This window comes from Nicotiana tomentosiformis, chromosome 9, assembly GCF_000390325.3.
Source record: "Nicotiana tomentosiformis chromosome 9, ASM39032v3, whole genome shotgun sequence".
Taxonomy (NCBI): Eukaryota; Viridiplantae; Streptophyta; class Magnoliopsida; order Solanales; family Solanaceae; genus Nicotiana; species Nicotiana tomentosiformis.
This window is the reverse complement of record NC_090820.1, coordinates 107,094,830-107,165,551: the sequence shown is the minus strand read 5'-3', so window position 1 is coordinate 107,165,551 and position 70,722 is coordinate 107,094,830. Positions and strand designations below refer to the sequence as shown.

Sequence of the window (70,722 nt, the reverse complement as noted above, 5' to 3'; positions counted from 1 at the left end):
AATTAATGTTTTAATGACTTCAAGCTAGCTAGTTAGTTACTAGTTAGTGTCCAACTTGTTTAATTCTTTCATTTTATTCTTGTTTCATTTTTCTTTTCTTGCCCTCTCTTTTTTGTGATAATACAATACCACCAACTTTAAGTTTTTCATTTCCAGAAAAAAAAAAAAAAAAAAGAGAGAGAAACACTGAATCTATTGAATTGTTAATAATTGTGTTCTTTTAACTACAGGTGGAATCCTAAACCCTGCAAATGCACAAGCACCAGGACAGGTTAAATTAAACTTCTTGACTCAAAAATAAGATTTACAAATTTTCTTGATTTTATTTTCTGAGAAAAAAAGGAGAAGAATATTAAAATATTTAAAATTAATTTTATAGGGATCTTGGTGCATTGCAAGACCCTCAACTTCTGATGAGGAACTTCAAAGGAATATTCATTATATCTGTAATGAACAAGGAATTGACTGTTCTTTAATTAATGATGGTGGCCCTTGTTGTAATCCTAATACTTACATAAATCATGCATCAGTGGCAATGAATATTTATTATCAGAATTTTGGGAGAAATTATTGGAATTGTGACTTTGGCAGAACTGGTGTTATTGTTGTTACTGACCCAAGTAAGTATATTCTTAGTTTTATGATAAATTGTACTCCCTCGGCTTTCTTTTAAAGTGATTCTATTTTCTTTTTAGCATGTTCCGAAAAAAAGTAGCTCCTTATTTTTTCTAAAATTTAGAAACAAATTAAGTTCAGCTTTCTATTGTATTCTTAATGATAATCTTTTATAACCACACAAATTTTATGACATGTTTAAGATCATAATTTTTAAAAATTGTATAACCACAATTTTGTTTTTTGGTTTTCCACCCAGTGCCTCGTGCCCGGTACCCATATTGGAGCCCGACTATATCCTGATTCGCGTCGCGTTGTACCCCATTCAGGGGGAAGCGCTCCCTACGAGGATTTTTTCGTACCCTGGACTCAAATTCGAGACCTCTGATTAAGGGAAGAGCAACCCCATCCGCTGCACCACATTCTTCGGTGGTGTATAGCCACAAATTGTTATGGCATATTTTAGACGACAAGGTTCAAAAATCTTCATTTCTTTCTTAAATTCCTTGCCCAATCAAATACTAATTGCGGATCAAAGTAGTTCACGTAAATTGAAATTGAGGGAGTAAAAATCATTATAGAATTATTTTTAGATTTTTTTGGATTTGGTTTTTAAAAGATTTCTTATCCTCTTTTTGCCAGGCTATGATAATTGCAAATTTGAATTTCGTCAGTAGATATATTGAAGCTGAAACAGCGTGGAATATTTTGAGTGATATAATCTGAAGAAACAATAAGTCAATGTAGCATTCAGCTTCTTTGGATGGTTGTTATGTATTGTTACTAATGTAATATTTAGTTTGGTTGTCACCCAAATTTTATTGTACCAGATCGTTAAATTCGTTATTACGTAATGACGAAAAATATCATTTTATGTAACGATAAATTTGGTGTGGTCGCCTCATTACTTTATTTGTTCTCTCATCTTGCCCTTCCTTATTATTAAATAGTTTATATTTTATCATTTATCTATTTTTTATATAATAATTCTACCCCATATTATTTTTTGATAATATTACAAATTTATTCTTCCCGGTGCATGACATTATAAAACATCGACAAACGATATAATCTATCCAAATATTATATTCATCAAAACACTACAGTATAATATAATACAATATATCACTATACATTATGAATGAATCGATATGTACAACTATCCAAACAAAAAGTTAAGTTTGAATATAATATTGGAGATCGTGAGAGTAGATGAAATTACTTTAATGAAGAAGAAAATAACACGACGTAGAAGAAATAAATATTGGTTTTTTTCCCTATTGTACTTTTTTCTTATTATAAGTGTGTCTTTCATTTCTTTAGTCTTTTTTCCTACTGTACTTTTCCTTTAACCAAACAATGAAAGTGACAAACGAGATTCCAAGCAATTGGAAATATTATGATCTTAAAAGTTTACTGAAAACAAGAGTACTAATATCCACATTTCAATGAGAGGTTAAGTTTATACTAAACCATGGAGTGTTCCAAGATTTTGGATCAAATGCAGAAGACATCGAAAACGAGAAAACAAAAGAGAAACAATTGTATTATTTAGTTTTCCTTTTAATAGTCAAGCTTAGAGAGGAGTGAAAAACAACAAATGTGTAGATTAGACGCATGTTATATAAGGGTGGCAAGTTGACCGTTTCAGGATCGGAACCGGTTCGGGATCGCGGACCAAACGGTCTTCTAGGCCTAAATGGGCCTGAACCGGTTAGAACAGGCTAAGTGGGTCTGGTCCGGTCTTCTGGGTTGTTCTTCACTTTAGGACTGCTAGGCCCGGGACCGGACCGGCCTTGGCGGGCCCAAACGGTCCCAACGGTCAAAATTTAAAAAACAAATCTGCCCGTTTGGGAATTTAAAAAATAGTCGTTGGGTCTGCCAAAATAGTCATTTAACCCCCTCCCCACCCCCCTCCCCCTCCCCCCCCAATACCCCAACTTTGTTTTAATTATACTTTTTCCCTATTTTCAACTATAAATACTCCCTTATTCTTTTATTTTTCTCACAAAATCATCAATCTCTCTCTAATTTTCTTCTACACTTGTTATTATTGCTTACTTTATTGTTACAATTTGTGAAATAATTGTAAAGTTGGTGAATTAAAGTCTTCAAGTTTTCAACGATAATCAACTTTCAACAAGTTGTTCGTCAATTCGGTAAACTCATTCCAACTCTTAATTTTTAATATTATAATTTTGTTTGTTTTATTTATTTTCTATTATTTGATTAATTAAGATGGCTTCCTTAAAAAAAAATTTGGTAAAAATAAGGAAAAATCCAAGAGTGGCGAATCTAGGGGCCAATATGTTCCTCCTCCACTGCCCCCAACTCCCCGATCCAAATCCTATATCCGTCCTACACCTGCTATTCTTGATAGTGATAATAGTTTATTATAATTTACTGAGAGTCAATTTTGCCATAATGTTGGAGCTGGTAAATAATTAGACCATGAATTAATGAATGCTCTTTATTCTAATCCAACTATCGATGAAAAAGATGAAGAGAAAATAGATTTTGATGAAACTCAACCGGATGACGATACACCCACTAGTCCTGCTCCTGAAGTTAACCCAACTACTGATAATCCAAATGATGCTCCGTCGGAGAGAGCTATCAGTCAAGCAAGACTTCAACTCGGTGATTATAGAGCATCTATGAGGGAGAGCTTGAAAAAATCAGTACTTTTTAGAGATTGGATCCATTCGACAAGAAGAAATTTTGGATTTGCTGAATCACAACCAGAGGTAGACTTTCACGACCCGAAATTCCCACCTTCGGGTCATGATGGCACCTAATATTTCACTTGCTAGGCAAGCCAACGTTAGAAGAATATTATCAATTTTTAAAATATTTTTTAAATTTATCAATAATAAAGAACAATTGCGGAAGTAAATTCTGAAATATAGTGAATAATCCATAAAAATAACGGTGTCTAAATACCATCCCAGAATTGGTATCACAAGTGCACGAGCTTCTAGAATAATACAAATAAGGGTCTAAATAAAATAAATTTATCTCGAAATAAATATACAACTAAAGTGAAGTAGACAGGGACTTCAGAACTGCGGACGTCATGCAGTTATACCTCAAGTCTCCTCTCAAAGCTGAAATCCGAGCAAATCTATGGTACGCTGCTCGGACCAACTCTGTAATCTGCACAAGAAGTACAGAGTGTAGTATCAGTACAACCGACCCCATGTACTGGTAAGTGCTGAGCCTAACCTCGACGGAGTAGTGATGAGGCTAAGGCGAGTCACTTACATTAACTTGTACGCAATATTAGTAACAACAAATAATAGAAATAAATCAGATAACTCATTTATAATAATTGAAGCCAACTCAGCAGTCATAATCCATTTATCATTTCCATCAATTTCTGTTGCAGCATGCAACCCGCTCTCACAATATATTCATATTCAATTCTGTTGCGGCGTGCAACCCGCTCCTCCAATATATTCATTTTAATCAAGTATGTTGCGACGTGCAACCCGATCCCTCATATATATATATATATATATATATATATATATATATATATATATATATATATATATATATATATATATATATATATATATCAACTTTTAAATAAGTATGTTGCAGCGTGCAACCCGATCCTCCAATATAAATTTTTAATAAGTTTGTTGCGGCGTGCAACCCGATCCTTCAATATGGACTTTTAATAAGTCTCTTGCGGCGTGCAACCCGATCCTCCAATATATCCATTTCAATCAATTCTGTTGCGGCGTGCAACCCGACCCTCCAATATATCCATTTACCTACTCTTATAGAAGAAATTTCCCCAATAAATACAACAATTAATATAAAATTATAAGACAATATGCATACAATTATTATGATTAAATTATGAAACAAACAATGACAAATAGCAAATTATTAGGGAAATCAGGGAGAAAATAGGCAGTTTAATATTTAATATGCTAAATGTCAAATAACAATTAAGACACATAATTCAAATAGCATGTAACAATTAATGCAGGAATTCAAGAATTAATATTTGACAAAGAATAGGAGAGAAACAATTATTATAATAATTAATTCATGATTTAAAACAATTTATGATTTTTCAAGTAATTATGCAAATAATTCATTTGACGACGTATAGACACTCGTCACCTCGCCTATACGTCGTTCACATGCATTTCACATAACAAATAGTTTAAGGGTTATATTCCTTCGAGTCAAGTTTAACCACGACACTTACCTCGCTTTGCAAATTCCAATCAATTACTCGACCGCAACTTTTCCTTTTAAATTTGTCTCCAAAAGCTTTAAATCTATTCACAAACAATCCAATATACTCAATACGAATCATAAGAATTAACTGCATATGAATTTATTAATTTTCCGAATAAAATTTAAAATTTATTTAAATATTCGACAGTGGGACCCACGTCTCAAATTTCGAAAAACTTATGAAATCCGAACACCCGTTCCGATACGAGTCCAACCATATAAAATTTATCAAATTCCGATGTCAAATGGACCTTCAAATGTTAAATTTTTATTTTTGGAATATTTTATAAAAATCTGATTTTTCTTCCCTAAATTCACGGATTCATGTTATAAATGAGTATGAAATCATAAAATATAATCAACATAGGATAGGGAACACTTACCCCAATATTTTTTCATGAAAATCGCCCAAATATCGCTTTACCCGAGCTCAAAAATGGAAAAAGGTTGAAAATGGGACGAATCCCATTTTTCAGAACTTAAGTTCTGTTTGCCCAAATTTTACCCTACGCGATCGCGTACAATGCTTCGCGATCGCGAAGCACATTTTTGGCTGCCCAGTTTTCCTTAATCGTGATCGCATGAATAGCCTCGCGATTGCGAAGCTCTACTTTGTTGCCCCAGAAATTTACTCTTCGCGGACGCGATGCTTTTACTTACGGACTTACGCGATCGCGATGAGTAAGCGCGTGGCTTAGCTTTAGCCTCTTTAACTCTACGCGAACGCGACCTCGTCCACGCGTTCGTGAAGCACCCCTTCACACCCCTACGTGATCGCAACCTCAAAATCGCGAACGCGAAGAGAAACTTTGGTTGACCTCTCAGTTTGCCTTACGCGATCGCGAACGACTTCACGCGATCGCGGTGAGTAAAAATTCTGCAACAAAACACCAGAAATCTGCCATCTTTCTTAAGTCCGAAATGGCTCGTTGAGCATCCGAAACTCACCCGAGTCCTCGGGGCTCTAAACCAAGCACGCCCACAAGTCCTAAAACATCATACGAACTTGTTCGCGCGATCAAATCGCCAAACTAACACCTAGAACTACGAATCGGACATCAAATCAAAGGAAGTTTTCAAGAAAACTTTAAACTTATATTTTCACAACCGGACGTCCGAATCACGTCAAATCAACTCCGATTCTCACTAAATTCGGCAGACAAGTCATAAATATTATAGTGGACCTATACCGGGCTCCAGAACCAAAATACGTACCCCGGGTCAATAAATCCAACATCATTAATTTCTTAAAAATCATTAAGCTTTCAATCTTTTAAGTTTTTATCAAAATTCTATATCTCGGGCTAAGGACGTCGGAATTCGATTCCAGGCATACGCCCAAATCACGATACGGACCTACCGAAATTGTCAAAATACTTATCCGAGTCTGTTTGCTTAAAATGTTGACCAAAGTCAACTCACTTGAGTTTTAAAGCTCTATTTCATATTTTAATCTATTTTTCTCATAAAAACTTTCCGGAAAATTGTACGGACTGCGCACGCAAGTCGAGAAATAATAAATGGTACTTTTCGAGGTCTTAGAACACAAAATTACTTATTAGATTTAAATATGATATTTTTGGGTCATCACATAGACGAAACTTACGAAGAAATGCTAGCTGAACTTGCGGAGGATTCTGATTCGCCCGGAAGCGATGATGACCAAGCTTCTTTTTCACCACCACTAACGAAAATTCCTCCGGACCTTAATGAATTTATGAAGTTTGTAAGAGATACCATGTAACTTGTATGAGCAAAAATTAGTATGTATTATATAACTTGTATGTTCGCACATTTTGATTAATTTTTTTTCTTCTCAATGGTAGTATTAGCACCTTGTTGTGCTCATTCCATGGGGGGAGGAAGACTAAGAAAGATATTGCTATGATTTTTTAATGCTATAATAAAATTATAACGCATTGCTTTGAATATCTCTTTACAATATTTTTGTCATTAAATTTGAATTAAAAAATTTAGGTCACAATTCTATAATAAAATTTACAAGGAATTGCCTTAGATATTTTTATTAACAACTTTTTTCTTTAATTTCTATAAAATTTCAACCAAAAAAAGTATCGATTGGACCCACTTAAACCCGCTTGGGCCCACTTAGCCCGTGGGCTGGGACCGTTTAGCCCGAGACCATAAGTTTGTGGGCCCGGTTCCGGGCCGGTTCCTACAAAAAGACCACCAAGACCTGGACCGTTTGGCCCGTTTAAATTGGGATCGGTCCGAGACCGGGACCGTTTGGACCGGTCCACTTAGCCCACTTAGGCCCGGGACCGGCCCACATGTTATATGAGTGAATAAATCACAAACGAAACTTAGTATTTAAGTAATTAAAAAGGTAAAAAGAGATTCATGCACGGAGTTTTGAATTATGCGTTACTGACAGTTACAATTTTAGGAGAAGAATAGAGGAAAAGAAAGAAAAGAATCTTCATTTAAATTTTTTGGTGAGTTTTATTGTTAAAATTGGTTAAATGTTCGATCTTCTTTAGTTTGTGTTTTTCTTTCTCTCTTTAAATCGATCATCCTTCCTCGCAACTTCTTTATTTTCCACTTTATTTAATAAAATAATACAGTAAAATTTAGACCATTTTGTATGGTTCAAACTTCAAAGGCATATTTGAGTTTTTCCCTTGTAAAAAAAAGGTTCATGTGTTAGAACTAAATTAGAACTTAGAAAAAATTCGCCATTAGTGAGTAAAGACATATTTGGACCAATCTTGTAAGTTGTAAGTTATAACGACAGAAGTATATATAACCCAAGTCTTAACTATTAACGGATAACAAATTTGAACCATTCACTACTACTAGAAAAACTGAAATTTTCGACTGAAATTTCCGACAAAAATATTGTCAGAAATTTCCGACGGAATCTGTCGGAATTATCAAAACAATATCAACTATACATTTTTTTAAAAAAATCGACCATATTTCCGAACAAATCGGTCCGACTTTTGACGCAAAAGTCAATTTGACTCGTTTGACTTCAATTAGAACTTAATGTGCTTTTGTCTTTAAATATAAGATCTCGTGTAACTTATAATAGTAGTATTAGTGTACATTATGCTATCTTAGCAAGCAAAAGCTTATTGAGATCCAATATTTATTAAATCATAATTTAAGATAAAGTGTGTGAAGATATGTGTCAAAAAATTTGAAAATTTTAAACCACTTTTTGATTTTTGAAAAACTCAAAAAAAATTAAAAACTTACAAAAATTCATGAAAAAACATATATTTTAAAAAAAAATTTAGAAAAAAGAAATTTGTTTATGGACAAACAGGACCTTAGACCATAAGAAACTGTTTAAAACGGGGCCTAGGCAAATGCTAAAATCAATGATATGACCGTAAAATAAATGGAACTTGAAGGGTTATTTATGGGTCGAAGATTTTTGGATTTTTACCCTCTTATACACTATTTGAAACTTTATTACCCCCAACTCACGTTTCAATTTAATTATATAGGCATATACAATTTTTCAATTATATACATTTTAGGAATTTAATGAGAATCAATTAGCTCCTATAAACTCTCTAACGTACATATCTAACTCCCTCCCCCCTCCCCACACACGTTTCTCTGTCCATACCCCTACGATTTTGTACTCTCTCCCTCCATTAACGCTTTCTTCCATTTTTATTCAAAAATCTTTTATAATCTCTCTCAATCTTTCTGAATTCTCGCTCAAAATCCTACGAAATTCAGTAACAATTTAAAATTTTCTTTCCCTTACAATGAAGAAGAAAGGAGTTCCAAATAATAGCCTTAAAAAAGTTAATATTGGTGATATTTCTACCTTTGATTTAGGTATTTTCTCACAGAAAAATAGTAAAATCGGCACATGCAAAACCAGAGACAAAGTCCAAGCTTTCCCCTCATGAAGTTAGGAGAGAAGCTCGAACAAAACTCTAGCATGACACGGATGTTGGTAAAGTTTCGACATCTGCTAAATCAGTAAAGCGGAAGGACAAAAACATTGCTCGTGATGATGATTTCGTCAAAGAAGTTATCTTGAAACCTGCAAAAAAAAATAAAGTTTCTCCTACTGTCAAACCTTCAAAAAAAAAAAGAAGGTTCAAAAATCACCTAAAAACATACCCCAACAGTCATTGGAGAAGGTAAAATTTTAGTAGTTACAATTTTGGTTCTTTTTTTAAGTTATAAAACTTGTTCTCATTCTCATAACTATACATATGTTTTGTTTTTCTGTATTTGTAGAAATTTTGTCTACATTATGTATATTTATTGTTGGTTATCAACTTTTCTATATTTTTCTGAAAATTATAGATTTCTTGTATATTATTCGAAATTATTTTGTTAGGGAATGTACTACATGATTTAGTTAGTTTTATTGGTCATTATTTGCTCTATTTGTAGATGTTAGTTTCAATTTTTGTAAATAAATTGTATATATTATGTCTAGTTGTTACTTTTTAATTTCTTGCTCTAAACATAATTTTATCAGTGCATTTGTATGCAATGTAGTCAGTTGTTATATATGTTTACTAATTTTATAACTTACTTATATGCAATGTATTAATGACTTTCGGACTGTAGCTAAATTGTAGTAGAATTATATTTATTTTGTTTTTTGGTCTTCAAACAAGTTTTATTAACTTATTGTTTCTTTTGGTGCAGAATTAAATATTTTTTGCACCACATGATGTTGATTATGGCATCACTAGGTTCCAAGCATTACCCGACCCCGTTGTTCCTGGTCAAATCAAGGTGTTATTGTCTGAAAATGGGTTAAAGTTGTTTAACAAGACATGTTTTGGGCATTTTCTTTCCCTGCCCAAAATATGTATCCAAAATCAGGCAATTCACCTTCCCATGAAGTATGAATGGAACGTATCCGGTTCTCATTTTTTTTTTTTACAGCAGAGATAAAGGGTGAGAGGCTGAACTTTGGGTTGAGGGAGTTTGCCCTTATCACTAGCCTTAGATATTTTACAAAAGTAACGTACTTTGGTTACACAACTAAGTATGACAGTAAAACAATAAGGAGCTATTTTCCGAACAAGGAAAAAGTTGAGAAGTCGTACTTGAAACAAATTGTAACCAGCCGTAATTGGGTGAATGATGAGGATGTAGTCAAGCTGTGTATTCTCTATCTGATAGAATTCTTCCTCTGTCCTTCAGAGAAAAATAATGGGTTGATAGACCATTTTAGGTTCTATTTGGTGGACTCGGGGCAGTATACGAATTTCGTATGGAGTATTAAAGCTTATACACAATTGCTTCAGTCTGTTACGCATAAGTTGAATCCTTCTATGTATTTTTATCTCATTCGAGATTTTCTACTCGCTATACAAATCTGGTTGTATGAATGTTGCTCTACAGTCAATACTGATATAGTTACATGGGTTGGTAATTCGATCGCCCGCATACTTAACTCGACAGCTAGTAAGGACAAGATATGAATTTCTGCATTGGAAGAGAGGATGATCAAACCATCATGGATCAAGATAAATATTTTTCACTTCTCAACGGACAATATAATATAAATTATCTACACATTTTATACATTTGATGACTAGGTCCCTTATTTTTATTTTTCACTGAGTTCACCAACATACTTGAAGCTCCAGAAGAGCTTTTTAGAATGACTTTGCCAGACAAAGTTGAATACATCCTTGAAAAAATTGAAACAAATATCGAGCATTCGATAGATTCTCCATCTCCGTCTGGACATAAGCAGGCAATGCGAATAGATGACAAGAAAGATATTGTGAAACAACTAAAAAATTAAGAAAAGATATTGATAAGGTAACATCTTAAGATAATCCTAGTTGGTTCCTTTTAAACCCTTTTTCTATGTTATGCAAATTATTTCTTTATCTCTTTCTATTTTAATACGTAGGTCGGTTGTGACCTTGGATTGTTCAAGAAAGAGGTATACCTAATTCTTGATTTTTAGTCTTCTTTATATATATATATATATATATATATATATATATATATGTATATATATATAAAAGCCTCTAATTGTCATATACGTTATAACCATTTTTTGTTCTTTAGGTTTTTCAAGAATTAGGTAGCATTCGATTACTACTCAATGATTCCATCAAGTTTGTGTTACATGCAATAAAAAGTCAACATGATACGAACATTGATGCTAAGGTTTCATTCGAATATATTCATTTTGGACAATAATTTTTACCATGTTTATGTTTATATTAGCATTCATAAAGTATATAGCCTAACAAATTCCCATTGCATTTTACTGACAGTTCTACGAAAAAATAATGAGCATTACAAAGAAAAGAACAAATAACAGAATCATGGCAGTAGTGTTAAACCAGTGTTGGGCAGCAGCAGTAAAACATATATTTTAACAATCTTAACACAATTTGATGACAAATAATCTACATTATATTTACATTATATCTACATATAACCTACATTACCAATAAATAATCTACAATATATTTCCAATTGTTGTCTTAGATACAAGACATATGTCTCACATTCAAAATGAGGAGAATGTTCCTGTAGGTGTTGACTTATCTTCACAATTTTAAGGGGCATTGAAGGAAGAAATTGCAAGTATGATTTAGTACATTTTATCTACATATTTCGCAATACATATTACATCTCAGCTATAGGACAACATTTCAATAAATTAACTATAATTAAACTATAATTTATCTACAATGTTGTTTCTGTTTATTACAAATCATCTACAATTTTATTAAGTTGCACACATTTATTGTAATAGAGAAGAAAACTATGCATGTGGACTCTCCACAACAGGATGCAAAAGTTGGCATACAAGGAGAGCATTTAAATAAGGAGAAGGAGACTATGCATTTGCAATATCTTATTCCACAAGCAAATGTTATACAACAAGGAGACAATTGCAATGGAGATTTCAGGGGTATTATATGTTACAATATAATTATAGGAAAAGAATAACAGCTTTCATATAAGTTTCATTTTCCCCAAAAGAACTAATGCAACCAACATACAATGTTGGTCTTTTGTTTTAAATTTTGTAGGTGAACCAGCAGACTACATCAATGTAGGTGATTCGGACAATGACTCTAGGTCTAGAAAAAGGACAGTAACACTTGATGATTTTGAGCTGCCAAAGAATTTCTCACAGATTGTTAAGCTCGGCGAGGTTAATGAAGAAGAAATAACCCATGTGCATCAAGGAAGAACAAGGGTTCCTAGAAAGCATGTCAGATCCCCCTTTCTCCCTTATTTCAATTCTGGAGGAAGCACTTCTGTTGGACCTACTCTAATTTTCAACATCAAGCATTCATTTACTGGGGTTATTGGCGACGATGTTGATCCCGACCTATTGGAAGAATTCAATAAATTGTTATATTTAGGTACCGACACGGTTTCAAAGCGGTTAGATTATATAATTTTTTTCGTATTATCGAGTGCATACAATTTATGAATTTCCAATTGAAACTACATAATAATTGTATTTGATATGTCTTTAAATAGAAGGAAGGCGCCTTATACTTTAAAAGATAACTATCTCAAGCCATGGTTTGATCTTGGAATGGAGAAAGTTGATAAAAAGGACTGGTTTTATACTTTGTCATATTCCGGACAAGTCCTCAACAACACGGTACACACATACCCTGGCAGAATTTAATGATTACATGTAGTATTCTGTTATTTTAGGAATCCGTAGATTTTTTGTTTGCAAATTGTAGTTAAATTGTATGAAGCATTGAAAAATAATGAATTCTATTTATTACAGCACATTGATATTATTTTATACTATTTGAGAAAGAGAGGAAATAAAACACGGTTTACAACCACTGACTGTATGTTCAAGACTAGAATTGAACAAATTTATGAGAGGTACATTAATGCTCCTGCCGATAAGAAGCTTGTTGTTGTCAAACCCACGGCGTCGTATCATAATATATATTGGGGTACCGATTACATGCAAATGTTGCATGGGACAAAGTTGATTTTGTAATTATGCCCATAAACATTGTGGAGAAATTTCATTGGTTATTGGTTGTGTTTGACATTATCGATAGGGTTTTATATGTTTATGATTCTATGGTCTCTTCACGAAATCACAAACTTGTTGAATCTGTTGTCGACAAGTTTACTATTATGATCCCCTTCTACTTGTCATGCATCGGCTTCTATGGAAAGCGTTCATACATCAACTACAAGAACACCAAGGCATACATTGAAAAAGGTGTTACTGACCCTCTTAACATTCAGTGGTTGGTCGGTGAGATACCCCAGCAAAAAGAAGGATCATTGTATGTGCTGCTTTTCCTTCTATCTATTTAACCAATTGTATTTTTCATTGAATGCTAAATCTTTTACCCTATTATTTTTTGCAGTGACTGTGGTGTATACGTAGCGGCATTTGCAGAATATGTCAGCATTGAAGAGCTATCAATTTCAAAGGAAGACCTTCTGATATTGATCAACACAATAGATGCTATGGAGCGCTCCTTTGGGATTATATTAGGAAAAAGTAAGAGCTTGGTACAATTAGTGAAAGTGAGGTGACTGGTAGATTATCAAGAAGAAAAGATGCACCAGCTGTGAAAGAGAAAACACAAGTCCGGAAAAAAAAAAGAATTAGTTGCCATTTTCAGTAGAAAAATTATAGTTAAAGTGTTTAGTTGTAGCTGGATTGTAGTAAAGTTGTAGACAAATTATTTATTAAGAAAGAGTCAACTACAATTTATTTGTAGCAGATTTGTGCTACAATTATTTTACCTTTTATTTTGTTTTTTTGTCCAAAATTCTACTACATAGAATAGAAAATATCTGTGGCTTTTTTTTTGGTTGAAAGTTGTTAGTACTTGATCTCGATATTGGTACTATATAATTTCTTTACAGCATAACTACAATTATGTCTACAACTACTATACAAAAATACATAATCTATTCAATCTTAGCAATATTGTTAGGAAAGGCTGAAAAGTAATAAATAAACCCAGTATTTGAACAAAACAACTACAAATCAATTGCATTAAGAGTTGAAATCTGTTTAACAAACATTCATTGTAGGAGACAATCTTTATTCAAATTAGCAAAATAATTACACCACAACTATAATTCTCCAGAACAGAACAAATACTACTTCATATTCCTTAAAAGACAGATTATCATCAACAATACTTAGTAAAAAAAAAAACTTTAAACTGCATCAATTTTTATTTCCTTTTGGAAGCATTCCTACAAGATTTTTTGTTATGCCCTTTTAGTCCGCAGTTTCCTCATGAAACCTTGTAGTTATTTGCATTTACTTCATCATATGGTTTGTATCTTTATTTTTGAGGTCTCCCTGGCTGCCTTTTTCCGGTAGGTGGCTTTACAACTTCTTCAGTTATATGTTGTGGTACATTTCATTTACTTTCGTCATGCAGCGGGTCTACTGGTATTTCATAAGTCTACAGAAGACTCTCCTTCGTGTGATAAGGAGAACAATAGTTTTCATAAGACTCGTTCCTGTGCCTCAAAGCTGCCAAAGCATGTGCATAAGGAAGTTCATCAAGTTGGAATTGTCCACAACTACATCTCTTGTTTTGAAGGCAAATAATGAAATGCTTCACACCATCTATCATAGTATGTATGTAATCTGTTGAAGCCATCACCTATAATTTCATTACAAACACACAACAAGTTATCAGCAACAGATACAAAATAAAATAACTACAATTATACAACAACATTTCTACAATTAACAGTATATATTTAGTTTGGGGAATCAATGATCTGATATTATTGGCTATAGCTTACTTTCATCTTTTGCGATAAAGTCATGTTGTCCTCCTACTATTTATTGTATTTTTTCTCAAGGTATGTGAATGTACCTTTTGCATTCAATAACTTTTTATTTGTCTAACATTCAAGAAGAGTCTGCATATACTCTAATAGTTCTACTACGGGCAACTCTCTTACATCTTTGATTACCTCATTCAATGACTCTGCAATATTTGATGTCATCGTCTACGTTCTATTCACCGTAGCATGTACCCGAGACCATATGTGATAGCCAATATCGTATAGGTATGCTTTAACACGTGTATCAAATTCTTCAATTTTTGACATTCTTTCATTAAATTCATCAAGCGTGTATGATCGTGCCATGGCAAAGTACAATTCGCTTAACTTTAGATGACCCTTCTTGAACTTTAACCTTACATTTGTCCAAATATACCACATGCAAGCATAATGTGGCATGCCGGTATAAACAGTAGATGTTGCCTTCAAGATACTCTCATTCTGGTTCGAAATAACACACATATTTAGTTTTTCACCATATGCATGTTTGAATTGCTCAAAAAACCACCTCCATGATGCGTCATTTTCTGAATCAACAATGGCATATGTTAGTGGTAATATGCTACCTATCACATAGGTGGAAAAAAGAAATTCAATTTTTGCAATTAATCTACATTACCTGTTGCATCCATTATGCTAGTTGTTAGCATGATTCCCCTATATGCCGATTTCAAGAAGGTGCCATCAACTATTAAAATTGGCCTAAAATGCTCCCAGCCCTTGATGGACGTACGAAGTGCAACAAATGTATACAAAAAACAATCATCTTCAGTCTTCTGCAATTTCACTACCGACCCCGGATAAGTCTTTTCCAGAATATACAAATAACTCGGCAAGCGACTGTTGAAATCAGTAGGATGACCTCTCAAAAATTCCAAAGCCTTTTCCTTTGCTCCCCAAGCTTGCATGTGTGTTAAGTTCACACCATGATCCGACAACATGTCAGATTGTTTATCTTTTGGTGTATATATTGTCTTAGGATCCGCATATTTTGGCATCACCATGATGCCAACTATCATGGCAGTAGGTTTGCGTTGTACATATGTGTTTTCCATCAAAGAGCATGTGTGCAAGATGTTGAATTTTCGAATCTTGAATAATGTTGATTCATTTATGCTGGTGGACTTGAAGTGCCACGTACAATTGTCCCCGGCACATATGAAGCAGTAGCTACAGAATAAAAATAATTCAAAAAATATTATGCAAATTGTAGCTACTAAATACGAGGTTGTTTATGCACAACAACTTATATTAAACAATTCACATACAATTTATATACAAAAAAACTACAACTTATACACAATATGAATTTGACAAATAAAATATTCCTATCTTCTTGCACTAGGCCTTTTCACCCTAAATTGAAACTTATTCATAACAGAACAGTACTTCATTGCACTGACAATTATTTGCTTGTCTTGGTAAACTTGGCTTACTTCAATTACATTTGGCATATGTTCTGTTATGATGAAACTTTCATATTCCATAATTGCAGGAGATGTTTGCATACCAATCAACTTTACTGTTCCTGATACTTCTCCAATTATGTTACAATTGCTTGACAATTATACCACGTTAGTATTATGATAATCAGAAGAACCTGCACTCAATTAAAAGTATAGTAATTCAGACCTCTGTATATTCATGTGTTCAATATTTGACATAATGCTTGTAGAGACATAACAGTTGAACTACATTTGTTATGTAGTATTATTGTAGATAATTTGTAGTTAAATTGTAGAACACTTGAAACTGAAAAAATATCAGCACTGGAAAAACAGAGCAAAATTGCTATTGTACTTGCATTCGACATACTGCATTCCAAATCGAAATCATGCATTATTATACACAACGGATACATTCCTAAGTTTTTGTTTTCCTTTTTCGTCTCCATATATACTCGAACTCCCATATCGTTTCGAATTTCCATTGGAGGACAACGTTCATTAATAGTGTATTTGATTTCGATGATTTTTGCGGAGGCATCGATCATTAGATGCTCTGCAATTGCAGAATTCAATTGACTATAATTTGAATCGTTATTGACTACAATTCTGTCAACATCAAAAAAGTTGTATCTCCCTGTCACGCCCCAACCTCGGGGAGCGTGACCGGCGCTCAACCGAGTGAATCCGGTCGAGGAAGCCTAGTAAACCTTTCCTACCCGACTCATTCATGATCCAAAAAGGGAATGCGTCTCTATTTGTAAAACATGGGAGAGATCAGTTATATAAATATATAAACGTTGTTAGTTCATTTTTCATTATATGCATTATGCCATAGTTAAATTTCCAAAATACAACTCGATCTAACGACTACCCCAACATACATACATGACCCATAAAAACGTCTACGGAGCCTCTAAGGATACAAAAGAGCAACATGACAATGCCGGCAACAAGGCCCCGGCTATACCTCAAAATGTAAAAACTTATACAAATGAGGACTACATGACCCATGGGAGAAATGGGGCTCACCAAAACTGCTGTGAGGAGAGAAAAAGAGTACCACTATCTGCGATCGACACTATCTGCGATGGAACCACACCTACATCCATTCAAAGATGTAACGCCCCCGGCAAAAGGGACGTTAGTACTATCGAATAGTACTAGTATGTAAGGCAAACACTAATCTTAGTAGAATGAACAGTGAAACAAAGAGAAGGCAGTCATAATAATCAATAAGTATTTCATAGAAATACAAAGATTACACCAAGTAAGGATCACGTAGTTTCCAATTCAATTTTTCCATCTTTTTAGATTAATAATCTTTAGTGCCAAGCCACAACTCACAATGCCATCATATTTTTACACGGAGTCCGGTCTCGGCCCGACCGATTAAGCCATCTCAAGTGAGACATATCCATATCCACAATGTAATTTAATAATTCCAATACAAATGCCACCATGTGTACATCATGGCGTCCGATCTCGGTCCGATCGGCTAAGCTATCTCACTTGAGACATAACCTCTTTCAACTGTCCACTCAATTCACATTTCTTTCCCATCTTCATTACATGGCACAAACAACCTCATTTATTAAGTAGTTCTTGGCACTTGGGCACATTTTACAATTCAAGTCTTTCCCTTTCTATTTGTTCAAATAACATCATCAGTCATGTCGATAAGTACCATCACATAAGGCATTTCACACATAAGGGAAGGAGCTTGAAAAATCATAATTACGTTCTCAAATAGCATGATGACATGGTAACCATCTAAAACAATGAGGGAACAATCTTTCAATCAAACACACTAAGGCAACAATTCTAGTATAATCAAGTTGGAACTTACACCAATTATTCGGATACCAGGAGTTCGATTCTAAGAAGAAGAGAGTTAGCCATACATACCTCAATTGCACTTCTTTAGACTCTACAATTGTCCAGAACCTTTAGCAACCTCAATCTATTTTTGCAATATACAAATTAAACCCATAATTAGGAAAAATGTTCATAGTTCTAGTTTATTTTTTATTTTTCCCACACTCTTTATCACATGCATGCAAGATGAACCACTCTCATACCCATGAAGTATTACCCTAGTACCCCATTATAGCTATGTTTGAAATTAAGAGCTGGGGTGATGAAATCTTACCTTTTTAGATGAAGAAATTGGGTGCTCTACTTGAGTATTTCCAAGCTTTGAGTGATGGTTGAAGATTGATTGAGTATTAGGAAAAATGTTCATAGTTCTAGTTTATTTTTTATTTTTCCCACACTCTTTATCACATGCATGCAAGATGAACCACTCTCATACCCATGAAGTATTACCCTAGTACCCCATTATAGCTATGTTTGAAATTAAGAGCTGGGGTGATGAAATCTTACCTTTTTAGATGAAGAAATTGGGTGCTCTACTTGAGTATTTCCAAGCTTTGAGTGATGGTTGAAGATTGATTGATGAAAATTAGGCCCTCCCTCTTGAACCCTCTCTCTCACTTTAGAAGTATCAGAAAATGAGCTCAAAATAAACCTAAAGGTTGTTTTAACAGAATGGGGTCGGGTTTTAAATTAAGAAAAATGGTGCCCCGACACAGGTCTGCGGTCGCATATGCGACCGCATAATAGTTATGCGGTCCGCAAAGTGACCGCAGAAATGGCCCTCAAGGGCCTAAACTTTCGGCTCAGGTATGCGACCAGTATGCGGTTCGCATACTTGTTCTGCGGTAGCATAATGCACCGCAGAACTCCCTCCGCAGAAATTCAATAGGAATTATGTGACCGATATGCGGTCCGCATATCGATTATGCAGTCGCATAATCGACCGCAAAACTGACCTTAAATTGGCCAAACTTACTACTTCACTCTGCGGCCATTATGCGATCCGCAGAGTGATTATGCGGCCGCAGAAACACGTTCTTCTGCGAAATATTTTTCTCTCAGTCCGTAGGGTACTGTTCAATCCAAAAAGTCCGAACCGCTGCTCGCAAGCTCGCCGCGAAGAATTTCTACTATAATTACGCAGGAATCTAACTTGGCACCACGAAACCCTGAGTTTTTGGTTAAATTCTTTTACCAGTCCTTACACTCCCAACACTATCCCAACAACTATTGAGCTGAAGCATAATCACTAATTTTGATATTATATCGCGAAATTCAATTTAATTGTAGCTAATTGTTTGTAATTGTTTTATGCAAAATCTTTGTTTATGGAAAACCAGAGAATAGAAGGATACTACAGATATGTTGCCTTGATTATGGTGCAATGATAACCAGAGAAAGCTTGCGTAATAGAAGGATTCTTCAAATATGTTGCCTTGATTATGGTGCGATGATTGCGTCAGTAAAATCTCTAATTAAAATATAAGTAATCCCAATATCCCGCGTCTAAATAAGGAAGACTATCACAGAAAAGAGTCTAGTTTAAATAAATATATATATATTATAGTTAAAACACGTTTAGATCGGGTAAATACAAAAATTTAGACATTTTTCGTAACAAGGTTTCAAATAGTATATAGGAACCAAAAAATCCCAAGATTTTATTCCTTAAAATGGGATTTATGGCCCACTTATGCTGACCTACTAATTTTGCAAAAAAATAAAATAATTAGTCAAGCAGTAAGTCGCCCTTTGTAACGACGACTTGTTTTACTCAGTAATAGGGGTGGGCGTCATTCGGTTCGGTTCTATTTGAAGAAATTCAGTTTGGTTATTTGATTTTCGGTTTGGTAAAAGTAGTAACCGAAATCGAACTGAAATAAGTTCGGTTCAGTTCAGTTGTCCAATTTCAGTTCGATTTATTTCGAATCGATTTTCGGTTTGAACATTATCATATTGGGCTCTTTCTATCTAATAATTGGACTGGCGAATTTGTTAGTTTTTGCGAAATTTCGGACTTCTTGTATTGGTTGAATGTGATAAATCATAAATCTGAACAAACAACAGGGGTGCCAGAGTTCTGCAAGTTTTAGCAAAGGTCGCCGGAAAAGTCGTAACACAATAACAAAGAATAGTAGATCATAGAGATTCAACAGAAATGGTCACTTCCGGCGAGATCTACGTCTTTTCCGGCATGAAAACAACAAGAACAACCAGACAACATCAATGTTAAGAGGCGTTGCTTCAACGACACTAATCACCGGAACAACAACCAAATACAAAGCTCAATAAATCGTCAGTTGCCGGTCGCCGGCGAGGCTGTGAGGTAAAGCGACAGTGGCCATCTCTTAAGAAATGAGAGCCCGACAAATGAGAGCCCGAGTGGATTTACAAAGGGGGAGGGGCGACTGATCCTTGTTTCTCTCAAGAATGAGAGATAGAGATAATGTTATTAGGGTTTTTGTTGTAAAAATCTAATAATGATGTCCAACTAAAATGTTAAATTCATTCGCTTAAAATTGGGCCTAATATTATTATCTATTGGCTTAGAATATATATAGCTTAAAGAATTCATTTGCTAATAATTTGATTTTTTGATTAATCGAACCAAATAAATTAATAATCGAACCAAATAATTAAAATTTTAAACTGAAACCGACAAAAAAAATCGAATAACCGAAATCGAAATAAAAATATTTTTGATTTGGTCTGTTTCTTCGGTTCTGACCAATATATACACATTCCTACTCAGCGTTAGGACGTAGCTGTAAGAGGACTTCTTAATCTAGCGATGTTGTAAGTTGCCCCACAGAAAAAAGAGAAGAAAAAACATAAAAGGAAATAAAGGAATACAGACCGTATGTATTAGTTGCAAAAATTTAACATTTTAAACATATTTTATTTTCTGTAATATATCGACATAATTGAGTTATTTTTATTAAAAATTTAGTTATCTTTGCCTCTTCTCTCCCTCGCGCGCACTCTCTCTCTCCCTCCGCTTGTCAACTCCGCCGTCAATCGTCGCCGGTGAGTTTTACTGGCTCTCCTTTTTTTTCCTTTCAATTTTGTCGTTCTGCGTGTTATTTTTATTTTGTCGATCGGTGGTCCGCTTGACTGACACCGGTAAGTTGCTGTACCCAAAATAACTCTGGGGGTTTTATTTTACGGGTTGTATTTTATCACATTTCTTTCTGATTTATATCCGTTGATCCAATCAATTGTGTTTTCCCTTGAAATCTGTGAATTCAATCAACCTTAATCAAAAATTTATTATTTGCTGAAGAATAACGTAGTTTTTTGGAAATACAAATTATTGAACTAGGTTTCCGGTGAAGATCTCTGCTTTTGTATTTTTCTAAGTTAATTATAAGTGGCCTTTTAACAGAGCATACATTCGAGTTTCAGTAATTTTTTGTTATGTAGAAGAAGAAAAAAGGTACGTGCTATATATTTTTCATAATATTGGAGTTTTTCACAAATATAGTGATGTAAAAGATAGAGATTCTATTTTTCTCTTTCTTTCAATAGAAAGGAGAATTTGTATATTGGTATACATTTTTCTTATTGAGTATTTTCTAGAAAGACTTCTCTTTTTTTATAACAGAGTGTCCAGGCCAACTTGCACGCATCTCGACTATTTCGCCGGTTATCTGCTAACTCCCAACATAACTATCGGGTAACTCTGCCCGGCGTAGGCAAATGGAAAGAGATCACCTGGTATTTTTTAATTCCGCTAGGATTTAAGGTCTGCTTCCACTTCATTGACCACTAGGTTACACCCTTCGGTGTTGCTAGAAAGAATTACTATCTCTCTTTGGGAGCTGATCGGGAACAGGAAACTTGAGCTTTCTTTTTCATCATGTAGAGAGAGTAGTAAGGCACAATTGAAGCAAATAGAAATAAAGGTGATACCAACTAGTTGAATCAAGCTTTGTTGTTGTTGTTATACCTGCATTCCACTATTTGCCAATACCTTTTTAATCTAGTTAGAGACTTCTATGTTGTTATATGGATAAATGGGAGATTTAATGAATCACTAGTTGTAGAGAAGCCTATTATGCTTTAGAAAGCAAATTTGACCCGGATAGAACGGAAGCCCCCAGAGCTTTCGCCTAATAGCTAATGGTATGAGCACAACTTGTGAAGTGTGGGTTAAGTGCACATTACGGGTTTGTACCTTGCTGCAGACAAAATTCTGGTATTTAAGTGGAGAAGGATAGAGGGTTCTCCTTCAGCTATCCAATAAAAAGGCCCGATATGAGCACAATGATTTACATGATTTCTTATAGCCACTTTATTGAGAAAAAAATGATTCATATAACTTATCCCAACTAGTATGTGAGTTGGTACTAATGCATAGTTGATTGGATGGATTGATTTAAGTAGAAATAGTACTTACCTCTATTGGGCTTGTTTTCTGATAATGTACATTTTTTCCTTTTGTTTCTATACCCTCTATTGTAGAGATGGATTGTCAAGGACAGAAGCTAGTGGAACAAATGATGCAGATATTACTAGTGAGCTTTGCTGTGGTAGCATTCGTTGCAGGCTATGTGTTGGGCTCGTTTCAAACTATGTTGTTAACATACGCTGGTGGTGTTGTCTTTACTGCCCTTGTCACCATCCCCAACTGGCCCGTCTATAATCGCCATCCTCTCAGTTGGTTGGACCCAAGTGAAGCTGAAAAACATCCCAAACCACATTCTGCCAACTCCAGCTCTAAGAAGAAGACCACTAAGAAGTAGGCCATTTAACTGACATATTACTTGGCCCTCCTACAGAATTTTATTATATGTATCAAATACAATTGGTTTTTTTCCGCCTTTTCGGTATGAACTGAACATTTTCTGCTCTCCGTCAACGTTGTCAGTGCTATACAGAGGATAAAGAAAGACTTAGTTTTAATATATCTGTGCCCCATCTCTTGTATTCTTATATTTTGTTTATCAGCCGCCTATTTATTTCATCTGAAAGTAATCAGTCTCTATTGAAACACCACCTATGTTAGAAGTAAAAAGATCTTTAAGCAATCTATTAGAATCGGTGAACATTGATTCCAGCAATGGCATCACGACCGTGTTTAGGTAAAGAACAAATATGAAAGCGAATTCAAAATATATCCAGCTGGAATTGAGTGAGCTGCTGTCCTTGTTGCCAATAGCTGCAGGAGTATGCTTGATTGGGATGTCTGCAGATGCGTTGTTCTACTCTTTAACCTTTACTTCTACTGTTTTCTGTATCTTTGTTGCGTTTCCTAAGTTCAAAGAGTAATCAGATTTTTTATCCGGAAAAAGAGGAAAACAGAGATTTCAGTTACCAGGAACTCTCTTTTTTTTTTTTTACTTTAATAACTAAGGTGTTTGGAAGATCCGTTGTAGTCTAGCCGAGTTAGGATACTCGGCTCTCACCCGAGAAACTTGGGTTCAATTCCCGGCAAAAGAAATTTATTTTCTTCCACTTTGGTCCCTACTGCTTACTGCTGCTGCTTTCTTCCATCTAATTTTCTGGCTTTTTGATTGTTGTTATTATCTTTCTCTCTATTGTTCCTTTTCATTTTCTTGAGCCGGGGGTTTATCGGAAACAACCTCTCTGCCTTCCCATAGTAGGGGTAAGGTCTGCGTGCATACTGCCCTCCCAAGACCCCACTTGTGGGATTCCAATGAATTTGTTGTTGTTGTTGATAACTATGGTGTTTGGGCCTACTTGCGCACAGCTCAACTAGGTACACAGGGTACCTGCTGCCCCCTACACTAGCACAGGTACCGGGTAAACCAAGAACTCTTTAGTTCTACATATGGATTACCTAATTCATACCACAGTTGCACTAGTAGTGTCTGCTGTGGAACTTGATTATTTCATCTCTTGCAATAGAGTCAACAAATTAAATGCAGCATTATGACAGCAAAACGTTCTCACTCTGTATGAATTGCTGACAGTTGCTCATTAAAAATGCAAAATATGTGAAATCCACATTTGGCAAAGTTTTCACTGATGTGCTTCACTGCTTCTAGCCAATGCAGTTGGATGCTGGAGAATAGTTCTCTTCTGATATATAGCACAAATGCCTTAATTGGTGTCTCTCTGGGAACTTGCAGTTGCAGTTCTTGATGATTTCACTCAGCAGAATTTACAAATTAAATGTAGCATGCATAGTTGTCTTAGTTAGGGTTCGCAATTAAATATTTATATATTTAATTAATTTTCTACTATAAATATAGTGTTTAAGTAGAAGTGACTCGGTTTGTCCGAATCTGCACCTAATAAGCTTGCTACGCCTCTGGTTTCAGGGGATAAGCTTTCTCCTCAAAGGCGGTCTTCGCTCTGCATCACAAATGGGTGGCTACGCAACGTCTAATCCCACCTAGTTGAGAGCTTTTTCTGTTCTGATTTGTTAGCTATCAACTTCCTCTCAAACATGCAAGAACATGTGAATAAGAGTGTACTCCTTTAACACTTTTGTAGTATAAGATTGAAGGAGAACATAATCTAATTTTCCTTAGCTTCGATTAGGGCTGCTTATCGGGCGGATTGGGCGGTTATTTACTCTTAACGGTTTGGCTTATCGTTTATCGGCTTTTAAATGTATTAATCCGCTAGTCACCCGATAAGATATCGGGCGGATTGGTATCGGTTTAGCTCTTATCGGGCGGTTTATCGGATTGTTTGCTGACCGCTGTGACTCAAAATAAAATTCCTATGCTCAGCAGACTACATTCCAGTCTATAGAATATGGCACCTAAGAAGAGAGCTAAATAGAAGAAATATAGAGCTACATTCCAGCGTATTTCCCAGTAGAATCATCTCCGGGGATGAGCCTATTAACAACTTATAACTATCAGAAGAAATAGAAGAGAACACTGGGTATAACACATGACATCAAAATTATCTAATAGTAACTAATTGGAATAGTAAATTATAACTAAATGTCTAATAGTAAATTAGTAATAGATAGAGTATTGGAAGTGGAAGAAGGGTTTTTGATTATTTAATATATATATATATATATATATATATATATATATATATATATATATATATATTCTTAACGGGTTAACGGATTATCCGTTAAGAAAATTGAATAATCCGCCCCCAAACCGATAAGCCGTTAATAAAAAAATTCCAATCCGTTCCCCGTCCATTAAACCGTTAAACCGATACCAATAAGCCATTAAGCTTCGGTTTCGGTTCGGTTTTCGGTTTTGGTTCGGTTTTGAACACCCCTAGCTTCGATCTCAAGATAGCTTGAATTCCGGTGCCGTAGTGGGAAACCAAAAAAAATAAAAAATACTTTCTGCCGCAAATCTGGATTTGATCAGCCCTAATACGGGTATCAGATATATGGTAAAAAACAAAAACAATAGATTTTTGTAGTATAAACTTTAGATAGTAGAATGTGCAAATTTTCGGATTATATAACAAGATTGTCATAAATATTTAAAACAAATAACGTAGTCGGCAGGATTCGAACCTGCGCGGGCTAAGCCCACATGGTTTCTAGTCATGCCTGATAACCACTCTGGCACGACCACTTGATGGCTTGCACTTCTTCTCACGCTAATATAGAACTAAACTTAATTCCTCTGCTACTTCTCCTTGCACTTCAAAGTAACTTTTTAATCTTGAACGCATCCAAGGGGGTTTTACAATTCACCAAACAAGTGACATTTTGTTGGGCGCCAAAAACTTAAAAATAGGGCTGGCAAGTGGGCCGGTCCCGAGTCAGGCCTAAATTAAACTGGCCAAACGGGCTTTTTCTAAGGATCGGCCTGGGACAGGGACCGTTTGGACCCGGGCTAAACAGTCCCGGACCGCGGGCTAAGTGGGCTAAGTGGGCCCAATATTTTTATTTTTTTTAAAAAAAAATAGATATTAGAGACAAAAAGATGTTAAAATAAATATCTAAGATGTATAGATATTCGAATATATATAATATATAAGATGTATATATAGTATAGTATATATAGCTTATATATATATATATATATATCTTATATACTATATACATCTTATATACTATATATAAGATGTATATATAGTATAGTATATACATCTTATATATAGTATATAAGATGTATATAGTATATAAGATATATATATATATATATATAAGCTATATATATAAAAAAGTTATATTCGATAAGCTATATATACAGCTTATATACAATATATAAGATGTATATATAGTATAGTATATATATTAGTCTAAAGACAAAAGGATGTTAAAAATAATATCTAAGTCTAAAGACAAAAATATTGTAAAGAGATATGCCTTGTAATTTTATTATAGCATTAAAAAATATGGCAATATCTTTCTTATTCTTTATCCCCCTATGGAACGAGCACAACAAGGTGCTAATACCACCATTGAGAAGAAAAAAAACTAATCAAGATGTGCCAAAATATAAGTTACATAATACATACTAATTTTTGTTCATACAAGTTACATGGTATCTCTTACAAACTTCATAAAATCTATCAAGGTCCGGAGAAATTTTCGTTGGTGGTGGCAAAAAAGTTGCTTGGTCATCGCCACTTCCGGGCGAAGCAACATCCTCCGCAAGTTCAGCTAGCATTTCTTCGTAAGCTTCGTCTTCATCTGGTTGTGATTCAGCAAGTCCAAAATTTCTTCTTTCCGACCGGATCCAATCTCTGAAAAGTATTGATTTTTTCAAATTCTCCCTTGTAGATGCTCTATAATCACCGAGTTGAAGTCTTGCTTGACTGAAAGTGCTCTCTGATGCCACTGTTGAAGCTTGAATAGTTAAAATATCTCGGGCCATTCTTGAAAGAACCGGAAAGTGTTTTTCTTTGTCCTTCTACCATTCCAAAAGATTAAAGGAACCGTCGGGATTCACTTCCTCAATTCCCTGCGATAAATAAACTTCAAGCTCATTTAGTTATGAAAAATCACTACTACTAGAACCTTGAGAACCCCTAAACCCCGCCCAAGCACTAAGTGCTCTTACTCCCGCAGTTCTTTTAGATGATTGAGAATCAGAAGAAGAATGAGTTAGAACATTTGGTCTAGCATGATTTAATACAGCTTGATAAGTATTAAAAATAGTTTGAGCATTTATTCTAATTGAGGATATTGTTTCCGGAAGTTGAGACAATTCCTCATCTTTAAGTGCTAAACCTTTATAAACAGTTTCATACAAAAAATGAGGACCTCCTAATTTCATACAAGGATTTAACAAAGCAGAAACACCATAAATAGGGGGAATCGGGAAAAAATATTTTTTAAACTTTTTTCTCATAGAATCAATAGCAAGTTTATAAATTTCCCCACCCTCTGAAAAATGAGCAAACAAATTTGCAAGTTCTGCAATATAAACTAAACAGTTAGGAAATAGTAGGATAATATTGCCCAGAAAATTCATTTGTAGCAATATGAAATTTTTCTAAAAATTCTACAAGTATTTTAACATTAGCCCAATCCCCATTTGTAAGGTGCTCATCATCATCACGTACATGTGCATTAAATGTTGAGTTTATGGGGTTTCTATATTCATATATAACAACCAAACTTTTATACATGTAATTCCATCTAGTTGGACAAGGTTTAGGAACCTTTCTTTCTCTTAGGCCAAATTCATCGCATCTTTTAAAATATTATATAAGTCTACTTCTACGGTTTGAATAAAAAAGCCAGTTAAGAGCCATTTTAACCTTTTCAATTTCAATATTTAAAATTCTCATACCATCACCCACAATTAAATGGTAAATATGACAAATACATCTAACATGAAAAATATCACTAAATGTAGGATTTAGCGTAGTGGTAAGCAAGGCTATAGCATTTGTGTTACTAGTAGCATTATCCATTGAAATTGATATTATTTTATCACTAATACAAAAATATCTACAAATATCTATAACCGTGCAAGCAATAAACTGCCATGTGTGATATGAATTAATTATTCCATAAGAAATAATGCGCTTTTTGCATTATCCAATCCTCATCAATCCAATAACTGGTAACAGTAAGGTAATCACAGTCGTTACCACTTCTACCAATATCAGTTGTAATAGCAACACGACAATTTATATGAGTAAATAAATAGCGCAAATATTGGTCATATTCATGTTTATATTTATAAATATCGCTCTTTACGGTTGTGCGAGGAAAACCTTTATAAGTAGGATTAAAAAATTTTCTAATATAATGCATAAAGTTAGGATCAAAAGGAAAACTATAGGGTAAGTACATAACAGTTACCATTTTTGCCAATTTTTTCCGATCTTTTGTGGATCATAATATAAAATACCACCGGTAACAGTGTTAATTCCCGGTTGAAATTGATTTGAACCGGTACTAGGGTCAACCTGACTAGCAGTAGGTAGACTTTTCCCCTCGGCCAAAGCTTTCAGATGAAGATATCTCACTTTTATCTTGAGGGTGTTTCATTATGTGTCTGGCCAAAGTTTCCGTCCCCCCCGCGATCCAAAATATTTAAAAACTAACTCCGTGCTATAAGGTTTACACTTAGCCTTATTTTCTGGAATTAGTTGAGTAAAAAATGGCCAAACGGGAGATGTTTTCGTCCGTTTGCTAGGCTGTCTAGAAAAAGTAGGGGTAGTAACAGGAGTATCAAATGGGGCATCATTTGGATTTGCAGGGTTACCACTAGTTGGGTTAACATCAGGAGCATGACTAGTTGGTGTATCATCATCCGGTTGAGTTTCATCAAAATCTATTTCCTCATCATCATTTTCATCAATAGTTGGATTAGAATAAAGAGCATTCATTAATTCATGGTCTAATTGTTCACCAGATCTAATATTATGACAAAATTGACTTTCAGTAAATTGTAATAAACTATTATCGCTATCAAGAATAGCAGGTGTAGGACGTATATGGAGTTTGGTTCGGGGAGCCCGGGGCAGTGGGGAGGAACAAATTGAGCACTAGATTCGTCACTCTTGGATTTTTCCTTATTTTTACCAAAACGTTTTTTTAAGGAAGCCATCTTAATTAATAAAGTAATAGAAAATAAATAAAACAAACAAAATTATAATATTAAAACTTAAGAGTTGGAACGAATTTACCGAATTGACGAATAACTTGTTGGAAATTGATTATCGTTGAAGATTTCAATTCACCAACTTCACAATTGTTTCACAAATTGTAACAATAAAGTAAGCAATAGTAGCAATTATAGAAGAAAATTAGAGAGAGATTGTGATATATTGATGATTTTGTAAGAAAAAATAAAAGAATGATGGAGTATTTATTGTTGAAAATAGGAAAAAAGTGTAATTATAAAAAGTTTGGGATTAAAACAAAGTTGGGGGGTTAAATGGCTATTTTATAAATAGCCAACGACTATTTTTTAACAGCCCAACGGCTATATTTTTTTTAAAAAAAAAAAAATTAAAAAAATAGCCATTGGGACCGTTTGGCCCGCTAAGGAACCGGGACGGTCCCGGGCCCTGACGGACTAACGGTCCGGGCATGACAGGTACAAACCATAGGACCGGCCCGCGAGACCGGCCCAGGCCCACTAAAATTGGGCCAAACGATCCTGGCCCGTTTGGCCCGCGGTCCCGGGCTTGGACCGGCCCACTTGACACCTTAGCGACCCCTAAAGCTTGACCATACCTCAACAATGGCTTCCTCTTCTATAGCTTCAAGTTCCACAGCTTTCATCAATAAGGTAACAATTAAATTAATGCAAAAATCAAGATTTGTTGCATTTTGAGGAAAATTTCACTGACCCTTTTTCTGATATTCTTTTTTTTTGTTATGCAGGAAGATGTGGGTTTATCAGCTTTTTCTTCACAACATTCAGTTTCAGTCCAAACTGCAAAGAAAAGGGTTTCCAAGAAAAAAGTTTCTGTGATGACATCAAAGCAGACTGAGAGAAAACCTGCCACCACTGGCTCAGTTAGGATTCTTGATTATTTTATGCTCTTTAATTGAAAAAAAGTGAACTTTTTTTAGTAAGGGATTTTGGGTTTGGTGATTTTTGATTGTTTTGTGCTCTTTATTTGAAAAAAGTTGTCCTTTTTAGTATTTTGTTTTTGGATTGTTTTGTGCTCTTTAATTGGGAGAAAAGTTTGTATCTTTTGGTTGTTTTGCGCTCTTTAATTTAAAAAAAAAGATAATTTTTTTACCATGGGTTTGTATTTTTGATTGTTTTGTGTTCTTTAATTGAAAAAACTTTGACTTTTTTTAGTATTGGATTTGGTGAATCTTGATTATTGGGTTTGTATTTTTGATTGTTTTGTGCTCTTTAATTGCAAAAAAATTGATCTTTTTTAGTATTGAGTTTGTAGTTTTGATTGTTTTGTGCTCTTTAATTGAAAAAAGTTGGCTTTTTTAGTATGATTTTGGTTTTGTTTGATTTTTATTAATGGGTTTGTTGCATATGTTTTTAGGTGAAGACTGGGATGACTATGACTGAGAAGATATTAGCTAAGGCTTCTGGCAAGCCTGAAGTGAGCCCTGGTGATAATATTTGGGTTAATGTTGATGTTCTTATGATCCATGATGTATCTGGCCCTGGCGCTTTTGGAATTTTTAAGAAAGAGTTTGGGCAGAATGCTAAGGTATGTCCTGCCAGTAGAGTACTTTATCATGCAAATTCATTGTGTTGGAATTTAATTTTGCTGCTAGTACTTGGAAACTGATTCTTAATTTTTATGGTTTCTATGTTTCTATGGCAAGAGCTTATGTTGTTGACTAGACACACTTATTCGAATTATATATCTAATGAATGTTTCCTTGTTTCAATATCATAGGTTTGGGATCCTGAGAAGCTTGTCGTTATACTCACGGGCGGGGCCTAAGGCGAAATCATATTTGGAGACCCTTAATCCCAGTATAATTCCACTAGTGGGATCTGGGGAGGATAGTTTGTACGCATACCTTACCCCTACCCTGGAGTAGAGAGGCTGTTTCCGATAGACCCTCGGCTCCCTCCCTCCAAGAATTCCCTACCTTGCTCTTGGGGTGACTGGAACTCACAAACTCTTGATTGGAAGTGGAGGGTGCTCACCACTAAATCAACCCACTCTTGTCAAATATACTAATTAATGAGGGAAGAAAATTATTATAATTTATAAATTTATTATATAAAATAACCTCAATCAAGTATAATATTTTTTTTATTCTAATTATTTATAGAAATTATATAATATATAATAATAATAATAATAATAATTTAAAATAAATTTGGGTGTATTCAAAATTTGAGGCCTAAGTGAATGGCCTCACTGGCCAAAGTTCTGCACCGAACAAAATATTAAGTACTATGACATTAAAGATCTGGGGAACTTCCGCGTATGGCTATTTCCTCTAAGAAAATTCCAACTCTTTTACTTTTTTTGTCTGCCTCTTAAATGGAAAACTAAATTTGTGATAACTATACAGGCTAATCCTGATTGCAAGGGCGTTTGCCACGTTGCTCTTGCGCAAGAAGGTCACTGCAGACCTGGAGAGGTGAATTATCTTTGCCAATATCCACTGTCGAGACGTTTTAATATGTGTTGGCATATGCTTTAACTTTACGAAATCGTTATGTTTGCTCCCAGGTTTTGCTGGGTACAGACTCCCATACATGTACTGCTGGAGCTTTCGGGCAATTTGCCACTGGAATTGGCAATACTGATGCAGGTTTTGTGTTGGGTACTGGCAAGATTCTGCTCAAGGTATGTGATTCTTGCCTTTATGGGATGTAGTTCTGGATTTATGTTTGTGTTGTTTGATTTTCTTGCCAATAAGAAATTCCTAATTAAATATCCAGAGGATCTTTATCTACATTGTCTACTGTTCCTTAGAGGTGTAACTCACTTTCTTTGTGTTGTCTCTTACCAAAGACTTGGCCTTTTTACTTCAGACAATATATACAGAGCTAAAGACTTGGAATAGTAAATGCTAAGCTCATGGAGCATGGCGCTGAGCTTGAAGGTCTAACCATCTAATAAAACGCGGTTTAATGCATGTAAAAGAAGAAAAAGCAATATGCTACAAAAAATGTATTAAAAAACATGGTGTAGGCTTAATGATTTTCTCTTTGAAGATTGAAGGATGAACAACAACTGACAGTCACATATGTCTCTTCTACATTTTTACTTTTCATAGTGACTCTTCGATTCCCGAGGGTCTATCGGAAACAACCTCTCTGCCTTTTCCCGAAGGTAGGGGTAAGGTCTGCGTACACACTACCTTCCCCAGACCCTACTTGTGGGATTTCTAATGTAACATTTGTATGATGCAAGCGCCTCCAACTCTGAGATTTGTAATGGATGGTGAAATGCCCGATTTCTAAGCTCTCTTTCCTAATGTACATAGTCTTTGAAATTTAACATCTGTATGATGCAGGTGCCTCCAACTCTGAGATTTGTAATGGATGGTGAAATGCCCGATTACTTGCTTGCTAAGGATTTGATTTTGCAAGTAAGTACCCATTAGATGCTCTACATTTCATTTATGTGTGCTGTTTCATGTGAATAAAAACAAGCCGTAAGTAATCTGTTATGTCTCTTTTTCTGTTTTGCTGCAACATTGTTTGGTTGATAAATTTCAAAGTTCAAATTCTTGTCCTTTGTTCCAAATTGCAGATTATTGGTGAAATTTCTGTGGCTGGTGCTACATACAAAGCAATGGAGTTTGTCGGCACGGCAGTTGAAAGCTTGAGTGTAATTTTTTTTTAAAAAATCTTGTTGATGGAAGTAACAAGGTAAAATCTTTAATTAATATTGGCGTTCGTTGTTTTAATAGATGGAAGAAAGAATGACATTATGCAATATGGTTATTGAAGCTGGGGAAAGAATGGTGTCATCCCAGCTGATAAAACGACATATGACTATCTTGAGGTTAGTGGAGAAGCTGGGGGTTAAACTTTTTCTCCTTAAATTGTTCCACCTCCCTCGTGAATTTAACGTCATTCGACATATGCTGCCCAAAAGGTCCAATAACTTTATAATCATGGGTGGCCGAAATAAAGAACTGTTGTTCTTGCTAATGTCCGTTCATTTTCTGCTGTCTCAGGGCAGGATTTCTGTGCCTTATGAACCTGTTTATAGTGATGAAGAAGCCAGGTATTTAACACGAAAGACCGTTGCAGCAATGTCACTATTTGATTCCGTATCGTTCTAGTGTGCATTTGTCTCAGTCTTGAAAATTTTCAACTTGATTCACATAATGTCTGATATTTGAAATACTAGAATATGCAAAATATATTGCAAAAAGTGCAAAATACGGGATCAACTGCAAAGAAGCAGAGCTCTAATCAGTAAAAAACTTTGTTGCAAAGAAGATATCAGCATATGTTCAAGTTGAAGAATAAGGTCGACACATGTTTTGGGTTTAAAAAGGTGGGAAATTAGTTAACGAGAAAGATTTGTTCTATAGTATACTTGTAGAAATAATTGTTCTATATTCCTGGAGAATATGGTGACACAATTTCACAGCAAAAAACAAATGCCTTTTTTGCCATCATTTTCTTGTAACGAGAAAGAGTAATTTAGTGAAGTTGACGAAGAATAGGAAGGAGGAGTAGATGTCTTGAAAACTGACAAAATCAGAAAATGTTATTAAACTGCTCTTGATCTTAGCTTAAAGGCCAAGAAAGTTCCGAAAATATTACTGGACTGCAGTTATTAGTTATGCCTTTGTGTCTAGCTGATTAGATTCTTGTTGTGAGGCTCATTATGTAACTCAATAATGGAATTTTGGCCCATGTTGAATGTTTGGGAATACTCTGTTCAATTTGTGCTTTCAGCTAGTCGTGAAATTCTAACTGATGAACATTAGGAATTGGTTGCCTTAAGAATTGTAAATGTGTTTTTGGTCGTGGAATGTTTGTATTTGGATAGAGCTAACAACAGAAGGGTCGAAGATTGGTTTCTTTTCAAAATGTTTGGGATATAGAAGTCTTTTAGTAAAGCAATAGCCTCCGTCATGAAATTGACTTATTTAATCTTCGAGATTGTAGGGTTTTATTTATTTGATACAACTCTATCATAAGTGTTGTGGACATCTAGTCATCTTCTATTTACCCTTCTTCTGTTCTTTTCTTTCCTCAACCAAAAGATAATATTAAGTTGTCATTTGTCAGCTCAAATTGCGATGACTTTTACATTTATGAATTTTTAATTTTTAATTTTTTTGATTTTTGTATACTCAGATATCTTAAGGAGTACAGATTCGATATTTCAAAGTTGGAGCCCTTAGTGGCAAAGGTAGGTTATATTCTAGCCTTCTCTCTTTGTGGAATTCATCAATGATCAATGGTATTAACAGTGTTGGGTTGTGAATATAATTCATAAGCTGTCAAAATTTGAACTAAATTTTATACTATTAAGAGGTCAAGAACAATAGTACAGTGCTCTTTGCATAGCTTTAAGCTTGTTTTCTTGTTTAATACTTTGGTATTATTTGCTCTGGAGATAAATTTCTACTCATGTTGAGTACTGTGCTCCAAATGTTCTAAATCTTCTGTGCATCCTGCAGCCTCATTCTCCTGATAATCGTGCTTTGGCAAGAGAATGCAAAGATGTCAAAATCAATAGAGTATATATTGGATCTTGTACTGGTGGAAAAACAGAGGACTTCATGGCTGCTGCAAAAGTTTTTCTAGCTTCTGTAAGATGTTACTCCATTTATCTATATATTGATTTGGTGCACTCAGCAAAACATGGCTACTTCTGTGATTCGGTTGTACTTTTTTCCCCCTCTGGCACTTCTCGTAAAGGTAAATGCGAACTGTCTATTTCTAGTCAACCATTAGGGTTGAAGGTGATAAAATGGTCAAAGAACCATCAAGTCACCCCGATTCACTCAATTTAAATAAGTTCACTGACCGATATCCTCTTATTTGTTTACTTCTTTATAAGTTTCCAAAAATTGAAGATCAAGATTGGGTCTTCACAATGTAGGATTATACCCATTACTAAGAAAATGTTTCTTAAATAAGTTGTTTGCAATTAATCGCCTCTACTGCTGCCTGATGAATGCAATGTACTAGAGACCATGACCAACAGTCTTGAAATAACGTTTTTCTTTTCATTAGAAAGTGATTTGAAAAAGAATAATTTTCATTCAGAAGAAATTGTATATTTATGTTTAAGCATATTGTAATGGTCAATGGTTTTACATTTACTGATACGTCTTTAGTTTTACCTGTTTTATTGCAAGTCCTACGATCACAGTAGAAGCAGGGATCAATATCGCCAATCAACTAGGTGCAGTTAAGACTTGTATGTTGTTATTATACTTAAACTAGGTGCAGTGATTTTGAGGAGTCCTTTGTTTTGGTTAGAGATTTTTATGGCCATGTTGGCATAAATGATAAGATTTAGAGAATCTCTAGTTACAAAGAACCTTTTGCCGTCAAAGACAAACTTTTTGGTAATGGAATGAAATTGGCTTGAATAGAGTGAAATGAATACCGAGGAGTCATATATCATCTAGCTTATTCCAACAAGTTTGGAATTGACGCTTAGATGATTGATGGATTAACTTCTTTACTTTCACAATTTTATCCATTGAATTCTGCATTATGGTCGGACTCAACAGTTGACAACCTGACGCGCATGATGTAATGTTGCTTTTTCCATATTAAAAAAAAAAAAATATATATATATATATATATATATATAATGCTTTCCACGTTAGGCCAATTGTTCTTTTTTCAAGTTGTATTCTTTTTTCTTTAGATTTGTTGTTGTCCTATTTTTGTGTAATGCACATGTGCAATGATGCTTCACCATGTTTCACAATTATCTGAAACTACTTTGATGCTTTGTCGCTTTTTTTTGTGGGTTGCTCTAGTGGTGAGCACCCTCCACTTCCAACCAAGAGGTTGTGAGTTCGAGTCACCCCAAGAGCAAGGTGAGGAGTTCTTGGAGGGAGTGAACCGAGGGTCTATCGGAAACAGCCCCTCTACCCCAGGGTAGGGTTAAGGTCTACGTACACACTACCCTCCACAGACCCCACTAGTGGGATTATACTGGGTGGTTGCTGTTGTTTTGTGGCAATCTTGGCTCGCTTATTTCTGCTCCTGCTCCGGAGGTAGAGGAAATACTTCATTTTTCATGATTAAGTCCTTATTTGTCTCGTGTTTAACCATGCAATAAGACTCAGAACCCTAGATCAGATCTTCAATTATGTTTTCCAATTGATTCTAAATGTTGAATGTTCTGTTTCTTTATTAGATAACTTAGAAAATGGAAAGTGCAAGTTCTATGATGTACTTCCAAGTAAGCGGGATATATTAAATCTTTCATGCTAAACAAATAACATTGTCTTACGCAGGGTAAGAAGGTAAAGGTTCCAACTTTCCTTGTTCCTGCTACGCAAAAGGTTCGTTAATCTTATTTTTCATCCTGCTACTATCTTGGTATCTCAGCCAAAAAAATATCACTGCAGAAGTACCATATGATGTAAATGTTAAAAAACCGTTTCAGGTATGGATGGATGTATATAGCCTCCCAGTTCCAGGATCCGGCGGCAAAACATGTTCCCAGATTTTTGAGGAGGCAGGCTGCGATACACCTGCAAGTCCTAATTGTGGTGCTTGTTTGGGTGGCCCTAAAGACACGCACGCACGCATGAATGAAGCTCAGGCAAGTTGTTAGTTGTTTTATATGAATAGTTAACTTGCCACTAATATGCTACTCCCTCTGTTCCAATTTATGTGGCATGATTCGGAGTATGAGGGTCAAAGTTCTTAATTTTGACCATGAAATTAGACATAGATTCTTCAAGCTTTTGAAAACAAAATTTACATTTTCGGAAACTACCTCAAAAGTATTATAAGTCATAGTAATTTAGAACTCAAAATATTTATAAAATATTTAAGAAAAATACGGTCAAAGAACAACCTCATAGACTCCCCAAATAGTAATGTTGCCACATAAATTGAAACAGAGGGAGTACTATTTAGGTGTATTTGACTCTCGAGTAAACATCATTGGCTTGTCTGGGACAAATAGGATATGTGATAGTTGATTTTTCCTTCACCACGAATAAGTTAAATCAATCTTATGCCGTAGTTGAAAATGCATTGGACACTTTCCAAGCTGGAACATATTTTTATAAAGCTAGTTTATAATGGTCACATCATTGAAATTTGATGTATTCTTATCGTAATGTTTTCCTTCAGAATAATTATAAATGAAGAGATAACTTCAGAAGTATTAACATGAAACATGTTTGTCTCTTGTGATTTAACCCTTTCTTAGAAATCATAAATGTTTCTTCTGCGTCTAGTATACAAATAATCGACAGCTATAATTAGCATCATGATATTTAGCACATAGACTGAGTCCAGAATAGTTTAAAATAGCAAGAAATTGTATGGACTTCATTTGTACTAGACACAGAAGAAACATGCCGACCGCAACTTGTTTGGGAGTGAGGCGTGTTGTTATATGTTGTAGTTGTGATGTTCGGAGGTTATTGGCGGGTAGGAGCAGAGCTAGTGAATGGGTTACGGGTTTGGCCGAACCCGTAACTTTGGTCCAAACTCTGTATTTGTCTTAAACAATTCTTTCAATATGTACAAAATTATTGATTTAGAACGCAGTAGCTTAAACATACTAGAATCCCGAATCTACAACTTCAAATCTTGGCTCCACCTCTATTGGCGGGTTGGTAAATTCTGGAAGGTCTTCCCAAATCCGTTCCTTTTGGTTTTTGTTTCCTTTTTTATATCTGTTTTGTATAGAATGCCTGAATTCCTAACATCAGCATCTTTCCTATGTAAATTTGCTCGCTATGTTCTTTCTCCTTGGCGGTATCTAGAACCCAAGTTCTCCAGATGCAGAACCTTTCTATTGATGATTTTGAGAGTCAAACGTGTCAATGGGATGTAGGTAGGTCGTTACTTGACATTACGAATGGTTGTTTTGCAGGTCTGTGTATCAACTACGAATAGGAACTTTCCTGGTCGAATGGGACACAAGGAAGGCCAGATATATCTTGCATCGCCGTATACAGCTGCAGCATCAGCATTGACTGGTTATGTCACTGATCCCAGAGAGTTTTTGCAGTGAAGCGCTTTGATTAACTCGTTTTAGGAGTTGGGAGTATGTTGCATCACTAATAGATGAGTAACTTAAGCTCTTATGTGTAGGTTAATACCGGAAAAATGCGACTATGTGCTCTCTTTTTCTCATGTTTACTCCAGGAAATGGATATTCTGCAATTAAATGAGTCGTCCTTACTCCTATTTATGTCTTCTTTGTGTATTACTGGAGTCTAATGGTTATTGCATTGGGACAAGAATTTGCTTGAAAATAACACTGCATGGCCGCCTTAAAAATTTAATAGCCCAAAATTTTGCACTTTACCCGAAATGTCCAGTGAAATAAATTTAATATCAAATCATAGCCATTAGCACAACTATTACCGTCTGATAACTAAAAATTTTCAAATCTCCGTATCCAGACAACATCACATACTCTTAAAAATTTTATTATTTATTATACACGTTTTCCAACTTAACTTAATCTCTTTCGTTTCATTTCTCAACAATAATTTTTTATCTTCTAGAACCCAATCACCCGTAGAAGTTACTCACTATCTTTTTTTTTTGTCTTCTTCTCCTTCATTTTCTTTCTGTCTATTTCTCTCTCTTCTTTATATTCCTTCTCCTTTTTCTATTTCTCACTTCAGATCTAGATTTCTTTCTTTTTATTTTGCATTTTATATGGAAAAGCTTCTTTTGAGTAGATAGAAAAGTTGCCAAAAATTCAATTTAAATCTTAAAAGAATTTCTTCGATTAATGCTACGGTAATGATATTAGAATGTCAGTAGAAGAGGTGAAATTTTCTAGTCAAGATTTATGTATTTCTGTTGGTGCTTTATTGGTGGTTATGGTAATTTTTGTGAGGATATGAGATTTTATGATAGATCGACGGGTTATTTTTTCATACAGGTGGTTGCTTCTTGTCATAATGGTGTTTTGTGAGTGAAGATCTTTTACAGTGAGTGTTGATGGTGGATCTAGGTTTAATAAGGAAGCTGAACGGTACTTATATGTAATTTAGTATAAATATTATATATATATATATATATATATATATATATATATATATATATATATATATATAGTTATACAATGTATTAAATATTTTATATACACATATATAGAGTTGTACATATACGATAATTTGTATTGTAGTTTGGTATAAAAATTATATATATTGTATATACATTGTATCCTAGGTTTGGCAATGCACTTTGTGTATATTGAGTGTATTATGAACGTGTTTGTATATCCAAAGCGTATATTGAATTTTTTAAACATGATTATATAGTGTATATATACTACACAATACGTATACATTGTGTATATACTATGTATGTATAATATATATAATATTTATCCATACTATATACAAATTATATACATAATTTATACACGATTAATACATATTATGCAACTATATTTTTGTATAAAAATTATATATAAACTGTTACATATGTATAGACGATGTATATTTACAGTTAAACAGTATATAAAAGTTTTATATACAATATTTCCTGAGTTTGACAATGTATTCCGAGCTGTTGTGTATTTTAAGTGTATAAAAAATATTGTTCAACGATGTATAAAAAATGTATAGTACGTGTACAACCTATACTTCACCTTCTTCTTCTTCTTCTTCTTCTTCTTCTTCTTCTTCTTCTTCTTCTTCTTCTTCTTCTTATATCATGGGTATTTTTGCTTTTATAATATTATATTTTTCTAAATTGGATCACTAAAAATTTATTCTTTGTAAAAGTTAAAAAGGGGATTATAATTTGTGTATAATAGGAAAAAGTTTGGTGGTTGTGGAGAAGACAATTGGGTTTGATGGAATTTTGGGGCTGAAAGGATAGTCTTTACGGGGATTTCACGAATGATTTTGGGGGTGATTTGGAGAGACTTTAAAAATTTTAACTGCTAACATTAATTTTAAAAGAATGTTAGGCTAGAGGTTGGGCTAGCAGCTATTATGTTGCATTGAGGAGCTAGAGTCTCTTGTTGGTTTTCTAGGTTTCACTTGCTAGCACTTATAATTATTTTTGGGCTATAAATTGTATACCTTATTTTGTGGCTACCAGTTGTCATTAGTTTTCATCGAGTGGCTACAAATGAATTTCTCTTATTTAATAATGCTGATTTATGCTTTTTTGAAAGCTCAAAACAAACATGTTTATTTTGTTTCCTTTGCTAATTAAAGCCCAAATCATGTCAATGAAGGGGTTTATGCATCTATACCCAGTTTTGGGATCACAATTAAACTTATACCCACTTTGCAAATAAGTTTGCAAGTCTACCCACTTTACGGTCAACTTCAAACTTATCGGGGCTGAAGTTAAAAAAAATTAGTCCGAAGTGAAAAATTTGTATTTCAAATGCACTTAAGGCCAAATGGGTTTGAAGTGTAATCAATGCTTTCTTGCACTTAAGGCCAATAAATCTAGAGTGAAAAATTATACTTCAGATGCACTTAAGACCAAAGGGTCTGAAGTGCAATAAATTTTTTCCTACACTTAAGGCCAATAAGTCTGAAGTGAAAAATTGCACTTCAGATGCACTTAAAGCCAAATAGGTGTGAAGTGCAACCAATGGCTTCATGCACTTAAGGCCAATAAGTCTGAAGTAAAAAATTGCACTTCAGATGCACTTAAGGCCAAAAGGACTGAAGTGCAACCAACGATTTCATGCACTTAATGCTAAATAGGCCCGAAGTGCAAATTGCCGAGAAACAGAAATTTGTTCTTCGAATTTTAACAATCCAATATATGATTTAATACCTAAATCTACTCCAAATAAGCTCAAATTTGAAACATAGCCTTCAAATATCATTAAGAACAAACCCCAATCATCAATTTTGTCAAAACAACAATAAATCTAAGAAACTCATTTTGCAACTAAGAAAAAGAAAAAGAAGAAATTCTAAGCAATAGTAAAAAAATAAAACGCCACAATAGCTGCCACTGTAACATATCATAAACTATCTTAAAATATTTTCACAAACACCATATAAAATCATTGTTACCCAAAGAAGAAGAAAAAGAAGAAGAAGAAGAAGAAGGATGAGGAGGAGGATGAGGAGGAGGAGGAAGAAAAGAGAAAAAATCCCGAAGTTATTTAAACAGTGGGTATAAATTTAAAAAATAAAAATAAAAAGTGGGTACAAGTTAAATAGGGGCGACCAAATAGGGCGCCCATGCAATTTTTACGTGAATGAGGCCTTCAATAGGAACTGTTTTACCTCAATATCATAGGGCTTCATGTTGTTGATCAAAATGGGAAAAAATAAAAAAATAGCCCGATTTACAACTGATAATTGAAAAATAGTCATAGTTTCAAAAGTAGTTAGAATTTAGTCACTTTTTTATGTAAAGATAAAGTTTGAACAAAACACCCTTAAAAATCTGGAATTATTGCACCATAATATGATGGAGTTCGAAATTCTTACATATGAGATTTTAACATAATATGCTGGAATTTTATAATGTGCTGGGGTTGCAACGTATATGCTGGAAGTTTATGCGCATGAGTTTCATAATCCAGTATGCTAGAACTTTTTGTGTTTCATCTAAGATATTTTTGTTTAAATTTTATCTCTGCATAAAATAGTTGTTATTTTTCAATGATTTTATAAACATTGACTATTTTTTTTATTACCAACCCGAAAACTGGCCAGCACATGCTATTTTCACGATCAAAATAGACAAGCATCTCAACCCTTTTTTTTAATATAACCATTTGGAATTTGGAATTTACATACCAACTAAGTCGAATTTGCGCCTTGTGGGGCCCATAAAAGGGGAAATACTCCATATCAAAGATTTTTTTTCCATTCCAGTGACTCGGTCAAAGCGCTAGGAAGGAGTTAAAAAAAGGAAGCAAAAGAATTCTTTTCAAGAGATTTGTTAATCAATAACAAGACAATGTATATAAATTCGACAATTTCTGCTAAAGACCAAATATTATTTTGACAATTTTTGCTCCACAAAAATCAAAATAATTACAGCATTGTAAATAAATATAACAATGAACAAATTTAGTGAAAAGAGTGACCTAAACAACAAGATTCCCCAATTAAATTCCTGAATAGCATCTTCAATATCATTAATCTTGCAACTCAGCCTTAAAATCAAATTCGGCTTGGTATTGGGCTTTCAAAGCCATAATCGGCTAGCATTGGATGGACCAAATAGAATTTGCCTTTAATGGGCCTCCATAAACAAACTTGTCATTTTGCATTGGACCTCCATATTCATTTCCACTATACTTCACAATGGGCTTTCCAATTTGTGGTATTGATGTCTCTTTAGGTTTGTCACCAACTCCAAAACCTTTGGATTTTGTAATTGATTGTTCATCAATTACTTTAGTTGTGGGCTCATTTTTGTTACCAATTTCTAACTCAATAATTTTGAGCTTGGACTTGGGCTTTTCATTATTGGACAATTATAACTAGATGACTCTTTGCTCATAATTGAATCACTCAAAATAGAACCTGCATTACCTTTTTACCTTCTGATTTTGGTTTCTCCCTTAGATATCTACACTATTAATAAGAGAACTTGCTTTTCCTCCCTTCTTCATCATATGAGTTGGAGGCTCAAATAAAATACTAAGTATTTAGTCATAGTAATTATTGCTCACAAGATCATATCCGATGGATCCACCAATTTTAGGCCAATCAGAATTCATCAATAAAATTTAGGAACACCATTAAGTATGTAAACACACGATAAAATAGATATAATTATTAATTCATGTTTCATGCGGACGTGCATAGTATTCTTATGATTCCGAAATGCTAAAAAATAATATTAGTCATGATGAGTATTGCCTATGATACCGTATTCGAGTGATCCATCAATTTTTAGGCCAATCGAAGTTCGTCAACCAGACTCAAAAAATTATCATGTATATACACACAAAGAAATGGATATAATCATCAATTTATGTTTCATGATCCCAAAATGCCAAAAAATGATATTAGTCTTGGAGAAGCTATGAGTATTACTGACTAGGCCATTTTTAATTGACCCATCAAATTTCAGGTCAATCGGAGTTCGTCAATTTTTTAAGTATCGATAGGATCCAAGTTACCGTGCATATCATGAGTAGGTTCTATGTGATCGTGCATAGTATTTTTATGACCTCGAAAATCTAAAAACGATGTTAATCATGGTAAAAATTACTCACAAGGTCATATCAATGGATCCGCCAATTTTTAGGCCAATCGAAGTCCATCAACTAAACTCAAGATAATCATATATATATATATATATATAAACACACGAAAAATGGGCATAATCATTAATTCATATTTTATGACTTAAAAATGCTAAAATATAATGTTAGTCATGGTAAGTGTTATTCACAAGGCGGTATTCGATGGATCCACCAATTTTAGGCCACTCGCAATCCATCAACCAAATTTAGAAAATCATTATGTATATCAACAGACAAAAAAAGGACATAATTATTAATTATTATTTCATGCGGCCGTGCATAATATTTTTAAACCCGAGAAGCTAAAAATGATGTTAGTCATGAGTACTGCTCACAATGCCTTTTCCGAAGAATCCATCAATTTTTAGGCTAATGGGAGTCCGTCAACCAAATTTTAAAAAATCATCATATATATAAACAAACAAAAAATATTATTTACACTCATTGTTTACATCAAATTAATAGATACATGATAAATATTTGGCATCTAAACTTTAACCACTTAACTATGACTCATTATATATATATATTCTTACCTCATTATACTACTGATAACTAATAAAGTTACTGTCATGTGATTAGGAGGTCACGAGTTCGAAGTGTGAAAATAGATTTTTCAAGAAATGCAGGGTACAATAAATATTTCGGAAAATGGCCAAAAATGCCTTTGAACTATTTGAAATAGCTCAAAAATGCCCTCCATTTTTTTGGGTACCAAAAATATCCTTGTCGTTTCTATGTTTTGGACCACAAATGCCCTTAAGCCGTTAGTCTTGCCATTGAAGGTGACATGACAGTCCAACTAGGTTAGATTTGTTTACATGACCATCCACCTAAGCAATCCAGCATGACAAAATTATTTTTTCTGATTTTTTTTTTTGAAAAAATTATTTTTCCGGAAATGTTTTTAAAATACAAAATAAACACTTATTCCGAAAAAAGTAATTTTTTTTCAAAACAATTATTTATTTCGGAAATTTTTATTAAAATACAAAATCAACACTTATTCCAAAAAAGTAAAAAAATTTCGGAAAAATAACCCCTAAATATTTATTTTTTCCGGTTTTTTTTTACTTTTTTCGGAATAAGTGTTGATTTTGTATTTTGAAAAAAATTTCGAAAAAAATAATTTTTCCGAAATCTTTTTACTTTTTTCGAAATAAGTGTTGATTTTGTATTTTAATAAAAATTTCCGAAAAAATAATTTTTTCGAATTTTTTTTACTTTTTTCGGAATAAGTGTTGATTTTGTATTTGTTGATTTTGTATTTTAATAAAAATTTCCGAAAAAATAATTTTTTCGAATTTTTTTTACTTTTTTCGGAATAAGTGTTGATTTTGTATTTTAATAAAAATTTCCGAAATAAAATATTTTTTTTGATTTTTTTTACTTTTTTCGGAATAAGTGTTGATTTTGTATTTTAAAAAATTTTTCGAAAGAATAATTTTGGCATGCTGGATTGGTTAGGTGGATGGTCATGTAAGCAAATCTAACCTACTTGGACTATCATGTCACGTTCCAATGAAGACTAAGAGTTTAAGGATATTTATGGTTCAAAATATAGTCGATTTGAATATTTTTAATAAAAAAATAAATAAAGAGTATTTTTAAACTATTTAAAATAGTTCAATAGTATTTTTGGCGTAGATATTTTTGGTCTAACGTTTCTGTGGATCTCGCATTACCGGGCTGTCTTAATTATTATTATATTATGCTACTTAACTATGAGGAATTTACATTGGGGACAAAATTTGGAGCATACCTTTCCCTAGCCGATTGCAAAACATTCAATCATCATCTACCAACCATAGGATCTTGTCATCTTGTGGGACCCTCTATCTCAGAGTTCAACAATTTTTACCTTCTCATCAGCCGCCATTTATTTTCTTTCATTTCTCGCCGACCCCTAAAAAGTTAGCTAATTTCTATCAGCAATGGCATCTTCTGCCATCGCTTCAAGTTCCGCAGCTTTCATCAATAAGGTAACAATTAAATTGTTGTTAAAATCAATATTTCTTGCATTTTGAGGATAAATTATGTTGACCCTTTTTCTGATATTCTTTTTTTTTTTTGGCAGAAAGATGTGGGTTTATCAGCTTTTTCTTCACAGTCTTCATTTTCAGTTCAAACAGCAAAGAAAAGGGTTTCCAAGAAAATAGTTTCTGTGATGACACCACAGCAGACTGAAAGAAAACCTGCTACCACTGGCTCAGTTTGTATTTTTTTGACTGTTTTGTGCTGTTTAATTGTAAAAAAAGTTTTGACTTTTTTAGTATTGGATTTTGGGTTTGATGATTTTTGATTGTTTTGTGCTCTTTAATTGAAAAAAAACTGTCTTTTTTAGTATTGGATTTTGGGTTTGTATTTTTTTGATTGTTTTGTGCTCTTTAATTGGGAAAAAAGTTGACTTTTTTAGTATTGGATTTTGGATTTGGTGATTTTTGATTATTGGGTTTGTATTTTTTGATTGTTTTGTGCTCTTTAATTGAAAAAAAGTTGGCTTTTTAACCACTGGATTTTGAGTTTTGGTGATTTTTGATTGTTTTGTGCTCTTTAATTGAAAAAAGTTGGCTTTTTTAGTATTGGATTTTTGGTTTGGTGAATCTTGATTACTGGCGTTGTAGGTTTGATTGTTTTGTGCTCTTTAATTGAAAAATAACCTGACCTTTTTACCATGGTTGATTTTGGATTATTTGGGCTTGTATTTTGAATGTTTTGTGCTCTTTCATTGAAAAAAGTTGGACTTTTTTAGTATTGGATTTCGGGTTTGGTGATGTTTGATTATTGGGTTTGTACTTCTGATTGGTTTGTGCTCTTTAATTGAAAAAGTCAACTTTTTTAATTTTACCATGAGGTTTCAGTATTGGTGATTTTTGATTATTGGTTGCATATTTTTTGCTTAGGTAAAGACTGGGATGACTACGACTGAGAAGATATTAGCTAAGGCTTCTGACAAACCTGAAGTGAGCCCGGGTGACAATGTGTGGGTCAATGTTGATGTTCTTATGACACATGACGTCTGTGGCCCCGGCTCTATTGGAATATTTAAGAAAGAGTTTGGACAGAACGCTAAGGTATTTGCTGCCAATAGTGTAGTGTTATTTTGCAAATTGATCGTGTTGCAATGTCAACCGAGTATTTGGTTTTGATTCTATTAATCGGAAACTGATTCTTGATTTGCGACTTTTCTTCAGTACCTGGTTATGTAACTTTAAGCACAGACCGGAATTTCTATAATGATCTGTGTTATGTAATGTGGAAATATGTGAATCAGAAATTGAAATTATGTAAACTATGCCGTTGTGATCTTTGTAGTTAGTGTCTTAGGTTCTTTCAGTTTCCGGTATAAGGGTAGGGATAGAATTCTGCATAACTAACTACAGTATGTTGTTTGCAGCATAAAATCTGCGTTACTACTCTAATCTGTTGTGTGTGATCAATACAATGTTTAAAACTTTGCATAACTAATGCAATATTTGGTTTTTGGATATTCAAACAATTGTTTTAGTAATAGTGTAATAGCGGCATAACTTTCTATGCATTATTTATTAAGAATAGGATGTGTAATAATAATATATATGTTACCAATACCTAGAGATTAGACTATCTACGAACAACAATGCTCTTAAACTAGGCAATACATACATAATAATATCTGTATTATTATTCTTTTATCTCTGTATTGTTGTTAACTGTAAAAATCCCTACGTTTTTTATTCATCGTATAACATTCCCTGTATCATAATCCTTGCATATACTTTGGACTTATTAAACTCGAGTCAGAATTTCTTTTGTTTGCCATGAGAAGTTTGAAGTCTAATTTACTGAATAAAAAATGTTTCAAGTCTAATCTATTTTGGAGATTTACTATGCTTTTTAAGACTGCAATCGTCTCCAATCATGACATTGTTGGCTTGTATAAATGGTTTTAGCTGATAGCTTAATTTCTTTTCATGTTGTGCATCTATACTAATTTCCTGTTATGAGGAAACATCACACTTTTATGAATTGGGATTGAGTAGTTTGCTTGTTCTTTATAACTTATTATCAAAGCAGGTTAATCCCTTCTTCCTTTTAATGTATTGTAATTAATCCTTAATTTGCTTTTGTTCAGTCATTGCTTTTAGCCATCTAGGCAGTTGGAGTAGAAGACTATCTTAATAATATTTCTGTAGATTATACTGAACTGAATAATTCCCAATGCTTTTGAAAGTTTTTGTGAACTAAACACTGTGTTTCTTTTTTATGAACTAAAAACTATGTTTCCAAGGCAAGAGCTTATTTTGTTGATTGGATACATTTATTCGAATTATATATCTCATTGATGCTTCCTTATTTCAATTTCATAGGTCTGGGATCGTGAAAAGCTTGTCATTATACCCGACCATTACATATTCACAACTGATGAACGAGCAAATCGTAACGTGGATATCTTGAGGGATTTCTGCACTGAACAAAATATTAAGTACTTCTATGACATTAAAGATCTTGGGAACTTCCGCGTATGGCTATTTCCTCTAAGACAATTGCTACTTATTATGTGCTCAGCTGAAGCTTTTACTTTGTTTATCTGCTCTTAGCAAATGGAAAACTAAATGTGTAATAACTATACAGGCTAATCCTGATTACAAGGGTGTTTGCCACGTTGCTCTTGCGCAAGAAGGTCACTGCAGGCCGGGAGAGGTGAATAGTTTTCCAGTATCCACTCTGTCGAGACGTTTTATTGTGTTGGCGTATGCTTTAACTTTAAGAAATCGTTATGTTTGTTCCCAGGTTTTACTGGGTACAGATTCCCACACATGTACTGCTGGAGCTTTCGGGCAATTCGCCACTGGAATTGGCAATACCGATGCAGGTTTTGTGTTGGGTACTGGAAAGATTCTGCTCAAGGTATGTGATTCTTATGTTTATGCTACATTTTTACTTTTTGTAGTCTCTTTGATTGCTGAGGGTCTATTTGGAATAGCCTCTCTACCTTCCCGAAGGTAGGGTAAAGGTCTGCGTACACACTATCCTCCCCAAACCCCACTTCCCGAAGGTAGGGGTAAGGTCTGCGCACACACTATCCTTCCCAAACCCCACTTGTGGGATTTCACTGGGTTTGTTGTTGTTGTTGTTGTTATAGTGTCTCTTCGACATTTTGCTTTTCATAGTTAAATAAGCTTTCTTTCCTAATGTACATAATCTTTGAAATTTAACATCTGTATGATACAGGTACCTCCAACTCTGAGATTTGTAATGGATGGTGAAATGCCCGATTACTTGCTTGCTAAGGATTTGATTTTGCAAGTAAGTAACCCATTAGATGCTCTACATTTCATTTATGTGTGCTGTTTTATGTGAATAGAAACAAGCAGCAAGTAATCTGTTATGTCACTTTTTCTGTTTTGCTACAACATTGTTCGATTTATAAAATTTCAGAGTTCAAATTCTTGTCCTTTGTTCCAAATTGCAGATTATTGGTGAAATTTCTGTGGCTGGTGCGACATACAAAGCAATGGAGTTTGTCGGCTCGACAGTTGAAAGCTTGAGTGTAAGTTTTTTTGATCTTGTTGATGGGAGTAACAAGGTAAGATCTTTAATTAATATTGGCTTTCGTTGTTTTAATAGATGGAAGAAAGAATGACATTATGCAATATGGTTGTTGAAGCTGGGGGAAAGAATGGTGTCATCCCAGCTGATAAAACGACGTATGACTATCTTGAGGTAAGTGGAGAAGCTGGGGAAGGGGGGGGGGGGGTTAAATTTTATCTCCTTAAATTGTTCCACTTCCGTGAATTTAATGACATCTGATACACGCTGTCAAAAAGATCTTATAACATTATATTCATGGGTGACTGAATTAAAAAAAACTGTATTCAGCTAATGTATTTTTATTTTCTGCTGTCACAGGGCAGGACTTCTGTGCCCTATGAACCTGTTTATAGTGATGAAGGAGCCAGGTATTTTACACCAAACACCATTGTAGCGATGTCACCAATTGATTCCATATTATTCTAGTGGTGCATTTTTCTCAGTGTTGGATTTATCTAAATTTTAACTTGATTCACGTAATTTCTGATACTTGAAATACTAGAACATGCAATAACATTTTTATTTATCTGATGCAACTCCTTTTCCTTTCTTCTTCTTCTTCCCCCTCCTCTTCCTCTTCTTCTTCCTCTTCCCCCTCTTCTTCTTCTTCTTCCCCCTCTTCTTCTTCCTCCTCTTACCCCTCCTCTTCCTCCTCTTCTTCCTCTTCTTCTTCCTCTTCCCCCTCTTCTTCTTCTTCCCCCTCTTCTTCCCCCTTCTTCTTCCCCTTCTTCCCCCTTCTTCCTCTTCTTCCTCCTCTTATTCCCCCTTCTTCCTCCTCTTCTGATTCTGATTCTGATTCTGATTCTGATTCTGATTCTGATTCTGATTCTGATTCTGATTCTGATTCTGATTCTGATTCTGATTCTGATTCTGGTTCTGGTTCTGGTTCTGGTTCTGAGCCGAGGGTCTTTTGGAAACAACCTCTTTATCTTCATTAGGTAGGGGTAAGGTTTGCGTACACACTACCCTCCTCAGACCCCACTTGTGGGAAAACAACTCTTTCATAAGGTTGCGCACTTGTAGTCATCTTCCAAATAACCTTCCTCTGTTCTCTTGTCTCACCAAAAAAGTATATTAGGTTATCATTTGTGAGTTCAAAATGGTATGACTTCTAAATTTACGCATTGTTTTTTGTATATCCAGATATCTTAAGGAGTACAGATTCGATATTTCAAAGTTGGAGCCCTTAGTGGCTAAGGTTAGTTATGTTCTAACCTTCTCTCTTTGGTGGATACATCAATAGTATTAACTGTATTAGGTTGTGTCTATATAATTCATAATTTGACAAAATTTGAACTTAAATTTTATATTTTCAAAAGATCAAGAACACTAGTACAGCGTTCTTTGCATATAGCATTAAGCTTGTCTTCTTGTTTAATACTTTGGTATTATTTGTTCTGGAGATAAGTTTCTTTTCACGTTGAATACTGTCTGCTCCAAATGTTCTAAATCTTCTGTGAATCCTGCAGCCTCATTCTCCTGATAATCGTGCTTTGGCAAGAGAATGCAAAGATGTCAAAATCGACAGAGTATATATTGGATCTTGTACTGGTGGAAAAACGGAGGACTTTATGGCTGCTGCAAAAGTTTTTCTAGCTTCGGTAAGATGTTACTCCATTTTTCTATATTTGACCATGTAGTTGTTGATTTGGGCACTCAGCAAAACATGGCTACCTCCACACCCTCCTATTAAGGGACATGTCCTCGGTAAGCTCTAGCAAGGATTGATATTCAACTAGGTGTGATTAAGACTTGGATGCAGTGGCGAGGCCAGAATTTTCGTCAAGGGGTGTCAAAATATAAAAGTAAACATACCAGGAAATTAAGGGGAGTCAATACATAGTGTATATATATGCATATAATTTTTTTTTACCTAACTACACAGTGTATTTTTCACGCGAAGGGGTGCCATTTGCCACCCCTTCCCATAAGGTGGCTCTGCCACTGCTTGGATGTTGTAATTAAAAAACTTAACTTAGGAGTGCTTATTGTGAGGAGTCCTTTTGTTTTGGTTAGAGACTTTTATGGCTATGTAGACTATATGTTTTGATTTAGAGAATCTCTAGTTACAGCGAACCACTATTTGCTTTAAAGACAAACTTTTTGGTAATGGAATGAAATTGGCTTGAATGGGAGCGAAATGAATATTGATGATTCAAATATGATCTAGCTTATTTCAACAAGTTTGGAATTGAGGCTTAGATGATTGATTAATTAACATCTTTACCTTCAAAATTTTATCCATTTTGATTTCTAGATTATGGTTGGACTCAACAGTTGACAACCTGACGCGCATGATATAATATTGCTGTCCATGTTAGGCTAGTTGTTGTTTTTTCTTTAGATTGTTGTTTTCCTATATTGGTGGAGTCAGTGTTGTCAAAAGCTCATTTAAGGCTCACTTTGCCTTGAAGCTCAGAAAAGCTCAGGATAGGTGCTTCGCCTCGCTTAAGCTGCACTTCAGTGTAGGCAAGGCACTAAGGTGTGTGCCTCATTGCCCATGAGTTCTATCTTGAATTGATTGGTATTAAAGGATAAATATTATCGGCAAATAGGTCTATTATTTGTTGATGAAGACATTAGGAATGATTGTCTCTTTTTTCTTGAATTGCATTTGTATTTTTTATTTTTTTCCTTAGTTGCGCCTTTTTTCACTAAAGCCCGCAGTTTAGTTGCGCTTTGCGCTTAAGCCCCGATCGACTTGGAGCGCTTTTTAGAGCTTTTCGCTTTATCAACACTGGGTGAAGTACACGCGTGCAATGATGCTTCACCATGTTTCACAATTATCTGAAATCATTCTGATTGCTCTGTCACTTCTTTTTGTGGCAATCTTAGCTCGTTTATTTATGTCACTTCTTCAATTATGTTCTTCAATTGATTCTAAATATTTGATGCTTTGTTTCTTTGTTATATAACTTAGAATATGGAAAGTGCAAGTTCTATGATGTACTTCCAATTAAGCAGGATATATTAGATCTTTCATGTTAAACAAATAACATTGTCTTTCGCAGGGTAAGAAGGTAAAGGTTCCAACTTTCCTTGTTCCTGCTACGCAAAAGGTTCGTTAATCTTATTTTTCATCCTGCTACTATCTTGGTATCTTAGCTGCAAAAATATCACTGCAGAAGTACCATACTATGTAAATGTTAAAAAACCGTTTCAGGTATGGATGGATGTATATAGCCTCCCAGTTCCAGGATCCGGCGGCAAAACATGTTCCCAGATTTTTGAGGAAGCAGGCTGCGATACACCTGCAAGTCCTAGTTGTGGAGCTTGTTTGGGTGGCCCTAAAGACACTTACGCACGCATGAATGAAGCTCAGGCAAGTTGTTAGTTGTTTTGTATGAATGGTTAACTTGCAATTAATATGCTACTCCCTCTGTTCCAATTTATGTGGCACGATTCGGAGTACGAGGGTCAAAGTTCTTAATTTTGACCGTGAAATTAGACATAGATTCTTCAAGCTTTTGAAAATAAAATTTACATTTTCGGAAATTACCTCAGAAGTATTATAAGTCATAGTAATTTAGTAGTACTCAAAATATTTATAAAATATTTAAGAAAAATATGGTCAAAGAACAACCTCATAGACTCCCCAAATTGTAATGTTACCACATAAATTGAAACAGACGGAGTACTATTTAGGTATATTTGACTCTTGAGTAAACATCACTAGCTTGTCTTGGACAAATAGGATATGTGATAGTAGATTTTACCTCGACCAAGAATAAGTTAATTCTATCTTATGCCATAGTTGAATATGCATTGGACACTTTACTAGCTGGAACATATTTTTATAAAGCTAGTTTATAGTGGTCACGTCATTGATATTTGATGTATTCTTATCGTAGTGTTTTCCTTGAGAATAATTATAAATGAAGAGATAGCTTCAGAAGTAGTGACATGAGAAAAATGTTTGTCTCTTCTTGTGATTAACCCTTTCTTAGAAATCATAAATGTTTCTTCTGTGTCTAGTATACAAATAATCGACAGCTATAATTAGCATTATGATATCTAGCACATAGACCGAGTCCATAATAGTTTAAAATAGCAAGAAATTGTATGAACTTCATTCGTTCTAGACGCAAAAGAAACATGCCAACCCCAACTTATTTGGGAGTGAGGCGTGCTATATGTTGTAGTTGTGATGTTAGGAGGTTATTGGCGGGCAGGGGCAAAGCTAGAATGGGTTACAGGTTTGGCCAAACCCGATAATTTTGGTCCAAACCCTGTAATTGTCTTAAACAATCCATTCAATATGTACAAAATTATTGACTTAGACCCCAGTAACTTAAAATGGACTAGAATCCCGAACCTATGACTTCAAATCATGGCTCCACCTCTGTTGGCGTTGGTAATTGGAATCCCGAAACCAGTACAAAATTTTGCATGCTATGTTACTTCTCCTTGGCGGTCTCTAGAACCCATGTTCTCCAGATGCAGAACCTTTCTATTGATGATTTTGAGAGTCAAGCCTGTCACTGGGATATAGGTCGTTACCTGACATTACGAATGATTGTTTTGCAGGTCTGTGTATCAACTACGAATAGGAACTTTCCTGGTCGAATGGGACACAAGGAAGGCCAGATATATCTTGCATCGCCGTATACAGCTGCAGCATCAGCATTGACTGGTTATGTCACTGATCCCAGAGAGTTTTTGCAGTGAAGCGCTTTGATTAACTCGTTTTAGGAGTTGGAAGTATGTTGTATCACTAATAGATGAGTTGCAGCTTAAACTCTTATGCTTAGGTATACCGAAAAGGGCAGCGCGCAATGTGTCTTTTTTCTCTTGTTTACTCCAGGAAATGAATGTTCTGAAATGAAATGAGGAGTCCTTCTATTATGTCTTCTTTGTTGTATTACTGGAGTCTAATGGTTATTGCACGGGGACAAGAATTTGCTTGTCATAATAATATGCTGATTTATGCTTTTTTGAAAGCTAAACTAATGACTTTTGTTTTGGGGTATCATCACTTTTAGCCCTCGACATAAGTTATTTACATCTGATAGCCGAAAAAGTGTAAAATTTGTATAGATTTTATATGTATACAAAAAATAGACGAAATTATATATATATATATATATATATATATAATTTCGTCTATTATTTTTACAGCGGCTATACAATGTCTTCCTTTGCTTGTTAAGCCCAAATCTTATGAATGTTGCCTTCTATAGAAACTCTTTTACCTCAAATATTAGAAGGCTTGTCTACACCTGTGATCAAAATAGATAAGTATCTCTGGTCGATTCTAGAAGAGGAAATAGGCGGTTTTCAAATTTAGAAACACACATAGCTTTGTAACAATCACGGGTGTGGCTTAGTGGTTAGTGAAGTAGAAAAAAAGGTTTTGAGATCAACATTTAAAACATGATGCGACTTTTTCCATTTGCCTAAGTTTGGATGTACAGAAGAAAGACGACTAAGGTTCATAGTGTCTTTTTCCCATTTGTTCAAGTCTAAATGTATGGAAAGGAGAAAGTGCGTGCAAGTTGGTACAGACTACCACTATCAAAAAGGGGTATAAATCAAAAAGAAGAGAATATAATTATGAGAAATTCCGCTAAAGAAAACCATATATTATTTTGACAAATTCTGCTCCTGAAAATCCAAAGGAAAAGGATAGTTACAGCATTGTAAATAAAAATAATAATGAACAAGTTTAGTGAAATGAGCGACCTAAACAACAAGATTCCCCAATTAAATTCCTCAATACCAATATATCATTCTTCTTGCACTGGGCCTTAAAATCTAATTGGGCTTGGTCTTGGAATTGGGCTTTTAAAGCCATGATCGACTAGCAGTTGATGGGCTACGATACTTGTTGTTAAGACTTCTCCTTTGAGGCTTACCACAAATGCATTGGCATTCAAACCCACAAATATTACCAAAGCAAGAAAACAAGCTACTCCCTCCGTCCGAATGCCTTCTCGGGTGACGTCCGGTCGAATGATAGCTGCTTGAGGCCATCCCACGATCGTATATCGGTGGAAGCTCCGTTCGCCACCTCTCGAGCTTCGATCGGAGCCCCTCGGTGCTCTCATCTAAGCTCCAACCATCCAAGACTGAGCTCTTTTTATCATCCAATGGATATCTCTTTTCGACCAATGCAGCTGCCACTTCAGATGCTGAAGGCCCAATTTCGGACTCGGACCAAAGAGAATTTGCCTTTAATGGGCCTCCATAAACAAACTTGCCATTTTGCATTGGGCCTTTTGGGCCTCCATATTCATTTCCACTATACTTCACAATGGGCTTTCCAATTTGTGGTATTGGTGTCTCTTTAGGTTTTTCACCAACTCCTAAGCCCTTGGACTTTGTAACTGATTGATCATCAATTACTTTAGTTGTGGGCTCATTTTTGTTACCCATTTCTAACTCAATAAGTTTGAGTTTGGGCTTGGGCTTTTTATTATTAGGCCAGTTATAACTAGATGACTCTTTGCTCACAATTGAATCACTCAAAACAGAACCTGATTTACCTTTTTTACTTTCTGATTTTGGTTTCTCCCTTAGCTCTGCACCACTAATAACAGAACTTGCTTTCCCCTTCTTTTTTATCATATGAGTCGGAGGCTCAAATGAAATACTAAGTATTGAGCTCTCTTTATCTTGAGCTTTAGCCTTTATTTTAGAGGGAACTGCAACTAATGAACTATTACCCATAGAAATGTCATCGAACGTGACACGTTCGCTACGTTCACTCTTTGATCGACGTAATATAGGTTTTAAAGTAGTGACATTGTTGGTGTTACTGTTGTTGTTGTTGTTGCTGCTGCTGCTGGTGCCGGTGTTGTTCTGCTTGCTTTCGTTATTGCGTGGTAGATGTGTATCTTCTTCCATCAAATCGCGATATCCAACTGCTGACGTGCTCATTTGCCTATATAGTGGCATACTTCTCATAGATCCATCAAGCAACGCCACACCGATGTTCAATATACCTTGAGGACGACCTGATGGACGACGTATCTACGTACACCAAAATAGATAGATCTTTAAATGTCAATTAAGATAATTCAATTGAACAAATATTGAACTATATGTTAAGTAATTATCATCATACTCACAAATTAATTAATTCAAAAACTTTAACAGAATTCTTAGCTACATATAGTTTTTAATAAAAACATGTACATTTGTTAAGGAGAATAATGATAAACAACATATACTTATGTCGACTTGTTGATACCTAACTCATGATATGTAATGTTAAGCTATTGTCACATTCATTAAAAGGGGTGAAATTTATTTGGAATTTCTGCACAAATTTATAGAAAATAAAATGACATTTAGAAAGGTAAATCGGAGAAAAGAAGACAAAAAAAGAAATTAAACAATAGAGGAGATCAAAGAAAATATCTCAATTGATTGCATGCATGCATGAAACTACGTATGTACGTAACCAAATAATGTTAGTGATAAATAGCCAAGAAATAGCATATGAAGAAAAAAAAGGAATGAACAAACAAACCTGCAGTGCAACAAAACGCATTCCGAGATGGTGATTATGGTGGCCGTAAGCTCGAATAGGAGGAATTAGGTTTCCGACGAGGACACGAACCGTTCCGATGAGCGAGTCTCGGAACCAATGGACAGAAAAAATCTCAATGTGGACAGCGGATGTGTCTTGTCGGAGAAATTCCTCGTCCACTCGAAAAACAAACTTGTCGTTCCACGTAGGGTTGTTGCCACCTTCGACATCAACGCCCGTGGTGAGTTTTTGCGTCGGATGGATCCACGCGGTGACGTAGGTTTTCATTTTCTTGGACGTAGGTTCCAAATCTTGGACGGATATGATGTTAATTTCCAAGAGTTGGAATGGTTTTAACATTCCCATCTTGGAAATTGGTGGCATTTTGAAAAAATAAGAATAATCGTGATCGTGGTGATAGAAAGAAGAGGTTTCGCTCGTCGTCCGACTGAAAAGGACGACGAGGGAAAGGTTTTGGGATGGACGTGGAGGAGAGACCCCAAGTGAAATTGGGGTAAGAGAAGAAGGTGAGCTCTCGAGAGAACATTAAAGCAACATATACAATGAATTAAGTTAGAATCAACTTTGTGTTTTACATAATATACCGTATTGACGCAGAGATTTTCTTTTTATTGTTTAAATGTTATTAAGTTAAAAGGGCATCACTATATGGACCTTACTTTTAGGCAAGAATTTAGTCATACGTGGGATTTTCCTTAAAGAATTTAGTCTTCTTCGACTTGTGTATTTCTTGTCATAATTTGATGTATGCAATACACCTTATGTTATATCATAAGGGTTATATCATAAGGGTTGCGGCGAAATGAATATGACCCTCCACTTTTAATTAAAATTCTCGGGTTCAAGTATAAGAATGAAAAATATCCTGATGTAGGCTACGTGTAAATATACCAAAATTTGGGGCCACCAATAAAGTCATATTTGCATTGCACAAAAAAATATAAAATTTATCCACTTCGGAACATACATCACAATTGTGTATGAAGTTTTATAAGATTTAAAGTTCTTCAATCGCTTCAATGTGCAACTTCAAAATTGGATCTGAAATTCTTCTATCGTTTCATTACAACTTCAGAAAAATCGGATCTGAAGTTCTAATTTATCGCTTCAAAGTGCAACTTTAAAATTGGATCCGAAGTTCTTCTACTGCTTCAATACAATTTCAGAAAATCGAGATATGAAATTCTTCTATTGCTTCAATACAACTTAAGAATATTAAATATGAAGTTCTTTTATAGTACTCCAGACACCACTTCAGATGATACAATACAAAACTTCATAACCGGTGGCAGGGGCGGATCTATGAAGAGCATAGGCGTGATACGCCACCCGTTCGCTCGGGTAAAATTTGATGTATGTATTGATATTTTACACCACAAAACGTATATAATTAAACGATGGCACCCAGAGAAGCAAATACACTCCAGGTGCCACGGTTTAGGTGCAAACTTTCCATCTGCTTGATGTAGGATTGATTCTCACTTGCTTGCTTTCCCACGCTACTTTCTACTTGTTCCCTTTTCTGTCTTCTTTTTCTACCCCTTTTCTTTGTTTCTTTTAATTCTTCAATGTTCATCTTTGCATTCTCTCTCTTGGTAGCTATTTTTTTTTTATTTATCAAATTATATATTTGCTTCCTTTTTGTTTTTCTAGATCTTTATTTGAACATGATTTTAATCATTTTCTCTTTGTATCCTTCTAATATACATTATTTTTTTCTTGATTTCCAAATATATTTTAGAATGATAGTATCAACAAAGATAATATAAATCTAGCTATATGTAGATTGAAGAGATGTATTTGTTTATTTTAAATTTATATTTTTATTTATGTCTTTTCATTATATTATTCATAATTTGAGTCACGAAATTAGATCGCATTGAAATTTATTCAATTTGGTGATCACCTATTTATTTATGCACCAAAGGTCTTGTCCATTGAACTAAATTATTCAAAATGGATCGAATCGACCCGAATCAAATTAATTCAAAATGGATCGAATCGACTAAATGCACACCAATTCAATCAACAGTGATAAATTTGTATTAAAATAGTAGTACCCGCATTCATCAAATCCTAGATCTACCTCTGACCAGTGGAGCTAGGATTGGGTGGTAGATGTACATTGTTCAGTGGTATTGGAGATTAAGTGTGGTATTTTTTCAGGTGGTTTCACAATGGAGCTTGCGAATGGCTTCAGGTGATTTCCATGGTGTTTGGTAGTACTGATCTGGTGGTGAATAATAGTGAGGAAGTAAATGTCACGATCCCAATTTTCACCCGTAGGGTGTCATGATGTCACCTAATCTCTAAGACTAAGTAAGCCTAACAATTTGCGGAATAACTGAATATAAAACTGAAACTCAAATCTCAACAAGTGAAGTAAGTAAAACTGCAGTTTAAAATAATTACAACTCCCAAAACCCGGTAGAAATAAGTCACAAGCTTCTAAGAGAAAATATTATGTATCTCTATACATCAGAGTCTAAACAGAATAAGGAAAAACAACATAACAAAGATAGAGGGAGACTCTGAGGTCTGCGGACGCTGACACATGTACCTTGAAGTCTCCACGCACAGGCTATCTCACTGGTATCTGGCATGGTAGGAAGAACCTGGATCTGTACAAAAAATGTGCAGAAGAGTAGCATGAGTACACCACAGTGGTACCCAGTAAGTGCCAAGTCTAATCTCGGTAGAGTAATGACGAGGTCAGGTCAGGGCCCTACTGGAATAAAAAGAAAAAACGGTAGAAGATATAATAATATAATGAAACAACTAAGAATTTAACAATGAGAAATTTCAGAAAGGTAACAACACAACAAATAGAAATAAACGACAGGGGCGCTCCCGAGGTATCGCCTCGTAGTCCCAAATGTAAATACACAACAGGGGAATCTCCCGAGGTACAACCTCGTAGTCCCAAAAGTAAATATGCAACAAGGGGATCTCCCGTGGTACTGCCTCATAGTCCCAAAAATAAATATGGAACATGAGGTTCTCCCGAGGTAGCGCCTCGTAATTCTAAAAGTAAATATACAACTCTTAACCTATGGAACAATGAATTTACAGCAAGGAATCATACAAGACCGAATACAAGATCATAGAGACAAGTAATTTAACTAAGCATATTGTACATATTTCAAGTAAAAGTTAAGACATATAGATATACAATACTAGGCTAAACACGTCACCGACACGTGCTAAGGCAACTCAGTTAAAGTTAAAGAATTTAAAAGAGGACTTCCCATCAAGAACCGGAATTTCTACATCAAAACCAAACTTTTTTCTGTTTTCTTTAATGGTTGTCCAAGAAGGGACTGACTATAAAAACTTGAAATTCTTACACGTATATCTTCTATGAAGACACGTGGCTTTTCCCTATTCTCTAAGATGTTCCCAATTTTTATTATTTTATTTTATTTTTATGGTATTCCCAATAGTTTTTGTATCTACATATACAGTCAAACCTTTTTATAACAATCTCGTTTGTTTCAAAATTTTTGACTACTATAATGAAATGATGTTATAGAGGACATATATTATAATATAATATTCGATTCAGAGAATAACTCGACTTTTATAATGAATGTCTATTATATAGGGATGGTGTTATAGAGATGTATTGCTGAATTACCTCATCGTAGTTTCATCGCACTCCCATATCTTTACATGCACCACCATCTACTATAATAAGAAGAAACAAATCAAAGGTAGGCTACATTATATATCACACTCTCCCATCCAAATTCTTTAGTGGGATATTTTTTTTCCACTTCTGACTGATATGTTTAGTCATACGTTTACTTTAAATCTTATATTTTTATGAGTCTTTTAGTCCTCATGAAAATTCTTATACGGGTAGAAACATAGAAAAATCTAGTAACTTAATAGTATTTATTTTGTATAATATTAATCTAAAATAAATTTAAATTAAAAAAATATATTTAGTGAGGATTCATATTAACTACCAAATTATCATTTTTGAACACTTTATTTAGGATCTCCATAGAAGTATCAAATCAAGTTTTCTCAGTCTCAAGCAACAGCCATAGATCACACCATACAAATAATGCTCCTAAGCTCATCAACTCCAGTTTCACAAACACTTTTTCCAGAAAGTCCAAAGAGATTTTGATAATACCTCTGATCACTATATTGGCACAGTCTTATTTCACCCTTCAAACCATCTGTGTTTTTATTCAGGCAACACCGAATTCAGCCCAAAAATCAGTAATCTTCGTCGAAAATCGATCCGGAGAGCTCAATCTGATGGGAATTTAAAAGGGTTGGTGTCAAGTTCTGATCTTGACCAAGTGGATATAGATCAGATCAAAGGTAGTTTCAAGATCTTGTCATAAGCAAGAGAAGATAATAATGTTGCAAACAGAACCATCACTTTCTATTTATAATCAAGATTTTGAGGAGTTCAATGATGGAAAATTGGTGAAGTCTGTTACTATAGGAAATGATATAGCGGATATAGTAATTAGTGATGATTTCAGCTTTGGAAAAAGAGTTATGGGGCTGATAGAAGAAGATGATAATGAAGAATTAGGTGAAGGGAAACAAGATAAAGAAAGAGTCTTGGATGGATTTAAAGACAATATGGGAGTTGAAGGAGGAAGTGAAGAAGTTGGTCTAATGTACCTTGCTTCTCGATTTGGAATTAATGACAATGGCATAGACAATAGTGGTGTTGTGACACCTAATTTTGAAACTTAGTGAAAATCTTGACTCCACCGCTACATGATTCTAACTCTATACCTTCAAATAAAACACATTTAAATTTGGACAATTAGCGAAAATCCTGACTCCGCTATTGCATGGTTCTAACTCTATACCTTTCAGATTTTGAAGAAAATGGAGATATTGAAGCGCATTATAAGAGGTCGCTCCAAGAATATCCTTCCAACCCTTTGTTTTTAAGGAACTATGCTCAGCTCTTGCAGGTCGGTCTATTGACTCTATTCACCATTCCATTGAGAGTCTTTTTATATTTTATGTTTATGAACATGGCCAATTCTCTTTGTACCGTGCACAATTTCTCTAAGATTTGACAATTGTGAAGTCTTCATTGAGGGCTATAACTGTAAAGTTAGTATTTTAATAGTCTATAGGCTACTTCAAAGATTATGTGTTCCTTATAGATTGCATAAAAACATGCAAGAGCAATCATTGGGCTTGTGTTCTCAGATGCCGACGATGTATTACTGTGCAAACTGAACATATCCAAAAGAACTCTGATATGTAAAGTATGATTGAAAGAGGTCAAGAACAGTGACAAGAAATGTCCTCGACTCTTCCCTCCGATTTCAGCTGAAGATAATGATGGTTGAAATTGATAAAAGGAAGTGTGTGTGTGTGTGTTCTTTTTTTAGTGGTCTTAGCATAATTTATTTTGTCCATAACATATTTATGAATGATTCGGAAGGTCATAGCCTCATAGGGACGCACAATACGTCCTGATATAATTGTTATTTGGTTCTAATTTTTCTGGTGTAATTCAACAAGATCTGCTCTTAAAAGATTTAGTAGTGATTTGGCTGGATGAAGCATACACGGAATTGTGACGACGTATGCTGTTTTACCCTTAAAAACTCTATTCTTGTTTCCACATAATGAGATTTAGTCCAATGCTTGGTTCTCTTCTGATATTTGTGTCGTTTATAAACCTTCTGCAACTTTGACAGTCAAAAGGTGATCTTTCCGGGGCTGAGGAATATTACTTTCAAGCTACACTAGCAGATCCAAAAGACGGGGATATCTTATCTCGGTATGCTAAATTGGTGTGGAGGCTGCACCATGATAAAAATAGAGCATTGAACTACTTTGAACGTGCCACTCGTGCTAATCCTGAAGACAGGTAATAATAATCTGTAGTTTTGAATCCTTACTTATCGTGAGAGGACAAGTCTACGGGGTATTAATATTGATTTTTTGTTTCCCTCAATGTCCTCGCAGCATATGCTAGTTTTCTTTGGGAGATTAATGATGATGACACTGAGAACGAGCACGATACAAACACACCCTGCAATCAAACTAAGGGTACTTTACAGAAGAAGTTATACTATATTTCAGGACATGGATTGTAAAGGAGATAACAGACCAGTAACTCCTCCATTGCATCTTGCAGCAGGATTTGGGATTGGAAGTGGTAATATTGGTGATGGAAATGCTGATTATTACTACAGGAGTATGATTCAAGAAAATCCGAATAGCGCGTTGTTGTTAAGAAACTATGCTCAGTTCCTTGATCAGGTAATGTCCCTTATTCTCATTCTAGGTTACCACTTATACATCCTTCATGTGCTTAAAGTGAGATCCATTTTTCCTCTTGCTTATTGTTCTGAGGATGTCATCAAATAAACATGTGAAATACTTGCTTTCGTTTAGTTTTTCTTTAGATCATCTGAGTAGTCCAATTAGTGTCGAAAACAGTATATGTACGTGGGCTTTTGCGTCATTGGTAATGATAATGACATGAGTTGAGCTTAAATCGAGAAGTGAGGATTCATATAGCTGACCCCAACTTGTTTGGGACTGAGCATTGTTGTCGTTGTTCATGTTGTTTATGAGCTCTCGCCTCAATCAAAATGTGTGCAAATACAGACAACAAATGAAAATAGACTACCTTGAGACACTTATAGCATACTTTTTCAAGCGGAAAACTCTACATTGCATTGAAATGAATATTATTAGATGTAACTTGTAAGTTTATATTTGTCATTATGCTTCTTGTTATTGGCCTGGCAGTGTAAGGGAGATTTAAAAGGAGCTGAAGAATACTACTCTCGCGCAATATTAGCATATGCTAACGATGGAGAAATTATTTCACAGTATGCAAAGTTGATATGGAAACTTCATCACGACCAAGATAAAGCCCTGGGCCGGTTCATATCGAGGTCCTCCGATAAGAGCCATCGGTTCTTCTTTTCACAGAAACAGGTAAACAATGAACTGTGTCGAGCCATAAAAAATCTTCCAATTATAGAAATATTAACTACTACTTTAATACAACTACAACCATAAAGTACCTATGGAATTGAAGACAGATTCCTTTTAGTTTGATTACTACAATGGAATGGTGGAAAGTGCTTCACTGATAACATTAGTAGGAGAAGAATGAAGATTAACATTCTGCATATTTATTATGCTGTTTCACATCAAGTTCATTAATTCTCATATCGCGATGGAGCCCATCTTCAATGATTTCAACTTAATCAAATATTTCCGATATGGAACATAGGACAGTGTGGAACAAACACTCCTTCGCCAAATATTACACTATATGTTAAATTGTCTGGTGTGTTTACTTCTTTATACTTTGACATCCTTAGTGAAAAAACCTGGCTTCGCCATTGTTACATAGATATATGTGTAAAATACTACTACTAAATTTTTGAGAAATGTTCAATTCTGGACCCATAATAACAATACATTATGGTGCTAATATAAGAATCTTAATGGTTGAACTCGTCAAGTTTATATTCTCGATTCGTCTCTATTCATTGTGAAGCTATGCGGTTTTGCTTTCAGCGATATACTTGCAGCATATGCTAGATTTCTGTGGGAAACGTGTTGGGAAAAATAATAATCCCGCCCATAAATAATATCCACGGCAGATAATAATAACACAAGAGAGTAACAACGACACCAACTCTTTTAATGGGGTAAAATACAATACCCGAGCGGAGCAATATAACCACTATAATATTACAACTTAGTAGTGTCAAGAGACTACTACAATTTTGAAAGAAATAACACTCTTTATTTAAAAAATACCTCACTACAATATTACTCACACTCACTATTTATCTCACATACTACAATCTGTGGATTACTCTCTCTAACTTCTATTGCTTATCTCTTATTTTGGTGTAATTGAAATGAATAATGGAGGCCTCTATTTATAGTAAGAGATGCCGTCCAACTACTACAAAGAAGATGGCTTGTTGTTGATTTAGTTTTTAACAAAGTTAGGCACCTCCCATCCCATTTTTCTTCTTTTCATTTTGTTTTCTTCAATATGAACCCCACGAATCTCTCCCTTAATTTTTCTTTTACTTTTTCATTCTAAGACTTGATCTCAATCTCTGAAAATTCTCAAACTTAAGAGGCTTTGTAAAGATATCTGCAGCCTGATCATGAGACTTCACATATTAGAGCTTGACTTCCTTCTTGGCAATGCACTCTCTGATGAAGTGATATCTTGAATCTATATGCTTGCTTCGATCATGATACACCGGATGCTTGGCGAGTGCCTGTGCAGATTTGTTATCAATATAAATCTCTGCAGCTTCAATTTGTGGCAAATTGAACCTCTTCAATAATCTTCTTAACCAAATAGCATGATATGTACATGATATTGCTGTTATATATTCAGCTTCACAAGTCGAGAGAGTAACTATGGACTGTTTCTTTGAACTCCAAGAAATAACAAAATCACCCAAAGAAAACACTAAGCCAGTTGTGCTTTTTCTATCATCAATATCTCCCGCATAATCACTATCATAAAATCTCATAAGGTTGAAATCATTAGAAGAAGAATAAAATAACCCAAAGTCGATTGTACCTTTTAGGTAACGAAGAATTCTTCTAGTGATCTTTAAGTGAGTGGAGGTAGGAGCTTCCATGAAGCGGCTTACTACTCCAACCGCAAAGAGTATATCTGGCCTGGTACAAGTCAAGTACCTCAAACTTCCCACAAGACTTTTAAAAAATATGGGATCCACTTTTTCTCCTTCATCAAACTTGGACAATTTTGTCCCACTCTCCATCGGTATGTTCACGGGGTTGCGATCGAGCATGTTGAACTTCTTCAATATCTCTTTTGTATAGCTTTATTGAGAGATAAAAATTTCACCCTCCATCTGCTTCACTTTTACGCCCAAATAGTATGACATGAGCCCTACGTCTGTCATATCGAACTCACGAGACATATCTTTCTTAAAAGATTGAAACAAACTTGGGTTATTACCCGTGAAAATAAGATCATCAACATAAAGACAAACAAGTAAGATATCTCCATTAGTATGAGCTTTAAGATAAAGAGCATATTCATGGAGATAACGAGTAAACCCATTGTCTTGAAAATACTTGTCGATGCAACTATTCCATGCTCGTGGGGCTTGCTTTAATCCATATAAAGAGTGATCAGGTAAGAATAATCATTTGTGTGACTTAGTATGAGACTTGCTTTACATGTAAATTTAGTTCTGCCTCTATTTGGCCTTTTTCAAATACTTTAAGATGTATGTTCGCTTTAACATATAAATCTTGGTTGGGGTTCTTATAGATTTGATGGCCAAACAACATTATTCTTTCTTATAGTTATGTATTTCTACTCTTATAGAATTATTTTTGTTCATTGATTCAAAGTTAACTTCCCAACTTGTTTAATTGAGGCGTAGTTGTTATTAATTGAAGACAAACTTTGGAATATAACAAGAGGTCTTCTCTACTGCATAGATGATACTTGTAAAAAAGGCTACATTACATATATTCTTTACTTGCTAATATGTTAAGCATCGGTGCACTAAGGGCTACATTACATATATTCTCTACTTGCTAATATGTTAAGCATAGAGGGCAGCTCGGTGCACTAAGCTCTAACTATGCGCGGGGTTCGGGGAAGGGTCGGACCACAAGGGTTTATCGTACGCAGCCTTATTCTTCATTTCTGTAAGAGGCTATTTTCACGGCTCGAACCCGTGACCTCCTGGTCACGGGGCAGCACGCAACTTTACCAGTTACGACAAGACTCTCCGTTAAGCATGGGATGTAATTTTAACTTCAACGGCTTGCTAATACATTTCTCATTTTATAAATGCATAGGTGACTACATCAGACAATATTCTTGTCTCAATTCAAGAGAGTATCAAATGGGCAGACACACAAGTGAATTGGAGAAGAAGCTCCTTGAAAAAAGTAGCAGAAAGAGTGGAAGACAGTTGAAGAAGAAGTGAAGAAATCTCTTGTTGTTCTAAACTTAGTTAGATTTTACTTAGGCATACACTTGGAATTAGTTATAGGGATCTTCTTTTCATAGTATTTTACTTTAGTTCAAATTGTCTATGGTGAATGACATTTGGATGTATATATTTTGGAATTGGATGGTTATGGCTTCAGGTATAATGAAATGAATATTAGCTTTTGCACTTATAGCAAATGTGCTTTCAATATTAAGTACAAAGATCATTGTGTGTTTTCGACATTAGCCGGATGTGTTGCACAAGTGTAAGTAGAAACTGATACTATTGACATTTGATAATAGTGGTTAATAAATATCACTTTTTATTACTCACAAGTATTCTAAATGTCAGAAATTTCAATCCGATGTTTCATAAATAGTCAGTAAATAAATGTTATAAATTCTTTACCGACATTAATATAGATGTGTCGTAGCCCTTATTTCTTGTAGTGGTGAGAACTTACACAAAAAGATATTGGTTCCTATATTTTGTCGAGACATGGGACTAAGGGACATGTCTGGATTTTATTCTCTTGGACAAATAAATCGACTGTATTTGGTTTTAATACTTTGTATTTTCCAATTCGTTTAATTTGTGCTCCTTTTAACTGATGATTACTGCTAACATCTTATAGATTCATCAAAAGCTAGACAAGTATTGAATACCACGTTGTTGGAAAAAATAATAATTTCGCCCATGAATAATATCCACGGTAAATAATAATAACACAAGAGAGTAACAACGGCACTAACTCTTTTAATATGGTAAAATACAATATTCGAGCAGAGCAATATAATCACTATAATATTACAATTTAATAGTGTCAAAAAACTACTATAATTTTGAAAGAAATAACACTCTTTATTTAAAAATACCTCACTACATATTACTCACACTCACTATTTATCTCACATACTACAATCTGTGAATTACTCTCTCTAACTTCTATTGTTTTTCTCTTATTTTGGTATAATTGAAATGAAGAATGGAGGCCTCTATTTATAGTAAGAGATGTCGTCCAATTACTATAAAGAAGATGACTTGTTATTGATTTAATCCTATAATTTTTCAACAAAGTTAGGCACCTCCCATCCCATTTTTCTTCTTTTCATTTTGTTTTCTTCAATATAAGCCCCACAAAACGGAGGGCGATGAAGACGAAGACAAAGGATCGGACAATCACAATGGAGTACCATATTTTCACAATCTAATTAGCTTTGATGTTGTCAAACACTCAATTTGACAATAGTTTGATTTCTCAAGTTGTTGAGTAACTCCAGAGAGCTAATTTCTGATCATTTTCTGGAGGATCACACAATATTCAAGTTTCAGGATTTGTCCTTCAGCTTGAATCAAGCAACATCAGGATTTATCAAATAACCTCTCATTAATTTTATTCAAATATGTCTTTCAAACAAAATACAATCTTTTCTCCTCTTCTCTTTTTCTGTTTAATTATATTTTTATTTTAAATAATTTTAATATTTATTTATTTATGTTTTAAATTAAACAAAATACAATTTTGATTAAAAATATTTCATAAAAAAATATTTAAACATTTTAATAATTTATATTTAACTCATTAGATTTAGTAATATATTAATTTACATAATATCTTGAATGATTGAGAAGAAGAAAAAGTTATCATATAATTGCTTCAAATATTTTTTAAGGATCAATATCTGTCGTTCATCCAATGATAAATAACATCCTAATTATAGAGCTACAATACAATTAAATCCGAACGAACAAAATACTGAATTGAATTGTACTAGTCTTTGCCAGGGGACATTACTCATTTTTATACCTTTTTTTCCCTTCAATTAACAAGACAAAAGAAAATAAATAAAATTCTCTTAGCTCATCCGGAAGGATCTCATAATTTAATTATTTATGATTGTTTTTGTCTCTAACATGATCACTTGATAAAATATGGAAAAAATGGGGGGGTAAATGACCGGTACTACTAGAAGAATTCCTTTTTGGATAATAGATACTGTAATTGATATTCTTGTTAAGTTGTATATGTATTTTCTCTATGGTTCAAATTGGTTCATTACCTATCGAATGAATTGAGTTGTCAATATGAAAGCTTAAGAATTCAACGTCGTTTCCAAAACTTTTCTCTAGTTGAATAATACTAATTATAAATATATTATTTTTTCGCTAAAAAATATTATGGTTAGAAACTAAAGAAGTGTGTAATGTATTAAATGTGCTTAAATTTTATGGTACTAAAGTGTTATTAAATAAATATAAAAGGAAGATTTTTTTTGAAACAAACTAAAAAAGAAAGTAAGAACCATAAGTATAGTTTAATAAAAGGCTTCTAAAAATAAACTTAAGCTTGCTTTTCTACTTTTTTTCATTTCTCCTATAAATGTTTTCTTTAGATCTCAATAAATGACAAGGGTTTTAGCCCAAACCTCAAGCTAGCAAAAACCCTAAACCTCCCTCTTCAACCACCTCAACAATGGCATCTGCCGGCGGAAAACGCTTCTCTTTGACCAAATCAAACAGCAGCAACAAAAACGACGGCATAATCTCTAGGGTTTCTCGTTCATCTATAGTGATCAAAGGAAAGCAAGCAGCTAGTGATGCCACGTATGTAGGCAAAAAACTTGCTAAAAGCACTGGAAAAGCTGCGTGGATAGTTGCGACAACGTTTTTGGTTCTGGGTTTGCCTTTAATTATAGTGATGGATCGTGAACAACAGCTCAATGAAATTGATCTTCAACAAGCTAGCCTTCTCGGTGCTCCCCCTTCTGCTGCTATTGCACTCCAGAAATAAATGATTTAATTTAAATTTGTGGGGTTTTTTCTTTGTTTTATGTAACATTTTAGTGATGGGTTTGTGATTGAAAAGTATGGTTATTTGATGTTTGTGCTGCCTCTTTTAGTAAATTGATTTTATCAATTGAAATGTTTTTAGCCTGATAGCTGTGAACACCTAATTTTTGCATCTCTTTAATCCTCCTAAATAGTCTAATTTTATGTGAACAACAGCTCGATGATCTTGATTTGCAGCAAGCTAGCCTTCTTGGTGCTTCCCCTGCTCTTGCAGCACCCCAGAAATAAATGATTTAATTTAAATTTGTGGGTTTTGTTTTGTTTTATGCAGTGTTTTAGTGATGGGGTTGTGATTGAAGAATATGGTTATTTGATGAAATATGTTTAGATGGGCAGCCGTGAACACCTAATTGTTGCATCTCTTTAATCCTCCTAAATAGTTCATCCCCTTTGTACTTCAGAAATACCTGTTCCGGAGAGAAAAAAGAATCAAATTTTCTGCTAGATCCCGTATTTCCCCGGGATTGTAGTTCAATTGGTCAGAGCTCCATCCTGTCAAGGAGGAAGCTGCGGGTTCGAGCCCCACAGCTCAATGATCTTGATCTTCAGCAAGCTAGCCTTCTTGGTGCTCCCCTTGCACTTGCAGCAGCACCTCAGAAATAAATGATTTAATCTAAATTTGTGGGTTTTGTTTTGTTTTATGTAATGTTTTAGTGATGGGTTTCTGATTGGATTGCTTAATTTAATAGAGTAGTTTGTGTTATTAAATGTTTGAGCCTCCTCTGCTAAATTGATTTTATCAGGTGAGATATGTTTCTCTTTGGCTAATTTTTGCCCATAATCATAGTAATGGACCGTGAACAGCAGCTTAATAACTTGATCTTCAGCAAGCTAGCCTTCTAATTGCTTTGTTTCGTAGAATTTATGTTATGTACACTGACAATTTAAAAATATTTACACAATCAGGTCACTTAAAAGGTAATTGCAGGTGACTTTATTTAATAGCATTGATTGCTAATCGTTAATAAATGGTAAATAATATGTTATGACAAGTTAAATTACACTGATGGTATATCATTTCACAGTTTGTGCATATAACTTATATCCTTTCTAATTAAGTTTATGGCCTTTTTTTGGTCTTTTATCTAGTGTTTCTGTGACTGGATTGAGATTGGCTTGCTCAATTTATAGAATAGTTTGGTAAATGAATAGTTGCGCCTCCTCAGGTAAATTGGTTTTAATCAGGTGAAATATGTTGTTTTTGGTTTGTTTGCTTTGATGTTATGTCTGTGACTTTGTTTGTGCGAATATAATTATTCTGTAGAGTACTTCACTAGAGGAGAAGAAATACAGTCCTAGTTGACTCTTTGGCAACCAAAGGAAATATATGGCGAAATAGTGAGTAATAGTGGCTCAAGAACACTGCCCATGTATTTTATCATAAAAAAGAAGGGGAAACTAAGTAAAAGATTTGTTCTTTTTTGTAGATCAGAAGTTTGATGTTTATTTGTGGGATTTATTTCCTTTTTTCTCTGAAAAATACAGCTGAAAGAAATTATGGGTTGTTTTGATGTTTTTCTCGTGCGTCTTAGTACAAAGAGTTGGTTCTTTCTGAATGAAAACTCCTTTTGAAGCGTAACCTGAAGTTCTATAAGATTCCTGGTTATGTCCTTTGACAAAATTGCAACAT

General features: G+C 34.5%; 7 protein-coding genes, 1 non-coding gene and 1 pseudogene across 11 annotated transcripts in view; 6 read left to right on the top strand and 3 right to left on the bottom strand.

Moving 5' to 3' along the window:
* Positions 1 to 1,439, top strand: part of LOC104090333 (major pollen allergen Ole e 10-like) — a 1,850-nt gene extending 411 nt beyond the window's left edge. Inside the window, exons 2-4 of the mRNA XM_009595399.4 lie at positions 231 to 271; positions 380 to 620; positions 1,258 to 1,439. Of these exons, the coding sequence (XP_009593694.1) occupies positions 231 to 271; positions 380 to 620; positions 1,258 to 1,292 (317 nt within the window). The 3' untranslated portion in view covers positions 1,293 to 1,439. The remainder of the gene's footprint in view (positions 1 to 230; positions 272 to 379; positions 621 to 1,257) is intronic.
* Positions 1,440 to 14,282: 12,843 nt separating this feature from the next.
* LOC104113500 (protein FAR1-RELATED SEQUENCE 3-like) lies at positions 14,283 to 15,731 on the bottom strand. Its single transcript, XM_070185500.1, has 3 exons — positions 15,296 to 15,731; positions 14,869 to 15,242; positions 14,283 to 14,486 (listed from the first exon to the last, which is right to left on the bottom strand). Exons 1-3 carry the CDS (start codon positions 15,729 to 15,731, stop codon positions 14,283 to 14,285), a joined length of 1,014 nt encoding a protein of 337 aa, XP_070041601.1.
* A 5,152-nt stretch (positions 15,732 to 20,883) lies between these two features.
* On the top strand, positions 20,884 to 22,906 carry LOC104113498 (signal peptidase complex subunit 1-like). Its single transcript, XM_009623676.4, has 2 exons — positions 20,884 to 21,026; positions 22,464 to 22,906. Exon 2 carries the CDS (start codon positions 22,466 to 22,468, stop codon positions 22,742 to 22,744), a length of 279 nt encoding a protein of 92 aa, XP_009621971.1. The 5' UTR covers positions 20,884 to 21,026; positions 22,464 to 22,465; the 3' UTR covers positions 22,745 to 22,906.
* Positions 22,907 to 25,446: 2,540 nt separating this feature from the next.
* TRNAS-AGA (transfer RNA serine (anticodon AGA)) lies at positions 25,447 to 25,528 on the bottom strand. Its single transcript has one exon. It is a non-coding gene; the product is annotated as a tRNA-Ser (tRNA).
* Positions 25,529 to 29,584: 4,056 nt separating this feature from the next.
* LOC138891424 (3-isopropylmalate dehydratase large subunit, chloroplastic-like) lies at positions 29,585 to 31,082 on the top strand. Its single transcript, XM_070185861.1, has 4 exons — positions 29,585 to 29,656; positions 29,752 to 29,886; positions 30,381 to 30,551; positions 30,744 to 31,082. Exons 1-4 carry the CDS (start codon positions 29,609 to 29,611, stop codon positions 30,789 to 30,791), a joined length of 402 nt encoding a protein of 133 aa, XP_070041962.1. The 5' UTR covers positions 29,585 to 29,608; the 3' UTR covers positions 30,792 to 31,082.
* Positions 31,083 to 31,197: 115 nt separating this feature from the next.
* On the top strand, positions 31,198 to 38,188 carry LOC104113499 (3-isopropylmalate dehydratase large subunit, chloroplastic-like; annotated as a pseudogene).
* Positions 38,189 to 44,919: 6,731 nt separating this feature from the next.
* On the top strand, positions 44,920 to 53,719 carry LOC104113497 (3-isopropylmalate dehydratase large subunit, chloroplastic-like). Its single transcript, XM_009623675.4, has 15 exons — positions 44,920 to 45,181; positions 45,277 to 45,411; positions 46,103 to 46,273; positions 47,549 to 47,701; positions 47,814 to 47,882; positions 47,973 to 48,089; positions 48,414 to 48,488; positions 48,655 to 48,732; positions 48,810 to 48,905; positions 49,092 to 49,141; positions 49,917 to 49,971; positions 50,243 to 50,374; positions 51,785 to 51,832; positions 51,937 to 52,095; positions 53,301 to 53,719. Exons 1-15 carry the CDS (start codon positions 45,134 to 45,136, stop codon positions 53,439 to 53,441), a joined length of 1,527 nt encoding a protein of 508 aa, XP_009621970.1. The 5' UTR covers positions 44,920 to 45,133; the 3' UTR covers positions 53,442 to 53,719.
* A 621-nt stretch (positions 53,720 to 54,340) lies between these two features.
* Positions 54,341 to 56,843, bottom strand: LOC104113496 (uncharacterized). The gene is made up of 2 exons (XM_009623674.4): positions 56,248 to 56,843; positions 54,341 to 55,745 (listed from the first exon to the last, which is right to left on the bottom strand). Exons 1-2 carry the CDS (start codon positions 56,629 to 56,631, stop codon positions 54,558 to 54,560), a joined length of 1,572 nt encoding a protein of 523 aa, XP_009621969.1. The 5' UTR covers positions 56,632 to 56,843; the 3' UTR covers positions 54,341 to 54,557.
* Positions 56,844 to 60,243: 3,400 nt separating this feature from the next.
* LOC104113495 (uncharacterized) lies at positions 60,244 to 66,424 on the top strand. Of its 4 annotated transcripts, none has more exons than XR_011411082.1 (6): positions 60,244 to 61,220; positions 61,962 to 62,134; positions 62,233 to 62,316; positions 62,408 to 62,529; positions 63,025 to 63,216; positions 66,106 to 66,424. XR_011411082.1 is itself a non-coding variant. In XM_009623673.4 (6 exons), exons 4-6 carry the CDS (start codon positions 62,236 to 62,238, stop codon positions 66,223 to 66,225), a joined length of 606 nt encoding a protein of 201 aa, XP_009621968.1. In that variant the 5' UTR covers positions 60,249 to 60,606; positions 61,120 to 61,220; positions 61,962 to 62,134; positions 62,233 to 62,235; the 3' UTR covers positions 66,226 to 66,424. The 4 variants fall into 4 exon arrangements, 2 of the variants coding, with proteins under 2 accessions (XP_009621968.1, XP_009621967.1); XR_690224.4 differs by having other exon boundaries at positions 62,405 to 62,529; XM_009623673.4 differs by having other exon boundaries at positions 60,249 to 60,606; positions 61,120 to 61,220; positions 62,233 to 62,529.
* Positions 66,425 to 70,722: the final 4,298 nt, after the last annotated feature.

What these genes read in the sequence shown, in the direction of transcription:
- LOC104113500 (XM_070185500.1), bottom strand. Translation starts at nt 15,731, where the DNA reads ATGGAAAACACATATGTACAACGCAAACCTACTGCCATGATAGTTGGC. An exon ending in TAGCATAATGGATGCAACAG is followed by an intron (nt 15,243 to 15,295) that starts GTAATGTAGATT and finishes CCTATGTGATAG; the next exon opens with GTAGCATATTACCACTAACA. An exon ending in GCTATCACATATGGTCTCGG is followed by an intron (nt 14,487 to 14,868) that starts GTACATGCTACG and finishes ATGAAATTATAG; the next exon opens with GTGATGGCTTCAACAGATTA.
- LOC104113498 (XM_009623676.4), top strand. Translation starts at nt 22,466, where the DNA reads ATGGATTGTCAAGGACAGAAGCTAGTGGAACAAATGATGCAGATATTA.
- LOC138891424 (XM_070185861.1), top strand. Translation starts at nt 29,609, where the DNA reads ATGGCTTCCTCTTCTATAGCTTCAAGTTCCACAGCTTTCATCAATAAG. An exon ending in AACCTGCCACCACTGGCTCA is followed by an intron (nt 29,887 to 30,380) that starts GTTAGGATTCTT and finishes ATATGTTTTTAG; the next exon opens with GTGAAGACTGGGATGACTAT. An exon ending in AGTTTGGGCAGAATGCTAAG is followed by an intron (nt 30,552 to 30,743) that starts GTATGTCCTGCC and finishes TCAATATCATAG; the next exon opens with GTTTGGGATCCTGAGAAGCT.
- LOC104113497 (XM_009623675.4), top strand. Translation starts at nt 45,134, where the DNA reads ATGGCATCTTCTGCCATCGCTTCAAGTTCCGCAGCTTTCATCAATAAG. An exon ending in CGACAGTTGAAAGCTTGAGT is followed by an intron (nt 48,733 to 48,809) that starts GTAAGTTTTTTT and finishes TTGTTTTAATAG; the next exon opens with ATGGAAGAAAGAATGACATT. An exon ending in TTGTTCCTGCTACGCAAAAG is followed by an intron (nt 51,833 to 51,936) that starts GTTCGTTAATCT and finishes AAACCGTTTCAG; the next exon opens with GTATGGATGGATGTATATAG.
- LOC104113496 (XM_009623674.4), bottom strand. Translation starts at nt 56,631, where the DNA reads ATGCCACCAATTTCCAAGATGGGAATGTTAAAACCATTCCAACTCTTG. An exon ending in TGCGTTTTGTTGCACTGCAG is followed by an intron (nt 55,746 to 56,247) that starts GTTTGTTTGTTC and finishes TGGTGTACGTAG; the next exon opens with ATACGTCGTCCATCAGGTCG.
- LOC104113495 (XM_009623673.4), top strand. Translation starts at nt 62,236, where the DNA reads ATGCTAGTTTTCTTTGGGAGATTAATGATGATGACACTGAGAACGAGC. An exon ending in ATGCTCAGTTCCTTGATCAG is followed by an intron (nt 62,530 to 63,024) that starts GTAATGTCCCTT and finishes TTGGCCTGGCAG; the next exon opens with TGTAAGGGAGATTTAAAAGG. An exon ending in TCTTCTTTTCACAGAAACAG is followed by an intron (nt 63,217 to 66,105) that starts GTAAACAATGAA and finishes ATAAATGCATAG; the next exon opens with GTGACTACATCAGACAATAT.